Source organism: Pelophylax lessonae (genome assembly GCF_965119305.1).
Source record: "Pelophylax lessonae genome assembly, chromosome: 4".
Classification (NCBI taxonomy): domain Eukaryota; kingdom Metazoa; phylum Chordata; class Amphibia; order Anura; family Ranidae; genus Pelophylax; species Pelophylax lessonae.
In genome coordinates, this window is record NC_138771.1 from 169,244,602 (window position 1) to 169,316,690 (window position 72,089).

The window sequence follows — 72,089 nt, forward strand, 5'->3', positions numbered from 1 at the left end:
GCAAACCTCAGATTGGCGTGTCCTTCGAAGAAACTTGCACCCAAGTTTATAGGTCAGTTCCCGGTGAAGAGGAAATTGAACGAGGTATCGTATGAACTATCCTTACCTGACTCGTTTAAAATTCATCCTGTATTTCATGTGTCACTTCTGAAACCTGCAACACCAGATCCTTTTCCTAATAGGGGGGCGGGCCCACCTGAACCAGTGTTGGTTGATGGAGAAGAGGAATATGAGGTGGAAGCAGTGTTAGACTGCAGAAGGAGGAGGAACCAATTGCAGTATCTAATTAAATGGAGAGGTTATGGTCCTGAGGAGAACTCTTGGGAACCAGAATGTAATGTCCATGCCAGAGAGCTAGTTCGTGCCTTTTTCCGGGCCCATCCAGAAAAAGAAAATCAGCTAGGCATCCGGAGGCTGCCCGTCGGGAGGGGGCAATGTCATGGGTCTGCCTCCTAAGGGTTAACTTAGTGCAGACTAATTGCAATGATTGGCAAAAGGCTGCCCTATTTAAACACCTCAGAAGCACTGTGTCAATGCTGTCTGATCTGCAGCTTTACTTTGAGTCTGTTCCTGTGCTTGTATTGATTCCTGTATTGACCTGGCTTGTCTGACTTCGTTGCTATCTCCAGTCCTGACCCCGGCTTGCTTTGACTCTGCTATACCTGCTTCCTGCCTGATATCCTGCTGCCAACCCCTGCCTGTACACCGACTACTCTCTGCCTGCTGCTTGAACTGTATCTGATTACCTGTGTCTGAAACCGGCTTGTCTGACCCTGCTCCAGTCTTTGCCCATCCAGCTCCTTCCAGTGCCTGGAGACGCTGTCCTGCATCCGCTGTGCATCCGCTGTGCATCCGCACCTCTTTACCTGCTTCTTCCTGCTGCTCAGCAATCCAGCCGTGTTCAGTGACTTATCAGCTACTCTTCTCAACTGCCAACAGAAGACCAGCGCAGGCACTCTTACCTCACTGCGCTCTTGCATCCACTGTTGCAACTCCAGTGGTGCTTGAGCCAGGGCTGTACGAGAGGTCTCTCTCTGCACGTCAGGCTCTGCTACAAGGTACGTGACAAGCACTCTACAAGATAGGTGCTAGGCAAAGTATAGTGGGCCTTGGCTGCCTAACAGGAGGGCCATGATTTTCAGCTGGGCTGTCATGTCTCCCAGGTGTTGCTATTGAGACTGGTGAGTCTCCCCACTGGCTCCATGAGAAGGGTTCTCATTTGGCAGTGGAGGAAACCCAATCAGTGGCACATTCAGGCCTGTATCTACCTCAGAAAGGCAGATTCTGCCGCACAGGATTCTGGGAGTGGGTATAAGTTTAAGGGGAGCGCATGACACAGCATCTTTGGTGGAAAGCAGAGTCCCAGGAGGGAGAGTACGGCTGTCTCTCCTCCTGTCAGCAGGATGAGGTGGCCTGGGCGACTTGGCTGAGGGGACGGAGTGAGCTGAGCTGCAGAGAGGATCCGGTGTGTCGAGGACCAGCGGAGAAGAGGGGGTCCAGTTTCAGGAAAGCATTCCCAGTTTCTGAGTACTGTAAACTGCCCCTGGGGGGGTCTGCCTAGCAGAAGGGACCACTCCGGTGAAGGTCCAAGGGATCCAGGAGCCAGCTAGCGGTAAAGGGGGTGCCAGTGTTGACCCTGAAGTTCACAAAGGGTGCCTAGTGAGAGGACCCTGAAGTGTAGAGGGGCAGCGCCTTTGGCTCCCACTGCTGTCAATCAACAGGGATCTGAGAAGAGGAGGATCCAGGCTGTTCTGTGCAAAACCAACTGCACAGAGGAGGTAAGTATAACATGTATGGTTTTTTTTAAAATAAAAAACACTAGACTTTACAATCACTTTAACTTCTTTGTTTACAAAAGGAAATTTGAACTGAAAATTATTAGTACTCATGTTCATAACCTACCTCTGAAACTGCTAGTTGCCTGATTGTCTCTGGCTTGAATATTTTCTCGTAAAGAACAAACAAAATTCTCAGTGCTACCCTTCTCTGTGGGAATGCCAACAGTCCAAAGGCATTGATCATAAGCTATTATAGTGTACTGTCCATTAAAATCCCAGGAAATGGAATGACAAAAAATATCCTGGAGAGGTTAAAAACAGGTGACTAACTCCAAGAGGGATGCAAGTCTGCTTGTGTCCAAAAGGGTTCAGAAACCCACTTGGCAAAAGAAGAGGGAGAGGGGAGAGAAGTGCCAAGCAGACTCCTAGTGTAGTACATACAGTTTTAATTACGAATAAATTAAATGTTTAAAAAATACCACTCACAAAGGTGCAAACAGAGCAAATGTAGAACTGGAGAAGGCTCAGTGCTGGAGCGCCCTGCCCATGGAGGGCTGTCAGTCCATGTCGCTGTGGTGGCTTCAGTAGGAGGATGTCAGAGGACACTGGAGAGTGAGTTGTCAAAGCCAGGAACAGGGTCTGCAAACCTGGAGGGGACTAGCCAATTGGGACGGCAAGCCAAGCCTCCTTCCTCAGCCAATCCTGCAGGTCTTTTAACACTATCATACGCTATCCAACACAAAAAAATGGTTATAGGTGTACTTTAAAGAAAATTTGAACCAAAAAAATTATTAGGCCTCATATTGATAACCCACTTCTGAAACTGCTAATGGCCCGATTTGACTGGGAACATTAAACCACCACAATCCTCTCAAACAAAGAATCCGCTGCACAGCTCATATAAACATAAATCGTGTATTAAATAAAACAATATGTGGAAACATATAACACCTTAACCCCTAAAACAATTAAAAAACACATGTAGCTCATAAAGGAACCCTCTGAAATATAAACACCATTTTAAAATGGTGTATAAACCAAGAATCACATGAAAATAAGAATATTTCTATCACAGTTGTAATGATACTACGGGGTTGATTTACTAGAGCTGGTGCACTCAGAATCTGGTGCAACTGTGCATGGCAGCCAATCAGCTTCTAATCGCAGCTTGTTCAATTAGGCTTTGGCAATGAAACATGTAATGTACAGAAGTGAAAAGCAGGGCTTTCCTGGTGCTAGACTGCCCCACTCAGTGTAATGACACTTGCAACATTTTATAACACATTTAGTTTATTAATATCAAAAATATTTAAAATTCAATCCAACACATGATTGATTCATATGTTATTATACAACAGTACAATGCAATAGATAAAAACAATAGAATGACCCTTCCTCCAAACCCAAGCTTAACCTTTCCCATAGACACACTGTGATGACAGTGTGTCCACATATGTGTCGGAGGGCAAGACTGTACCAACCCGTGTAGCTTCTTCAGGGGTATTTTGATCTTTCATGTTCGTGTCCCATGGACTTTAATAGAGTTTGCATGTTCGCTAGAACTTTTTCCCGTTCGAGATGTTCTGGTGTGAACCGAACAGGGGGGTGTTCGGCCCATCACTATTGGTGTGAAATGCACAGAAAAAAAGGAAAAAAATGATACTTGCCCAATATACAGTGTCATGCTCTCTCCATGAGAGATGGTGTATTGAAAATATGTGCAGACAAAAACACAAGTTGTGAATGATACTTCCCCAATGTGTACTATTGTCATAGCATTTAGTGTGTACACCCAACGTGGGGGGAAAAAAAAAACTTTGTCTTGGACAAGCATAAGAGAATTTCCAATCTGCACACTAAAGGCATAGGGGTTGATATATTAAAGGCAAATATATTGTTTACTTTAAAAGGGAAAATTCAGTTTGCAAAGTATACCCAATCACATGCAAGAAAGAAAAAAAAAAAAAACTGTATTTTTTTCTTGTACATGACTGGATAGTGGAGGCCAGATTTGCCTCATTCATCAAGCTAAGGAAAACTACCTTTGTAAAGTACAAAATATTTTCCAAATTGAACAGTAAATTTGCCTTTAGTAAAGCAACCCCACTGGATCAACAAGACCTCCAATGAACTAATGTTTCCTGAGTGGCCACTAGGGAAGAGGTTTGAGTTCAGGTCAAGGTAGAGTTAAACCCAAACTTTCCTTTTTGGGAAAATATTAAACGTTATAATGGTCTGCTTTCATAACAGCTATTACCAAAAATGTACTTCTTAGTGTCTGAACAGTGGAACATTGGCTTGTAAGGGGCAAGATTGAGTTTTTGCCTATATATTACACCCCTGCTATATAAATCAGTGTTCCTAAAAGCCTTTTGTGCAGTGTACTCTCACCACAATATATTGGGTTCTTTATAGTTAGTAAAATAAAAACAACATTTTTTTACTTTTTAGGAAAAAATGCCTGGTGTGGGTCCTGTTAACAACGTGGCTTAGTTATAGGTTTTAAAGAATCTACACGTCCTTACCCAAATATTTTGAAGGCTGTTAACAGTGAAGCAAATAAACAATAATGCTGATTTTTTTTTTTTTTTTTTTTTATTGCAAACTGTTTTTTTTTTTTTTTTTTTAGGGCACAGACATAATAGCGGTCTAACACAGATTGCGTACAAACTTTATACAAGGTACAATATGTCAAGTTTTATGGCTCACCAATATATATAACGCACCGAAATACCCAGCAGTAAAAGTTTAAAAAAAAAACTGCCCAAAGCAGGACATCACTTTAAACATAAAAAGAAAAAGCATATATACGTAATGCATTGTAATGCTACCATAGGATGTAAGAGAACAAGTTGTACAGGTGAGACCAAATATCCAAGAGAAACACTCAGGGAGTTTTAATTCAGTCAAAGACATTGAGTGAAGTCAAAAGGAAGACCAATTTTCCCAGCTCTCAAATATGTACTGTACATAGTATCAATTATCTTGTGATGAATACTTTCCATCAGCTTGATGGCCTCCATCCTCTGAATAACTTGAGACCATAAAACCGAGGGTGAGTGCCAATTGAGGGCAATAGCCCAAAAATAGCACTAAACAGTGTGTGAGTAAGTCTTAGGGAAGGCTTAGATACTTCAGGGATAGACTTGGCGTTCAGTCTGACTGGGGTACAATACAATCTTGCATGCAGTTTTACCGATCCGCAGTCAAAACAGTGTTAAACCAAATGTTGTAGACGAGAAGAAACAGAATAAGAAATAAGGAGAAATAAGAAGAGGAGGGCGGGATTAAGGGTAGACACAAACCAAGCTATCAAACCAGCATTCCTCCCACTCCCGCTGGTAACTACGATACTTTACACCAAGTTGTGTATTTCTGGATCTTTATTGGGACCTATTGGGGCCATACTCCCCAGGGTTGAAGATCCAGTAGGCCTCTCTCTTGTATAGCCCCTTGGGTCTAGATCTCCTCCTATAGCCTCAATACTAAAGACCCTAAGACCTGGCAGAGTCACCATTGTAGTCTTCCTTAAAATGATGGGAAACAGAATGTTTTTCTTTTCCAGTGGTGATGCCACTTTTGTGTTTCCCAATTTGAATTCTGAGGGGGCCACTTAGAGGTGGCCACATGGATAAATAGTCCCTTAAATTATGTAAGTTGTACCACAATTGATGAATTGTCTAATCCTGTGTTTCCTGCCACCAGCCCCTGTGAACTCTCTTTCCTGACTCCACACTTAAAACTCTCCTTTTGGTCAAACCAGGAGGTCCATAGGCAATGAGAAATCCCTCTTGTATTATTATTTTTGTACTTGACCCTGGTAGGGGCAATGAGGTTCCTCAGGTCACATGGCTTCTTGTAAATAAATTGTGGATTGACTGGGAAAAAGCAGCTAGGACCAGGTCCTGTTTCAAAAGTTTCTAATTATTTAGAATTATATGTTGTAGCTCAAATTCCTTGCTGGAATACCCAGAACTAAAACAAATCTGATTTATGCTATGCATTTTATCTGATTCACTGCTGTATGGGCTGCACTGGGGTCATCATACAATGCTCTGTATTCGGCATGTGCTCCCTCTCTATGTCCTTCTTCCTTTTTCCTTGAATTTCTTTTTCAGGACCAGACTTTGTTCCTTGTAGTACTCTTTACTGGTATATGTGCATTTAAGCCTGCAGAACTTGGCCATATGGTATATTGCGGATCCAGGTGTGTTGATAGTTGCTGCTGGCACATAGATAGGAGTTGCCTGCGCTTAGTTTAAAGTATGTCTTAGAAAATATATTACCCACTAGATCTGCCCTTAATTCCAGATCTGAAAAAATTAGGTACTCGTCGCCCACTACATGAATAAATGTAATGGCAAAGGGATTTTGTGTGTAATGTTCTAAAAATCCACTCAATTCTTCATCCATGTCATCCCAGATGATTATTATATTGTCAATGTACCGGGGATATAGAACCAGGTTCGCCCCAAACTGATTGTTTCTCAGAATGAACTGGCTTTCCCAGAAGCCCATGAAGAGGTTGGCATAGCTAGGGGCTTCATAAAACGTTGAGATGTAGTTCCTTTTGGCCCAATGTGGGAAAAATGTGGAGGAAGGCTTAAATCCTGTATGAATTACCTACTTTTCCACTGCTGATGCAAGACCACTTAGACGGGGGGTAAACTGGCATTACCTGTATGGTGAGCTTGCTGGACCTGCAGTGCTGTCCACTAAAAAATAAAATTATGTGTCGCCTATTTCCACTAAAGGAACGAAGGAGGATATAATGGTAACCCCTCCCCCCCTTTTTTTGTTTTTGAGGTGGAAGGGATCCCTACTTTAATAAACAATTGTTTATAACCAAATTTTTGCACCATTGGGTTGACAAGCAAGTCCCTTACCTAGGGATTAAAATAACTTATCTTAATCAGCGTAATTTTGCCTCTAACCACTTACCTATAATTTTACATGCTCCACAGTGGTGTATAGAATATGAAGGTGGAAGGTTAAGGGGGAAGTATTGCTTTTTTAGTGGTTGATCCCGCTGTTGCTTTTTGGCTGCTGTCATATGGCCTTGTTACACCTCCCTCCCCCCCTGTGAGGTGGGAGGACCCTGTAGTACCAGTAGGGTATTTAAGTGAAAGGGTTAGATTCTAAATTTTTGGCTCTGATGAAGAGTGTATACCCTCGAAATGCGTAAGCCAGCTATAGATACCGGGTGGCGTCTTCTTGGCGTTGGATATCTCTGGGTCCTAATAACCACTGTGCAATGAGATAGTTGCTAGATATGCTATATACTTTCATTTGTCGTATGTTTTTACCTTTTTTACAAATAAAGCATTCTTGGGATAATGCATTGGGCTGGGGCACCTTCGGTTGTTTGTTCTTTTGCAAGTTAAGCTTACCCTAATATAGTTGTCACATATAAATTTATTTTAGGGGAGTGAGGCCCTTGGGGTGAACAGATTTAGCCCAGAGTAAACCAAAAAAAGTGTTCTACTGAGGAGGGTTTAAAATGAAGCCACAATATGGACTTAGAAGATGAGTGGCATTGGGCAGTTTGTGTCAATCATGCTGATAATAAATCCAAGGGTTAGGTAGCCCCAGTCCACCACATATTTTTTGTTTATGGATAATAGACTTATTTAATCTTGTCCCGCAATACAAATGTGTTAATCATTAATCTTTTTAGGGACATAAACTGTTTTTAAAAGGCTGTAAATATCTGTAATGCATCTTTAGGGTGGGATGCTATATTACCTTTGGAATTCCATAATTTATATAAATGTGTCGGTTGGAGGGATTGCTTCAACTTACTCATGAACATAGTGAGTGCAGAATTGCAGTGTAAAAGAAATCTTGCCCGAGATCATCTCAAAGCCTTCTTATGTGCTCTGGGAGGAGAGTATCTAGTTCAATCCATTGATCTGATTCATAATTTCAGAAGAATGAGATTGAGAATGTTTATGGTATAGATGCTCTAAGGCTAATGTCATCGTGCAAATCTTTTGAGCTTTGGATTTCTTTCTTGCAACTGCTATATCTATCAAATGGCCCCTAATTTCTGATTTGTGGGCAGCCCACAAGGAGGTAGGAGTAATATTATCAATATCATTGAAAGGAAAGTAATCTGTCATCTTATCTGTAAAATGGAAGATTATATCCGGATTAGTCAAAAGAGCCTTGTTAAAGTGTTGCTAAACCCAGGACCCTGCATTCACTATATCTGGTCTCTCACAGTACACAGAACATGGAAATGCAATTTTTTTTAGTAAAGATAAACTGCTAAATATCTTTTCTCATCAGCAGTATTTAGCAGTCATGTGACTGCTATAAGTTCCTGTTAAAGCTTGTAGGAAGAGTTTTCATACTGCAGCTGTCCTATCAGGATCCCTGACCCCTGATTATCTGTCTGGACAGTGCTGATTTGGCCCTGTGCTGATCACATGCACCTTCCCAAGGAAAAAAAAAAGTCTCTCTAGCAATACACACCAAACTGAGCATGCCTGACTCCAAAGGCTCTGTCTTATAAAAACATGTTCTGGAGTCAGTGGAAGAAGAGGAGAATCTGTGAATAAAAGATCAAGTAGCATTTAAACACAATGCAGAGGATTAACCCCTTAGGTTCCACAGTGAGTATGCTTTACTGCATATACACACTGATTTTACTGTAGTGGGTTTAGTAACACTTTAAGTCCCCATATATAGGATGTTGAGGTTGTCTGATGGTCTGACCATGGGCATGCATGTATATTGGGCGAAGAGACTCCAGCTAAGAGTACAGAGGAGGCAAACATATAGTCAAGGCAAAAAAAGCTATCATGAGGATGGGATACCCTGATTTTTTTATATTAAAAACTGGCTGGTTTATCTCCTATTGACCATGCTGCCTCGTAAAAGTGTTTAACCCTTTTACTGTCAGGTTTGTGGAACAAACCAATAGCTGCGATATTCAAACCCTAAATATTCCTGACAGAATTCAGAACACATTACTGGAATTTGGTTAGGTTTCTTTCTACAAAGTCAGCAACACAGAATCAATTATTCTTAACTCTGGGATCCCTACCTTTAAAAAATAACCACATTTTTGTACCATTGGGTTGACAAGCAAGTCCCATACCTAGAGATTAAAATAACTTATCTTAGTCAGTGTAATTTTACCTCTAACCACTTACCTATAATTTTATATGCTCCACAGTGGTGTAAAGAATATGACCACACTTTTGTCTCCTTGGTTGGTAAGTAGCTATAGTCAAAATGTTGATATTGCCTATGATCCATTATGTTTTTTTTCACTGCTATTCTACCGATTCCTAGCACAATTAAATGGGCTGCAAAATTTTATCTACAACTTTAATTGACAGTAAAAAAGATCAAGGGAAATAAAAGCTTTTTTCCCGATATGAGGACACGTATGCTCCCAACATCCCAAATTGCTATTAAGGCAGCTATCGTAGACCAACTGAAACACTGTTTGAACCCAGAGTGTAAAATGAAATGGGTCCACAGTGAGAGGATATTTTCTCCCCCTCGATTTTTTTCTTTTACATGCAATTGATCTTTATTAGAGTTGAGCGGACACCTGGATGTTCAGGTTCGACGGGTTCGGCCAAACTACACAACAAAGTTTGAGTTCGGGACCCGAACTTAACCCGAACTTGACCCCGAACCCAAACCCCATTGAAGTCGATGGGGACCCAAACTTTTGAGCACTAAAATCATAGAAAGGGCTAGAGGGCTACAAATGGCAGCAAAATGTTGTTAAGAGCATGGGAAGTGCTCTGCAAGCAAATGTTGATAGGGAAATAACTTAAAATAACATAAAATACATAAAAATAAAAACATAATAATCTTGATCTAGGAGGACGAAGTCCATATGGAGTAGGAGGTTGAGGTGGCGGTGGATGTGGCAGTGTAGGTGAAAGCGGCGGTGGAGGAGGACGAGGTAGCCAACACTGGTTTTTGGTTTTAATTTTATTTTATTTTTAATTAGGGTACACCCCAAATGAGTAAGAAAGATCAAAAATACAACAATGGCTGGGTAAGACCGGTATACATGTCTAATCTGCACAAGGTACAGACAAGTCCTGTGGGATCCATGCCTGGTTCATTTTAATGAACGTGTGCTTGTCCACATTGGTGATAATGCCCCCTGCCGTGCTAAATACACGTTCAGATAATACACTGGTTGCAGGGCAGGCCAGCACCTCCAAGGCATAAAGGGCAAGCTCAGGCCATGTGCCCAACTTGGAGACCCTGAAGTTGAAGGGGGCAGACCCGTCATTCAGTACGTGTAGGCATGTGCACACATACTGCTCCATCATGTTGGTAAAATGCTGCCTCCTGCTAAGACGTTCCATATCAGCTGGTGGTGCTGGTTGTTGTGGCATGCTTACAAAGCTTTTCCACATTTCGGCCATGCTAACCCTGTCTTCTGAGGTGCTGGCGGTGCCCTGGCTGTGTTGACGACCTCTTCCTCCTCCTCTGCCTTCGCCTTGTGCTTCCACTGTGGCCCCGCTGTCAGGTGGGAATGCCACCAGCAGCGCATCTACCAGCGTGCGCTTGTACTCGCGCATCTTATGATCACGCTTCAGTGAGGGAATTAAAGTTGGTTCGTTGTCCTTGTAACGGGGATCCAGCAGCGTGGCCACCCAGTAATCAGCACAAGTTAGACACTGCAGCATGTAATTGCTAATGTGAACCAGGCTGCCCAGAGGCAATGAAAAGCTGTCCTCTGTAGGAGGTGTATTGTCTGTGTCCTCTGTATACCCCCAGCCACGCACCAGTGATGGCCATGAGCTGGTCTGGGTGCCACCCTACTGTGAACATGGTTCTTCCTCCTCCATCTCCTCCTCCTCATCCTCCACCTCATCATCCTCCAGAACTGTGCCCTTGCTGGACAATTGTGTACCTGGCGTTTGTGGGTGCAGGAACCCACCCTCAGAGCCACATGTTAATGACTGCCCTGAAAGCCTTGGAAATGATCTCTCTTCATCCTCCTCCTCCTGTGCCACATCCTCTTCCATCATCACCCAAAGCTTTTTTTCAAGGAGGCATAGAAGTGGGAGAGTACTGGAAACAGCGCAACAAGGCACACATGGAGGCCCAGTTATTGGTGGTGAAGTGGTGCTGTTCCACAGAGTGACTCACGCGTACGTGCTGCAGCTAGAACTCCACTATTGCCTGCTGCTGCTCGCACAGTCTGGCCAGCATGTGCAAGGTGGAGTTCCACCTTGTGGGCACGTCACATATGAGGCGGTGAGCGGGAAGGCGGAAGATACGCTGCAGCGCTGACAGGCGAGCAGCAGCAGGGTGAGAACACTGAAAGTGCACACAGATGGCCCGCACTTTCTGCAGCAGCTCTGACATATCGGGGTAATTTTTAAGGAACCTCTGCACCACCAAATTCAGCACATGTGCCAGGCAAGGGATGTGCGTCAAACCAGGCCCAGAGCTTCTACGAGATTTCGCCCATTATCGCACACCACCAGGCCGGGCTTGAGGCTCACTGGCACCAACCACTCATCGGTCTGTTGTTCAATGACTCTCCACAACTCCTGCGAGGTGTGGGGTTTTTCCCCCAAACAGGCACGTTTTAAAACTGCCTGCTGTCGTTTACCCCTGGCTGTGCTGAAGTTGGTGGTGAAGGTGTTACGCTGACCGGATGAGGAGGCGGTAGAGGATGAGGAAGCGGAGTAGGAGGAGTTAGCAACAGGAGGCATGTAATCCTCAGTGGTGGAAGTACATGTGCCAAACTGCTATCCGCCTAAGGCCCAGCCATCACTGCATTTACCCAGTGTGCTGTTAGGAAGATATAACGCCCCTGACTGTGCTTACAGGTCCACGTATTTGTAGTTAGGTGGACCTTGCCACAGATGGCGTTGCCCAGTGCACACCTGATTTTGTCCCCCACTTGGTTGTGCAGGACATGACATACTGTGGGACAGCCACCGCCATAAGGCTTTTAAAACTCTGCGTCTCCACCAGACAGAATGACAGCATTTCAAAGGACAGGAATTTTGAAATGCTGGCATTCAGGGCCAGGGATCGCCGGTGGGTAGGGGAGTACTTCCTCTTCTGCTCCAGTGTTTGGAAGATAGAGAGCTGAACGCTTCCATGGGACATTGTGGAAATGGTTGGTGACCCAGGTGGTGGTGTTGCTGGCAGATCATCTGTTTGCGGGGGGCAGGTGCCACTGTCACTACAGAGGTGGATGAAGAGGCCGAGACTGCAGCAGAAGAGGAAGCAGGAGGAGCCTGAGACCTTTCTTGGTTTGTGAGGTGTTTACTCCACTTCAGCTCGTGCTTTGCACTTAGATGCCTGGTCATGCAGGTTGGGCTCAGGTTGAGAACGTTTATGCCTCGCTTCAGGCTCTGATTGTACAGCGTGCAAACCACTTGTGTCTTGTCATCAGCACATCGTCTGAAGAACTGCCACGCTAGGGAACTCCTTGAAGCTGGCTTTGGTGTGCTCGGTCCCTTGCTGTGTTGGGCAGTAGGGATGATCGAACTTTTGAAAAGTTTGGTTTGACCAGAACACCCGAACTTCCCGAAAGTTTGGGTCCGGATTCCAGAACCCCATTGAAATCAATGGGACTCGAACTTCGGTAATCAAAAAACACCATTTTGAAGCCCTAAAACCCAATAAATGCCCCTAAAAAGTGCCTAGGGTTCTGGGTCATTCTCCAGGGACTATTAATCACACAAAAAAAAGTTCTTAAAAATTGTCGTTTTTGATAGAGAGCCAATTATTGAAAAAATTATTGAAAAAAAAAATGAGATTTCTTTGGATTTAGTGTCTGGGGGGGTCTAAAAAGTGTACCTGTGAAGTTTCAGCTCTGTAGTATGTCCAGAACCAGAAAAAAAAAGATAGTTTGTCTTAGAAGTGCAGTAAAGCAGGCATATGGCTCTGCTATTTTCACACCTGGCCGTTTTTGTTGCAGGCGTTTATTGGGCTTTTTTGTGGACATCTTTGGAGGCAGGCATGACATCTGAACTTCTGTGTAGGGGTATATACACACACACACACATATATGTATACAGTGCATTGCGAAAGTATCCGGCCCCCTTGAACTTTTCGACCTTTTGCCACATTTCAGGCTTCAAACATAAAGATATAAAACTGTAAATTTTTGTGAAGAATCAACAACAAGTGGGACACAATCATGAAGTGGAACGAAATTTATTGGATATTTCAAACTTTATTAACAAATAAAAAACTGAAAAATTTGTCGTGCAAAATTATTCAGCCCCTTTATTTTCAGTGCAGCAAACTCTCTCCAGAAGTTCAGTGAGGATCTCTGAATGATCCAATGTTGACCTAAATGACTAATGATAATAAATAGAATCCACCTGTGTGTAATCAAGTCTCCGTATAAATGCACCTGCACTGTGATAGTCTCAGAGGTCCATTTAAAGCGCAGAGAGCATCATTAAGAACAAGGAACACACCAGGCAGGTCTGAGATATTGTTGTGGAGAAGTTTAAAGCCGGATTTGGATACAAAAAGATTTCCCAAGCTTTAAACATCCCAAGGAGCACTGTGCAAGCGATGATATTGAAATGGAAGGAGTATCAGACCACTGCAAATCTACAAAGACCTGGCCGTCCCTCTAGACTTTCAGCTCATACAAGGAGAAGCCTGATCAGAGATGCAGCCAAGAGGCCCATGATCACTCTGGGTGAACTGCAGAGATCTACAGCTGAGGTGGGAGACTCTGTCCATAGGACAACAATCAATCGTATACTGCACAAATCTGGCCTTTATGGAAGAGTGGCAAGAAGAAAGCCATTTCTTAAAGATATCCATAAAAAGTGTTGTTTAAAGTTTGCCACAAGCCATCTGGGAGACACACCAAACATGTGGAAGAAGGTGCTCTGGGTGAACTGCAGAGATCTACAGCTGAGGTGGGAGACTCTGTCCATAGGACAACAATCAATCGTATACTGCACAAATCTGGCCTTTATGGAAGAGTGGCAAGAAGAAAGCCATTTCTTAAAGATAACCATAAAAAGTGTTGTTTAAAGTTTGCCACAAGCCATCTGGGAGACACACCAAACAAGTGGAAGAAGGTGCTCTGGTCAGATGAAACCAAAATCGAACTTTTTGACAACAATGCAAAACATTATATTTGGCGTAAAAGCAACACAGCTCATCACCCTGAACACACCATCCCCACTGTCAAACATGGTGGTGGCAGCATCATGGTTTGGGCCTGCTTTTCTTCAGCAGGGACAGGGAAGATGGTTAAAATTGATGGGAAGATGGATGGAGCCAAATACAGGACCATTCTGGAAGAAAACCTGATGGAGTCTGCAAAAGACCTGAGACTGGGACGGAGATTTGTCTTCCAACAAGACAATGATCCAAAACATAAAGCAAAATCTACAATGGAATGGCTCACAAATAAACATATCCAGGTGTTAGAATGGCCAAGTCAAAGTCCAGACCTGAATCTAATCAAACGCTCTCCATCCAACCTCACTGAGCTCGAGCTGTTTTTGCAAGGAGGAATGGGCAAAAATTTCAGTCTCTCGATGTGCAAAACTGATAGAAACATACCCCAAGCGACTTACAGCTATAATCGCAGCAAAAGGTGGCGCTACAAAGTATTAACTTAAGGGGGCTGAATCATTTTGCACGCCCAATTTTTCAGCTTTTCATTTGTTAAAAAAGTTTGAAATATCCAATAAATTTTGTTCCACTTCATGTTTGTGTCCCACTTGTTGTTGATTCTTCACAAAAAATTACAGTTTTATATCTTTATGTTTGAGGCCTGAAATGTGGCAAGGCGGGGCCGAATACTTTCGCAAAGCACTGTATTTATACACACACACATATATGTATATATACACATACACACATATAGGTGTGATAGGAGCGGGGCCCTATGCCTGCAAATAATTTCATTAGCGCAGGCATAGGGTTCCGCTACTTTCACACCTATATGTGTGTATGTGTATATATACATATATGTGTGTGTGTATATATACCCCTATACAGAAGTTCAGATGTTATGCCTGCCTCCAAAGACGCCCAAAAAATGCCCAAAAAAATGCCTGCAACAACACACCTGGGCGTTTTTGTTGCAGGCGTTTTTTGGGCATTTTTTGGGCGTCTTTGGAGGCAGACATAACATCTGAACTTCTGTATAGGGGTTTATATACACACACACATATATGTATATATACACATACACACATTAGCGCAGGCATAGGGTTCTGCTACTTTCACACCTATATGTGTGTATATATACATATATGTGTGTGTGTATATATACCCCTATACAGAAGTTCAGATGTTATGCCTGCCTCCAAAGACGCCCAAAAAATGCCCAAAAAAATGCCTGCAACAACACACCTGGGCGTTTTTGTTGCAGGCGTTTTTTGGGCATTTTTTGGGCGTCTTTGGAGGCAGACATAACATCTGAACTTCTGTATAGGGGTTTATATACACACACACATATATGTATATATACACATACACACATTAGCGCAGGCATAGGGTTCTGCTACTTTCACACCTATATGTGTGTATATATACATATATGTGTGTGTGTATATATACCCCTATACAGAAGTTCAGATGTTATGCCTGCCTCCAAAGACGCCCAAAAAATGCCCAAAAAAACGCCTGCAACAAAAACGCCCAGGTCAAATAATTTCATTAGCGCAGGCATAGGGTTCCGCTACTTTCACACCTATATGTGTGTATGTGTATATATACATATATGTGTGTGTGTATATATACCCCTACACAGAAGTTCAGATGTCATGCCTGCCTCCAAAGACGTCCACAAAAAAACCCAATAAACGCCTGAAACAAAAACGGACAGGTGTAAAAGTAGCGGAGCCACTACCCTGCTCTACTGCAATTCTAATACAAACAATCTTTTTTCTATGGCGGTCACCCTGACATGGAAGAGTTTGGTCACCATGCCATAGCAGTTAGAGTCGGTTCGCCCTACACTACACTACGGCCACCCTGACACTTTCACTACAGAAACTAGATTATTGAATCTAACTATAGTGGAAAATAGTACCCTAACTACACTAGATATCCCTTTCCTCACACTAATAATTGCTAAATGACACTTTTGAAGCAGGAGTAACAGAACTGCTTCCACTCTCTTCCACAGCCCCTGTATTACAGTGCTAGAGATTTGGCGGGGCTATGTTATATACTGGGGGGCGTATTCACTACTGATTGGCCTCTGGACCCCCTAGTCACTCCAATCACATTCCTAGCATCCTCCTGCCCCCTCAATTGGCTTTTACCGATGGTTCTGGTCCAATCACGGACTTTTAAAGCCCAGTTCCTGTCCCATTGCATTTTGGTCGGTTCTGGTTGCCGAATTTCAAACTTTTTCCGCAAAAATTTCGGAATTCGGCCGAATTTCGAACAGTCAATGTTCGGGTCAACCACCGTTCGATCATCCCTATTGGGCAGGAGTACTGTCTAGGGGACGGCCGCTCCCCTTTTGCACCCTGCTCCCTCTTCTGCTGTGCTGGTGGCTCTGTGCGACCACTGCCTCTTCCTCCAAACTACACAGGTCACCTGCATGATGTTGATTCCATGTGGGGTCGAGGACCTCATCATCCTCCCTATCATCTTCCACCCAGTCTTCACCCCTGTCCTCCTTGTCGGTCTGCACAATTCCAAAAGCTGCAGAAGTTGGCACCTGTGTTTCGTCATCATCCGAGACGTGTTGCGATGGTCCTCTCATGTACTCATCTTGAAACATAAGTGGTTGGGCATCGGTGCACTCAATCTCTTCCACTTCTGGGGCAGGGCTAGGTGGATGGCCCTGGGAAACCCTGCTAACAGAGTCATCAAAAAGCAGAAGAGACTGCTGCGTGACTTGGGGCTCAGAATGCTTGGCTGATTTGCAAGGGGGTGAGGTGAAAGACTGATGGACATCGGCTGCAGGTGCCAACTCTGATCTTTCAGCAGGAGACTGGGTGGGAGACAATGTGAAGGAACTGGAGGCACTGTCAGCAACTCAATCTACTATCACCTGTACTTGTTCTGGCCTCAACATTCATAGAGCCACATTAGGCCCAACCAAATACCGCTGCAGGTTTTGTCGCCTACTTCACTTGTGCGTGTAGCTGGCACAGATCGACCACATCTTCTCCCTGCAACAGGAGCTCCACCAGCAGCACCACGACCGGGGCTACATCCCTTATTTGACGTTCTCCTCATATTTCTCAAATTTAGGATCTTGCCCTAAATGGGTGTTTTTTGAATAGCAGAATAGAACAACAGTATCTAAAGGGTGTATCTCACATGTACAGATACAGAATAGGCCGCAATTTCAGATTTTTCCCTTATATGGGTGTTTTTTGAATAGCAGAATAGAACAACAGTATCTAAAGGGTGTATCTCACAGTAACATATGTAGCAAATGCTGCAAATTTTTTTTTTTTGCCCTAAATGGGTGTTTTTGAATAGCAGAATAGAACAACAGTATGTAAAAGGTCTATCTCACAGTAACATATGCAGGAAACACTGCAAAATTAATATTTTTGCCCTAAATGGGTGTTTTTTGAATAGCATAATAGAACAACAGTATCTAAAGGATGTATCTCACAGTAACATATGCAGCATACACTTCAAAATTAATTACTTTGCCCAAAAATGGTGTTTTTTAAAAGACAGAAAATTATAGCTGTATTTGTTGCTTAAATTGCACACTGACTAATGCGGCAGAGGCCCCAGATGGAGAGTATTGCCAAAAATGGGTGTTTTTTCAAAGCCTGAAAATTATTGAAGTATTTCAAGTCTGTTTTTATCACAGATGCAGCAATGGCTGTAAAATTGTGTATTTTGCCCAAAAAGGGTGTTTTTTTACTAACACAATATGACAGCAGTATATAACCCTTGAATTTGACATGTACAGATGCAGCAAGGGCTATAACATTGTGTATTTTAGCCCAAAAACTGTGTTTTTAAAAACACAGAACATTGTAGCTATATTTATAGCTTAAAATGCACACCGACTAATGTGGCAGAGGCCCCAGATGGAGGGTATTACCAAAAATGGGTGTTTTTTTAAAGCCGGAAAATTATTAAAGTATTTCAAGCTTGTTTTTATCACAGATGCAGCAAGGGCTGTAAAATTGTGTATTTTGCCCAAAAAGGGTGTTTTTTTTTTTTTACTAACAGAATATGACAGCAGTATATAACGCTTGAATTTGACACGTACAGATGCAGCAAGGGCTGGAAAATTGTGTATTTTAGCCCAAAAAGGGTGTTTTTAAAAACACAGAAAATTATAGCTATATTTATAGCTTAAAATGCACACTGGCTAATGCGGCAGAGGCCCTAGATGGAGGGTATTGCCAAAAATGGTTGTTTTTTTAAAGCCTGAAAATTATTGAAGTATTTCAAGCTTGGATTTGAATGTCACAAAAGCACATATGCAGTGCTGATGCACTGAGCTTGCATAAAATGGCCGCCGCCGCCCACCTAACTAACAGACGGATAAAAGTTATTTTTCTCTGTCACTGGGCTCAGGGCAGGGTAAAAATATTGTGTACTGCACCCACACAACAAAATCTATGTAGATCGCTGAGTTCTTCTGAGTAAAGATTCACATGCTGCACTTGCCAATCACAGCCATGCCATTAGAAGGCATGGCTGGGGTGGCTTCTAAGGGCCCATGAGTTAAACGCTTGTTGATTGGCTGTCCTGCAGCTTTTTAAAATGCGCCATTATTTTGCCGAACACCGAACTCGATTCCGAACATACAGTAAAATGTTCGGATCCAAATAACCATAAAGTCCAGTACGAACCCGAACTTTACAGTTCGGGTTCGCTCAACCCTAATCTTTATTGAAGTTGCAGCCACAGGGACCATGTCCATCTTTTCTGACTGAGACCCCACCATCCGGTTACACCATCCGGTTACCCATTTTGTGTTCTCAAATTTAAATTCATTATATGTAGATGTTATATGTGTGCATGCCTTCATAGCATGTTCATGCATGCTTTTTTATGTGAACAGAATTTATCAATAAATATGTATATTTACCTTTATTTCCGTGTTGCATCATATATTTTGACCATCTCATTTGGGCCCTTAAAACCCCATCTTTTTTCTCTTTTTATGGTTTTGTACTACATAGGGGTGTGGTCCATTCTTTACGTCAACAATTTTTTTTCAAGACACAGACAAAAAGGTAAAGAAGCCACAATTAGAGTAAGCCATGACAACACAAATAGGATCCTGTAAACAATCGTATAACAGTTGTAAAGGATGGAAGTTGTATGTACAAGCACTTATTGCAATGCAGGGGAGAAGGCTTTTCCAAAGTGAGAGGTGTGAAGAGGGAAGAAGAAAGGGGGTGGAGGGAAGATGGGAAGGAGAAGTAGGTTGGGGGGAGGGAAACCAGATAGCAGGGGTAAGAGATGGGGTGGGTACAGTACCATAATAATGAACCAACAACAATACTAGCCATTTCATGATAGCAGTGCAATTTCAGTTAGCAAGACATAACTGTACATTTAGTGCCGGGTCACACTGATGCAGCTGCGGCGATCGCATGTAATGTCGGAGCGCACTGCTCCTTCATTACATGCGATCGGCTGTACGGTGCGAGTTTAGCCATACACTTTGTATGGCTAAATTTGCACCGCACCCGCAGCAAAGACGCACAGGACCATTTTTTGCAGCCGCATCAGGATCGGATCGCACAGCGGTTCACACTTGTGCGATCCGATCCTGTGCGAACTGCAAGATCGCACTGCGATATGCGATCAAACTGGGGGTGTCGTTAAGATTACATTGACACCCCCAGCGTATCGCATATGGCAGTGTGAACTGCCAGGGGTGCGTTTGCGATGCGGGAACAGGCTGCGAATTCCCATAAGTGTGGAACGGGGCTTAGGGTGCCAAAGCCAAAACTAAGAGAAATTGGTAAGGTTTAACTGTTTATGAACAAGCATTCTCTCCATATTCCATTGGAAGTTTAGGTGATTAATTGTGTTTATGAGGGAGGGTTAAGTAAGGCAATTCCATAATCTAGTAATGTTTACCTTCACTGCCAAAAACAAAACAACAATTACTCTGGATCTGAGAGGGAGGTTTTCCACGCCAATATGGAGTAGGGCAAGGGCAGGGTTTGGGGGGACAGGTGTCAGAGATGTGTCACACAATGTCAGAGATTAGAGTAAATACTTGGTGCCAGTAAGAACAAAGGGATTTACAAAATGACAATATATGGGCAAGTGAACCTACTTTTCCACACTGTCTCCAACATGTGACAGCTCACCCAGGATAGATTTTGGAAAGCTTGTGAGGGGTCAGTTACCATCAGTGGATCATTTTTCCAATGATTGGAACAGTGCAAAAACTGCACAAGTGGTAGAAAATCCTTTTTGCCACCTGAGATAAGTAAATGTCCCATCTAGCTCGGATTCCCATTTACACATTGTTGGGAGGTTAAACTACTGTTGTAAAAGAAAGAATAGAAAAATGATATGCCCTTCCTGGGGGATAGATTTATATAGAACTGGTGGGTAGGTTCTGGAAGAGTTACTACCAGTGAAATTTTAGAGGATTGGAGGATATGATTGATTTAAGTGTAACTAAATACTGTAGTTCAGATCTTTTTAGGGAATATTCTCTTTGCAGGAGAGCAAAAGTTTTTAGATTTTGGTTTGAGTAGAGGTTGTGCAGATATTGAATTCCTAGATCATGCCAGTGTTGCATATTTAGGTAAACAATGGAGTGTTTTAGTACACCTACATGTAGAGGAATTGTATTTGATAGAAGTGAGGTATAAGGATTATTATAGATTTCTAATCAAGCTTTAAATGAGGCTTTGAAGGAGGGGTAGTCTATAGGGGATGGAGGTAGCCCCATGGCCACTGCTTATAAGGAAACTTGGGGCAAATGCAGCTGAAACAGAGATGCTTCTATTAAGGTCCATATTTTTTCTCTTGTAGGGTGTCACCAGTAACAGAGTTGATCTAGGTGGGTCGTTACATAATAGGGACGTACATAAGGTAGCCCAAGGCCACCATATTTAATGGGTCTAGTCAGTATATGGTTGGCACATCTAGGGTGGCTAGAGCCCTGAATGTATCCGGTGAGTTGTCATTGTAAGGTGGTAAGAAAACTAGTTGGGAGAGAGATCATTATAGTATGGAACAAAAATAATTTGGGGATTATGAGCATTTTCAAGGTGGCAATTCTATCTAGTTTGGATAGCCCAAAGGAGAGAAGGGCTTGAAGGTCTTAAGGCAGGGCTGATAAAAATTGTTTATAGTTCAAGTCAAATATTTGAGATGTGGTGGACGATAGGCGTATGCCTAGGTAAGGCATAGAACAGTCGGCCCACGTGAAGAGAAAGGAATGTTTAAGCTGGGTCTTGTGTCTGGGGGGACGTTAAGATACAAAATTGGGGAATTTGTTTAATTAAATTTATAATAGGAGACTGCCTAGGATGGTGTGAATCTCTTGAAGTGATTGATGAGGTTTGGTAACCATAAGAATAACGTCATCAGCGAATAGATTGATTTTGTGTCCAAGCATCATGGAAGGGTATCCCAGAGATAAGGGGATCAGTTCTAATTTTAGTTGCAAGGGGTTCCATTATTAATGCAAATATAATGGGTGAAAGGGGGCACCCTTGTCTGGTCCCGTTTGTAATGGTAAAGGGTGTGGAGAGAGTTTCTGCATTAAGAACTCAAGCCAAGGGATTAAAATATAGGTACATGATTGCCAAGTGGAGCCACCTAGTGATGCCAAATTTGTGAAGGCCCGTTCTAAGGAATCTCCAATGTACCCGGTCAAGCACCTTCTCTGCATCCAAAGCGAGGAGAACAGAAGGCATTTTACAAAGTCCAAAATTATGAATGAAGTTAATTATTCTCCTAGTGGAGTCAGGAGCTTGCCTCCCTGGCATGAAACCCATCTGATCTGGGTGGATCAAGGTTGGGAGGAATGGGAGTAACTTACAGACAAGCACATTTGAAAAAAATTGTTATGTCTGTATTATGTAATGAAAAGGGCCCTATAGCTGCTTGGGAGGGAGGAATCTTTCCCTTGTTTAGTGGAGATCACAGATTGCAACATCTCTTTAGGTAGAGAGCCAGAGGATGCAGCATGATTAAAGAGGGATGCTAGGTGTGGAGAAAATAAGTATACACATTTTTTATAGTACTCTTTACTAAAACCATCACAACAAGGTGATTTGTTTTTAGGTAAAGTGTTGATCACAGATGCAACTTCTGAATCTGTAAAAAGTTGAGAAAAAGAAATTGTGTAGAAGACAGTGAGGGAAGATCAAGTGAGTCTAGGAGGAACTGTATAGTGGGACTAGTTGGTTGAGGGGTCAAGGGGTTTTGTTGGAGATTGTAAAGGGAGGAGTAATAGTTACTAAAGGCATTAGCTATGTCTTGGGGATTAGTTAGGAATTTTCCTGACGTAGAGTGAAGGCTCCTGCTTTGTTACCTAGAGTGTAATAGTTTGATCTGAAACATGTGGGATTAGCTTCATATTTGAATAGAAGCAGAGAATGCAGTTTTTGTCTATCAGCTAGAAGGGAGGAGGCTAGCAAGGGAGAAGGGCTTTGTTTGTTTTATGCTTCCTTTTGCTTGATGGATTCTAGCACCTTATCAATTTGCCTAGTCCTCTGGCTCTTAGCATCCAATCTTAATTTTCTAAGTATACCAAGCATAAATACTTTGTAGGTAGACCAGAGCATATATCTATCAGTATCAGGTAAAAACCTTGTACACACAGGCAGAAATGCGGGCAGCATTGGCTGGTTCAATAGAAACCGGACAACATTTGGCCCATGTGTATGGCAGTCGGTTCAATAGAAGGGGCACGACCTCAGCCAATTGCTAAAAGCACTGACTGGAATATTCTGACAGGGGAGATCGCTGTATTAACATCAGATTGTTAGTACCGTGGCTTGGAACTGAGCAGTCAGTTTTTTTTTTTCATTTAGCCTGCTGGGTTGAAAAAAAAAATAGTGTGTACTAGACTTTATTCACTGATATAAAAAGAAAAAAAACTGTTGATGGGGTTGTTTGATTTTGTGAAGGGTATTGGGGTGAGCTAAGAGTGGAGAGTTAAAAGTTAGGTCTCCAAAGGTGAGGAATGTTCAGACGGCTTTGAAGGGTCCATTTATCGGTAAGGAGTGGATCAGTGTGGAGGAGGCTTGAGAGGGTGAATAGTAGGTGAAGTCCTTTTCTGATCCATGTTTGCATCTCCAGACATCGTAAAGGTTGTATTTGTGAAGGAACTGATTTAGGACTTGATGGGATGGGCTTTTGCCTGAGGGGGAATCCATGGTTGGGTCATCTACCATGTTGAAAATCGCCACCTATAATAAGATGGCCATGCCTGTTAGTGGAGATTTGTTTGAGGAGGTATTTACATTAATTGAGCTGTTTGTAGTTGGGAGCGTAAATGTCATGGGTCTGCCACCAATGTTCCCTCTAATTTTTTACTGTGCTGAGCAAATAAAAAGATTTCTGAGCGCAAACCTTTAGACTGAGCAATGAGGGGGGGGGGACGTCAATGCAGAGTGACCAGCGTGCCCCCAATAAATAGCAGAGTGCCCAGCCACAACATTTCCCCCAATCAATTGCAGAGTGCCACAGCAATGCCCCCAATAAATTTCAGAGTGCCACAGCAATGCCCCCAATAAATTGCAGAGTGCCACAGCAATGCCCCCAATCAATTGCAGAGTGCCCACAGCATTGCCCCCAATAAATTGCAGAGTGCCACAGCAATGCCCTCAATAAATTGCAGAGTGTAACAGCAATGCCCCCAATCAATTGCAGAGTGCCCACAGCAATGCCCCCAATCAATTGCAGAGTGCCACAGCAATGCCCCCACTCAATTGTAGAGTGCGAATAACATTGCCCCCAATTAATGCAGAGATACCAGCGTCCCCCCCCGACACTCGTGCACTTACCTCACGAGTCAACGAGTCACTCACGGCAGCTTCTCTTTAGTCCCCGACTCCCGCGTCCCTGCGTCTCCTCAGTCCTCCCGCCTCCTCCTCGGACCTTGGCCAATGGCATAGGGTGGTATGCCTTTCGGCCAATCAGGAAGGGGGAGGACCCGCTCCCTGATTGGCCAGGAGGAGGATCCGTGTGACAATAGCGAATTTTCATTCGCTATTGTCACACAATGGGTGGGCTCTCGGGGCACACTACCTTCACCGTCTTTACGTCGTCTGCGCCGTCTGACTTTGTGCTGCGTGGGACCTTCAATTAGACTGTGCTGCCGCGCATGCGTGCAGCTTAAAGGGAACATTGTCTGCCACCTAAGGGTTAACTTAGTGCAGACTAATTTTAGTGATTGGCAACAGGCTGCCTTATTTAAACACCTCAGCTGCACTGTGTCTTTGCTGTCTGATCTGCAGCTTTACCTTGAGATCTGTTTCTGTGCTTGTATTGATTCCTGTATTGACCTGGCTTGTCTGACTTCGTTGCTATCTCCAGTTCTGACCCCGGCTTGCCTTAACTCTGCTATACCTGCTTCCTGCCTGATATCCTGCTGCCAACCCCTGCCTGTACACCCACTACTCTCTGCCTGCTGCTTGAACTGTATCTGATTACCTGTGTTTGAAACCGGCTTGTCTGACCCTGCTCCAGTCTTTGCCCATCCAGCTCCTTACAGTGCCTTGTGACGCTGTCCTGCATCTGCTGTGCATCCGCACCTCTGTACCTGCTTCTTCCTGCTGCTCAGCAATCCAGCCCTGTTCAGTGACTCATCGACTACTCTTCTCAACTGCCAACAGAATACCAGCTCAGGCACTCTTACCTCACTGCGCTCTCGCATCCACTGTTGCAACTCCAGTGGTGCCTGAGCCATGGCTGTATGAGAGATCTCCATCTGCACATCAGGCTCTGCTACAAGGTACGTGACAGTAGATATTGACAAGAGTGTGGATAACCTGGTTCACAGACAAGAATCAGAAAACAACCCTGGGGGTCCGCCACTTCCTTATGTAGTTGAAACTGTAAGGTATTGCAAAATGCCATAAAGATACCAGTTCTCTGCTTCTCTCCTGAGGCAAGGAAGATATAATCAAAATGTTTCCGCTTGAGCTGAGGAGTTTTTGTTGCAGCAAAGTGGGTATCCTTAATAAGGAGAACATCATTGTGTAGAGTGAGGGATTCTTTTAGTAATGTAGATCTTTTGTATGGACTTTTGAGGTCTCTAGCATTTATGTACAAGAGGGCCATGATCCAGTAGGTAAGAAGTTGAGCATGAATTCAAACCTAGGTACAGTATGGCAACCCACGACAAGTATTTGTGGCACAGGACTCTGAGCAATGAGCTATGGTGGATCAAAGAGAGGGGAAACTGAGAATTTGTGCACAATTAGTGCAGAATTAGTGCACAGTTAACAACAACCGGAAAGTTCCTAGTGGAGAGTAACAATCAAAACCATGCCACTGGAAGAGCAGAGTAATGTAGCAAACAACAAGTAAAGAAAAATTATATGAAAAAAAAAAAAAAAACACGAAAGTAATGAGCAGTAGAAGCTACTGCAAACATAGTGGGTAGATAACACGACCAGAAAATTAGTAGACAGGTCTGGAACAGGAAACTTCCAAACAAAGGCTTACATGAAGGGTGACCATCAACTCCCAGCAGGGGTAGTTTAGTGGTTATCTTGATGCATTTCAAGAGCCACTAATCCGGTTGCGACCATTTGGCAACCATTTCATGCAGAGAGTGCACTGAGGGCAGTTAGTCATCGGAAGGAAGAATTCAACATTCTTTCAGTAAGTGAAGACCTGCTTCAAGGCTCTGGATAGTAACGGATTTGCCCTGGTATGTAATCATTCATTTTGTGGGGAAGCCCCACCAGTATAAAATCCAGTAATTACAGAGAGCCTTAGTAATAGTAGTCAACTTCTTTCTATTGAGCAGTAGTGATGGACGTACATCGGCCGGGGCGGTTCGCGAACGTCAGCCGCAAATTTTCTCAAAAGTCTGCGAACCGCGAGTTCACGTCGGGCTCCATTGACTTTAACCACTTGCCGACCGGTCACGTTGACCGTACTGCGGCAAAGTCGCTCGTTTTTTGTTTATAGCGTAAAAAGTAAAAATCGCACAGGTGATCAAATACCACCAAAAGAAAGCTCTGTTTGTGGGAATAAAAGGACGTAAATTTCGTTTGGGTACAGCGTCGCACGACCGCGCAATTGTCAGTTAAAGTCGCACAGCGCCGAATTGCAAAAAGTGGCCTGGACGTAAGACAGCAAAATCCTCCGGTGGTAAAGTGGTTAATGGGAGGCGAACTTTAGAACTTTAAAAACCTTTAGGTCATATTTGCAGCCACAAAAGACTTACTAGCTGTGCACAAATAGCCCCAGCACATGGACAATGTCATAACAGAAGTATTGCAATTGGAAAAGTTGCCCTAAAAATTCTTCTTATTTTTTTTACAGCAAATAATTTTTTTTTTTTTCATAAATCAGCCAGAACTGACAGCAGCCGGTAAATACATGTCAAAAACATATAGAGTCCATTCACACATCTGTAAAATGGGTCTGCATCCATTCCACAATTTTGCAGAACTTTAACAGGCCCATTGATTTTCAATTCCAGTCTGAAAAAATAGGCATTCACAGGATAGTAAGTAAGTGTCGGCCAGTATTGGCCCCAAAAATTAGCCCATATGGGTTTACCTGACAGGTATGAATGTTGTATTCTGTGGCTGAAGGTACATTAGGCATTCACAAGATACAGAAGTAAGTGTCGGCCAGTATTGGCCCCAAAAATAAGCCCACATGGGTTTACCTGACAGCTAAGAACGTTGTATTCTGTGGCTGAAGGTACATTAGGAATTCACATGATACAGAAGTAAGTGTTGGTGAGTATAGGCCCCAAAAATTAGCCCACATGGGTTTACCTGACAGCAAATAACGTAGTATTTGGTGGCTGGAGGTACATTAGGCATTCACAGGATACATAAGTAAGTGTCAGCCAGTATTGGCCACAAAAATTAGCCCACATGGATTTACCTGACAGCTAAGAATGTTGTATACTGTGGCTGAAGGTACAATAGGCATTCACAGGATACAGAAGTAAGTGTCGGCCAGTATTGGCCCCAAAGATTAGCCCACATGGGTTTACTTGACAGCTAAGAACGTAGTATTTGGTGGCTGGAGGTACATTAGGCATTCACAGAAAAAATAATTGTCTGCCCTGAAAGGCCCCAAAAATTTGGCATTCAATTTACAAGAAATGCCTTTTATGCCACTGTATTTAGCGAAGACAAGGACCAGGAATTGTTGTGGGTGGATGGCGGTCTGGAGAATATTTGTGGCCTGGCATGAGGAATTTCAATGAAACATGGTCTACTGGTCACATGTGTTGAATTCCTCAGAGATCCATGCCTCATTCATTTTTATAAATGTGAGGTAGTGTACACTGTCATGAGCTAGGCGAGCGCGCTTATTGATCATGATCCCCCCTGCTGCGCTGAACGTCCTTTCAGACAGGACACTGGGCGGGGGCAAGCCAACATTTCCATTGCAAATTGTGCAAGCTCTGGCCAGAGGTCAAGCCTGCCCACCCAGTAGTCCAGGGGTCCATCACTCCTCAGAGCGTCCACATCAGCCATTAACCCGATGTAGTCAGACACCTGTCGGTCTAGGCATTCCCTGATGCTGGATCCGGAGTACAGCTGTCGATGGGTCGACTGAAAGAAGGATCTCATATCTGAAGTGAAGTAGTACCCACTGGCAATTCATCCAACATTGCGACTTCCTCATCTTCCTGCTCCTGCTCCTCGATGGCTTGATCAATGACATGACGCAATGCATGCTCCAGAAAGAAGGTGTCAGGTACGATGTCACTGATGGCACCCTGGCTGTGACTGACCAGTTTGGTGATCTCATCAAATGGCCGCAGAAGTCTGCATGCGTTGCGTATGAGCAGCCACTGGCGAGGTGAAAAAAACCCAAGCTCCCCAGAACCTGTCCTGCCGCAGAGTTTGTACAGGTAGTCATTAACTGTACGTTTCTGATGGAGCAGCCTATCAAGCATATGCAACGTTGAGTTCCATCGCGTCGGGCAGTCACAAATAAGACGCCTGACGGGCAGGTTGTGTCGCCGCTGAATGTCAGCAAGGCGAGCCATGGCTGTGTAAGATCTTCTGAAATGGCCCGAGATTTTCCTGGCCTGCCGCAAGACGTCCTGGACCCCAGGGTATTTGGCAATGAATCACTGCACGACCAAGTTCAGGACGTGTGCCATGCATGGCACGTGTGTTATTTTGCCCTTTTTCAATGTGCTCAGCAGATTGGCACCGTTGTCGCTCACCACTTTACCAATTGTCAAATTCAGCAGTATCAGCCACTGATCTGCCTGTGAACACAAAGCTGAAAGGAGTGCAGGACCAGTGTGGCTCTTGGCTTCCAGGCACAACAGACGCAGCACAGCATGGCAACGTCTCACCTGGCATGTGGAATAGGTTCTGGGGATCTTGGGCGGAGCAGCGGAAGAGACGGTAGCAGCGGAAAAGGAGGAGTCAGCCGAGGAGGAGAGGGAGGATGGAGGAGGAGGAGAAGAGGAGGCAGGCCTGCATGCAATCTGTTGCGGTACAACCAAATCTACATGGTGCCACGGGTTACATGCTTGACAGCCGTCAGAAGGTTCACCCAGTGGGCAGTAAAAGTGATATACCTTCCCTGCCTGTGTTTGCTAGACCATGTGTCTGTGGTCAGATGTATCTTGGCACCAACACTGTGTGCCAGAGATATATTCACTTGCCGCTGAACATGGCCATATAGCTCTGGAATGCCTTTCTGCGAGAAACATTTCCTGCCTGGAACCTTCCATTGTGGTGTTCCAATGGCCACAAATTTACGAAAGGCCTTCGAGTCCACCAGTTGATATGGCTATCAGTTCCGACAAGCCAGCAGTCAAACGTTGGGCAAGAGGTTTATCCGGCGTCATCATTTTTTTCCGCTCCAACATTTGGGCCACAGAAGCCTGCCTTTTTCCAGAACAATGTGACGATGGCATGATGGAAGGTGGAGTGGAGGACAATTGTAAGGAGAGAGGAGAAGGAGAAGAGGCTGGACGGTGAGAGCCTGGAGTGTGGCTTTGTGGGTTCTGATGGTGTTGCTCCCACTGGGCTCGGTGATGGGAGTTCAGGTGCCTTCTTAAGGCGGTTGTCCCTATGTGAGTGTTGGGCTTACCGCGACTTATGCGTTGACTGCAAAGGCTGCAGATGGCAACATTGCTGTCAGCAACAGACACATTAAAAAAAGCCCACGCTGCGGAGCCATGTGACGGCGTCCTGGGAGCGCCAGATGTGACTTTACATGGTTGATGGCTTGCTCCTGATACATTTGCAGTCTGCTTTCTACCTCTTGTGCAATGCAAGTTCTGCCTTCCTCTCCTTCCTATCTGCCGGTCCGTCTCTCCCTCTGAACTCCCCTCCTCTTCCTCTCTTGTGGGCACCATGTGACGTCCATAGACACGTCATCATCCACGTCACCTTCCCCACCACTAACATTCGAGATCTCGGAGTAGGCAGCAACAGCGGGGACCAACCTCCTTGGGCTTATCTGGGTACTGTCATCAGACTGCTGAGTCGCGGCTGTTGCTACCTACTCCGAGATCTCGAATGTTAGTGGTGGGGAAGGTGACGTGGATGATGACGTGTCTATGGACGTCACATGGTGCCCACAAGAGAGGAAGAGGAGGGGAGTTCAGAGGGAGAGACGGACCGGCAGATAGGAAGGAGAGGAAGGCAGAACTTGCATTGCACAAGAGGTAGAAAGCAGACTGCAAATGTATCAGGAGCAAGCCATCAACCATGTAAAGTCACATCTGGCGCTCCCAGGACGCCGTCACATGGCTCCGCAGCGTGGGCTTTTTTTAATGTGCAGAAGAGGAAGGCTGAGTGAGCCACTCAACCAAGTCTGGTGTGTCCTTTGACATAATCGAACACACCTTCTGAAACTTCACACTTTGGCTCCGGCCTACTGCTCCTGCCCTACCCCTACCACCCCTGCGTAAGTGACTGTCTCCAGAGAATTGCAGTATATCTGGAAAAATGTATATAACATCCCACTTCAATCTGTGGTATTGGGGGGCCACAGGTTTATCACACCAGTTCTACAAATAATTTGCCAGTAACTGTTGTCACTGTGTGTAGCACAGTTAACAGAGCAAAATAGGCCACATTTTTGCAGGACTAAAAATACAATCTTAGAAAAGTATACTGTTAAATAACACCCCACTTCAATATGTGGTATAGGGGGGCCACAGTTTTATCACACCAGTTCTACAAATAATTGGCCAGTAACTGTTGTCACTGTGTGTAGCACAGTTAACACAGCAAAAGAGGCCAAATTTCTGCAGGACTAAAATACAATATTAGAAAATTATACTGTTAAATAACACCCCACTTCAATATGTGGTATTGGGGGGCCACAATTTTATCACACCAGTTCTACAAATAATTGGCCAGTAACTGTTGTCACTGTGTGTAGCAGAGTAAACACAGCAAAAGAGGCCACATTTTTGCAGGACTAAAATACACTCTTAGAAAAGTATACTGTTAAATAACACCCCACTTCAATATGTGGTATTGGGGGCCCACTTGTCTATCACACCAGTTGTTTAAAAAATTGGCCAGTGAGTTTGGCACTGTGTGTAGCAAACTGTAGTTAACACAGCAAAAGAGGCAATATTGTTGCAGGACACAAATACACTTGTAAAAGTATACTCAGATAACACCCCACTTCAATATGTGGTATTGGGGGGCCACTGGTCTATCACACCAGTTATAATACATTAAAAGTGCTTTTGTCACTTTTTTAGTATTGCTGCAGCAACGCTTAGTCACCACACCAGTCACAATGCTGCACAGTGCACAATACAAATCCACTATAATATGCTTTCTATATTACAAAGTATATTATACCGTAGATTACAGCCCTATATAGTACACTGCACACCTATACCAAATAAATAGCAGCCATTGAAATGACTTTTGTGGACATTAACAGAGCAATTTTTGTCACTGACAATCTCTGTCCCTGGAGCACACTGGATACCTGTCCCTAAACTGAACAGAAACTGTACACATATACCAAATAAATTGCAGCCCTTTAAATGACTTTTGTGGACATTAACAGAGCGATATGTGTCACTGCTGATCTCTGTCCCTGGAGCACACTGGATACCTGTCCCTAAACTGAACAGAAACTGTACACCTATACCAAATAGATTGCAGCCCTTTAAATGACTTTTGTGGACATTAACAGAGCGATTTGTGTCACTGCTGATGTCTGTCCCTGGAGCACACTGGATACCTGTCCCTAAACTGAACAGAAACTGTACACCTATACCAAATAAATTGCAGCCCTTTAAATGACTTTTGTGGACATTAACAGAGCGATTTGTGTCACTGCCGATCTCTAACTGTCACTGGAGCACAGACTGGATACCTGTCCCTAAACTGAAAAGAGACTGTAGTAGACCTATACCGAAATACCAGCCCTGAAAAGGATTTTTGTGGATCTTAAAGCGGAGTTCAGGGCACAAAAAAGATTTTTTTTTTTTGTGCCCCTCCGCTACGTATGCCTCACCTGAAAAGGAATTGGATAGTTATTTTTTTTTTTTTGTTTACTCCCCTCTTTATTGAAGATCGTAAATACTCACCTATGACAGCTTCCTCCTCCAGCGCCGAGGCTCACCCCGTCACTTCCTGCCTCGCGATGATTCCTGGGAGCTAAACGTCATAGCTCTCAGGAATCAATGCGCCGCACCGGCCCCGCTCGTCATTTCCGGGCGACGCCGCATTCCCCTGCTAAACAGCTTCTGGGCATGCCCAGAAGCTGTTTAGGAATGCGGCGCCGCACGGGAAGTGACGAGAGGGGCCGGTGCAGTGCATTCTGGGACACGAAGACGCGGAAGAAGACAGAGAAGAGGACCGCGCCGGCTTCAGCTGCCCACAACAGAGATGGAAACGCTGTGGAAGAAAATTTCTAAGTAAGTATTTCTTTTTTTTTTTTTTTATTTTTTTTTTTTTTTTTATTTCAATAAATTTTTATTCAAAAATATCGAGTACAAACAGTAACTGGAATGGTACAGAAATGAAAACTGTAACACAACATGCGGTAGTAGAAACATGAAGTACAGCAATATGGGGAGGATGTGCAGCAAGCAACACGTGTATATATATAAACACCAGGAATAAGTCAGTGTAAGTGGGACCAAAACTTGACTCAGAAAAGCTTAAAAAGTGGGACACCAGCGGATAACAGGGGCGACCCCCCCATGGCAGAGCTCCACCCCCGAGACACCCCAAAAGGGAACTTACTGTGCCTCGAGGTGGGAGCACCTAACCAATATTATTGAAACGAGTGGAATCCCAATCACCAGGACTCCAAAGGAGAACCAGGTATAGGTAAGCAGATCCCAGTCCCTAGCTCAAACAGAGATGGACCAGTATTCCCGATTATAGAGAAGAACAGAAAAATAAGAAATTATCGTTATCAAAGACCCATTCCAAACTTTTGGCAGGGGCTCTGGGCTTAAACCAAGAGACCCCACCAAGCGGGTTAGTAACCAAACACTCTGAGTACAACATAAACCAAATGTGAGCAATCAAGAGGAAGAAAAGAAAAAAGAAAAGGAAAAAGAAGAAGGCAGAATAGATAGGATAGGAAACTGACAGGCATCAAGAGAAGAGAGGAAAGAAAGAGAGGAAGAGCAAAAGGGAGTAGAAGGTTCCAGCGGCCCGACGCCGGTCAAATAGTAACGTTAACATAAGCTGCCCAGGGTTCCCAGATCCGCTCGAATTTCGCTCTGGAGTCGTCAAGAATGCTATACATCTTCTCCTGTGCCATCATCCACGAAATCTTACGCTTAGCCAGCTGCAACGGAACCGAAGGCATTTTCCACTGCCTGGCTATCGCCATTTTGGCACCGAGGAAGATGTAGAAAATGAGGGCCTGGGTGTGTTTGGGAATTGTAGGAATGCGCTGACCCAAAAGAGCATGCGAAGGGGACGGATGTACCGCAAGACCAGTGATTCGCCTGACCATACCATAAATGCGTCCCCAGAACTTCCGCAGCCTTGGGCATTCCCAGAAGATATGGAAAACCGTTCCCGTCAGGGTACAGTCACGAAAGCAAGTGGGTGGCATGGAGGGGTAGATGGCAGCCAGCCTAGCCGGCACCATGTACCATCTCATAATTACTTTTAGGTTAGCCTCCATGAGCCCAACATTGTGAATACCCCGAAAAGAACGTCCTACACATGTGTACCAATTAGGGAGGTCCCATTCTATATTGAGGTCCTGTTCCCATTTAAGCATGTAGGCCGGTTTAGTTTGAGCGTCAGTCAGTGAAGCATAAATTAGGGAAATACCCCCCTTAACATCAGTAATTTGGGCACACCATTGTTCATAAGGCGACACCCGCAGGGGCTCAGAAGAACGGAGCCTGAGGGAGTGAATATAGTGCGAAATTTGAGTCAGACGGAACTTCTCCGCAGATGGCATCTTCAGCTTAGAAGTACAATGTGAGAATGTTATGGGACCCGAGCTATCAACAAAGTGTCCGATCCTATACATGCCCTTGTCAGTCCACCACTTAAAAGCCCCTATGTTTTCCCCTGGAGGGAAGGCCGGATTGTGAAATAGATGAGTGAGCGGAGCCCAATGTGAGGTCACTTTGCGCGTCTTGTGAATGCGATCACAAATGGAGAATGAATGTGAAAGGGTTGGAGACAATATTGGAGGACGGGTAGGGGCAGGACTCCAAACCAAATAATCAATAGTGTGTCTGGGGACAGCCTGACGTTCCATATGGCACCAGTCGGGTTTCCCCCCCCTGGAATATATAACAGAAAACTGAGTCAGCTGTGCTGCTAGATAGTAGTTCCAGAGGTCAGGTACACCCAAGCCCCCCTGTTTCCGGGAGCGTAGAAGTGTATGTTTATTGATTCTATGTCCCTTCTGTCCCCAGATAAATTTAAAGATGTGGCCTTGTAAACTCTGAACATGGGATTTACGCACAGGGATCGGGAGAGACCGAAATAAATAGAGAATCCGGGGCAAAAGAGTCATTTTAACTGCGTTGACTTTCCCCATCCAGGAGATGTGATAGCGCGACCAATCAGAAAGTTCCCGCTTCAGTCGTCGGAACATGGACGGGTAATTGGATGGGTAGAGCTTATCTATAGAGGGGGTTAACGACACCCCTAGGTAGGGGATGGAATCCGAGTGCCAAGAGAAAGAGAAATGGTCCTTTAACCGATCCACTAGAGAAGAGGGGAGGTTGACATTAAGGGCCAGAGATTTGGACATATTGACTCGTAATCCAGACGCTGCCTCGAAGGCATTAAGGAGGGAGACGATATTGGGTAGAGAGATCAAGGGGGAGGTGACAAAAAGCATAATGTCGTCTGCGAACAGCGCAACTTTGTGGGTCGTGGGTCCACACTGTATACCATGAATATCAGGATGAAGGCGGATGGCTGTTGCTAAAGATTCGAGAGCCACCGCAAAAAGGAGCGGAGAGAGGGGGCATCCCTGTCTCGTGCCTCTCCGGATGGGTATGTGCACCGAGTAGTAACCCTGCATCCGGACCTGAGCTACCGGTTGCGAGTAAAGGGCCCGAAGAGTGGTGAGGAAAGAGGGGCCAAAGCCCCAACATTCCAGAGTGCGGAAGAGGAACGGCCAAGAGAGGGAATCAAAGGCCTTGTGGAGATCAAGGGACAGGAGGAAACCATGTTGGGGAGGGCCACCGTCCCACCCAGAGTTCAACAAAGAGATGACGTCAATCACCCTCCTTACCTGGTCAGGTCCCTGCCTACCTGGAATGAACCCCACCTGATCCTTATGAATGTATTTGGTAATAAAGCTAGATAAACGATTAGCGAAGATTTTTGTCAGGATCTTGAGATCGTTATTAATAAGCGAAATTGGTCTGTAATTGCCCACCTCAGAGGGATCCTTCCCAGGCTTGGGGATAACCGATATGTAAGCTGTATTAGATGCTTCCTCAAGACTAGCACCTCCCCTGAGGGCATTAAAGAACCTGACCAAATAAGGAGATAGGACCGACATGAAAGTCTTGTAATACGAGTTTGAAAAACCATCAGGGCCTGGGGCGGAATTGGATCGGAGATTCTTAATGACATCAAGCACTTCCTGTTCATCAATAGGGGCTTCAAGAAGGGATCTATGTGTAGCCGATAGGCGGGGGATAGGTACTTTGTTCAAGAACGAATCAGGATCATCCCCCTTGTGGGGGGCAGGGGCCGCATAGAGATGTGAATAGAAGGAGTGAAAGGAATCCATAATGGAGACGGGATTACTCGAGAGAACGCCAGAGGGAGATTTAATCTTAGGCATGGAGATCGCCCGAAATTTGGGGGAGAGTTTCCGCGCTAATTTCGTGCTCAATTTGTCCCGAGAAGCGTAAGAGCGAGCAGATTGCCACCTCAAGGCCTTCTCCGCCCTGGAAGTCAGGGCTAAGTTCAACGACAGCTTGACAGCATCCAGTTCTGCCAGCGAGGTAGGGTTTGGGGATCTCCTATGGACTCTGCGGAGACGATAGTATTCAGTCTCCAAACGGGCAATGTCGATCAGTCTTTCCTTTTTAATTTTTGCCCCCAGTTGAATGAGGTAGCCCCGAATAACCGCCTTATGAGCCCCCCAAAGGGTGGAGGGGGACACGTCAGGAAGATCGTTGAGCTTGAAATAGTCACGGAGTGCAGCCTCTACCTGAGAACATCTAGCGGGGTCACTCAGGATGGACTCGTTAATTCTCCAAGGCGAAGGGCCTCGGGGAGGCAAGGAGCAGGAGAGCTGAAGCGAGACTATGGAGTGGTCCGACCAAGGAACATCCTTAATTTTAGACTTCTGCGCAGATGGAACATCAGTTGTGGGGATGAAAATGTGATCTATACGCGCAAACGTATGATGGGGTGCCGAGAAATGTGTATAGTCACGGGAAGAGGGGTTAAGTTCCCGCCAGATATCAATCAGACCTAGCGAGTGAAGTGTTCGAGCTACTCGCAGACTCTGCTTGGAGGGACGTCGAAGCCGACCACCAGAGGAGTTAGATTTATCTAGGGAGCAATCAAGAGCCAAATTGGAATCCCCCCCTATGAGAACTCGCCCCTCGAAGTGGGGAGAGAGTATGAGGAACATGTCCGAGAAGAATTTTGCCTGACCCCGATTGGGAGCGTAATAGGATACAAACGTGTATAACTCCCCTTGTATGTGGCCCTTGACTAAGATGAAGCGACCGTGGGGGTCCCGAACCGTTTGTAGATGGGAAAAGGGAAGGGATTTAGCGAAAAATATGGCCACCCCTCTCTGCTTGGAGGGGGCGTTGGCCAGATAAAACAAGGGGTATTTGTGGTGGACATAGGAGGGTTGATAAGAATCTGGGAAGTGAGTCTCCTGAAGCAGGAGAACCCCTAGTCCCTGGGAATGGTAATGTTGGAATGCCTTCCTACGTTTAACCGGGGAATTTAAGCCCTGGGTGTTGTGTGATGCCACCTGCAAAGAAGATACCGTACTCACGTTAGACGTCATGGTGTGCCATCATAGAGTGCGCTGGAGTGAGCTCAGTAGTGGATTCCCAATGTATCCCATGGGAGAGGTCAGGATCTGTAACGCAAGGGAAGAAAGGACATAAATAGACCAGTCGGACCGCAGGAACCCCCTGAAAAGAACAAGAACCCCGTGAAGGGAGAAAAAAGAAAAAGAAGAGGACAGTAAAAGGAGAAAAAGGGCGCAAGAGCAAGCCCTTGCGCATGGATGAGGTGACCGCAGGCAAAGCCCACAGCCCCCCATCAAACGTACGGATGTGCCCTGATCCAGTCAGGACACATTCCTGTGGGAAGCAAGAAGTAAACAACTTACGTCCGACAGGAGGAGGCGCAATGAAACCTCCCCGGTCAAAGAGCCCCAACCCAGCACCCCCATAAAACATTAATACAAAACAACTTCAAGGCACCACGATCCCTCTAGTTACAGAGCGGGATCAACAACCCAGCATATACTGTGAGGAGCATGGGAGTAGATGAAATGAGGGGAAAAAAGGTCTGGGGAGAGAAGGGAATCGGGAGGGGGGGAAGGGATAGATAGACGGTGGGAAGGGAGGGAGGACGAGGAGGGGTAAGACAAAGAGGAAGTATGAGGGAGGGGAAAGGGACCAGGAACAAATTAGCCCAAAAACATTCAAAGGAGAAGGAAAAAATAAATAAATAAATAAATAATAATAATAATAAATAAAAAAGAAAAAGGAAATAATAGAAAAAATAAAAACAGCAACCAGTTCAGTTGTAAAAAGTCAATACCAGAAATGGCCTAAAGTATGGGAGAGCCAGTTCGCTGAGGAGAGAAAAAAAAAAAAAATCACAGTGAGCAGTCCAAACACGGGCCAAAAAAAGGGGGTTCAAAAAGCGAAGGCCAGGATCAACGGGGACCCCAAATCAGGCTAAGTAGAGTAAACTCTAACAGCCTAGAGGAAGTGTTGAAGGAGAATCCACGCGGTCATCAGGGTGGCTTGACATCACGGTGGCGTTTCGTATGTTGTGCGTTCCATACCGAGGACACAGGGCTGATCGGTGGAGGCCGCTTGGCAGATTCTCTCCTGTTGGTAGATGAAGTGGGGACTGGGTCCCTGGTGAGAATTCCCATCTGTAGGAGCAGGTGTTCGCCTTCCTGGAAGTTGGCAAAGCTGTAAGTCTTGTTTTGAAATAGAAAATTCAGGCGGAAGGGGAAGGACCACCAATATTTCAGCGCCCTAGCAGATAACGCCAATGTAAGCGGCTTAAAGGATCTACGGCGTTGAATGGTAAAGGGGGAGAGGTCAGCAAACAGTTGAATCTTGTGGCCTTGGATGCTCAAATCCTCCCTACCCCTGCTCTTTCTCATGAGCTCCTCCTTAACCCCGTAAAAGTGCGTTTTGACGATAACGTCTCTGGGCAGGCCATCTTTGCGGGGCAATTGCAGGGCCCTATGAGCTCGGTCAAGTTCCAGGCGATGTTCAGAAATGTCCGGTATAAGGTCCTTAATAAAAGCTTTAATAGTGACGGGGATATCTGTGATGGTTTCAGGGATCCCCCTGACTCTGAAATTCAAGCGTCTGCTCCAGTTTTCCAGATCATCCAGTTTACTGAGCGCAGTGTCCAACTGATCCTGCATAGTCTGGATGCAAGCTGTATTCTGATTGGCCCGTGCTACTGTGTGGTCCAAGGTGCTCTCAATCACTTCTATCCTGGTACCAAGATTCTGGAGTTCTGCTTTAATAGACCCAGTGATTTGTGCGGCATTGTGAGCTAGACCAGTGGCTAGCATTTCCGAGAAACGTGCCATAAGTACTGACAGGTCCGGGCAGTGACCAGGCAAATTGAGGCCTAGTTGAAGAGGCAAAGCAGGGGCCTCAGGTGATAGCAGCCCTGGATTCCCTGGGGCCTGCTCCACGGTCCTGCTTAGCAGGGATTCCGTGGACGCTGGGGAGGCTAGTGGGGGCTGATGGAGGTATGCGGGGGTAGAAGGTGATGGCCAGGGGTCTGGAGAGGGAGATTGGGAGTCCATTTGGAGTGCCTCAGCGTCTCCTACCTCCGGCGGGCCGCGGTTCCCTGAGGTGAAGGAAGGCGCGGTCGCCATTTTATTTGTATCCCGCTCTGGGGAGAGAAAGAGTAGACGGCGGGAGACTTCCGGGCGGCGGTCCGCCGACATCCACCGGAGGTCCGCGGGAGGAAGGGGCAGCGGAGTGTGCCGATCGTAGGGCACAGTGCACAGGAATGCCTGCGTCGGGGCTCTCCGATGGCCGAGGAGGCGCGGAGCTCCGGGCTAAGGCGCCATCACGGAGCTGCCGCGCATGCGCACTCCTAAGTAAGTATTTCTTCTTACAGGTAAGTGCGAACCGGGACAGATCAGAGGCTAGCCATTGTGGAATGTGCTAGCCCTGACTGTCCCGGGGGTATGTTCAGAAAAAAATCGTTTCTCTGCCCGGAACTCCGCTTTAACAGAGCTATTTGTGTCTAGCAATCTCTACCTGATGCATACAGCAGACGTTTCCCTATGCTGAAAAAAATCAGAATGTGAAATGGCCGCCTGCTCTGGTCTATTTTTAAGGTAGGGGGCATGTCCATGTGCTGAAATGTTTCAATTGGCTTTCCCGTTCCACCTGACGGCTGTGTCATGGGTCAAAGTTCTCCCCAATGTAAACTAATATGGCCGCCGTGAACAACGCCATGTGTTCGCAAAATTGGCGGGTAGCCAACAAGCAAAATTTGCAGCGAACCGACCGCCAGGGCAAACCGCAAAGGCCATCTCTATTGAGCAGCATAAGTTGGGTCAGTATAAAGTTTAATGCCTACAAAGGCTTCCGGCGTCATCTGGGTGTGCTTGACTGCCAACATCATTTTTTCTTTAACGTGAAAGAAATGTATACACCCTAACACATCCCTGGGTGCCATTGCAGGCAAGTATTGGGGTTTTGGAATTCTGTGAGCTCTGTCTATGGCCAAGTCCAGCTCCGTTATCGATAGCAACAAGGCATACCTTGCTGAAGATAAGGTAATAGATCAGCTTGAGAGACCGATTCAAGGATGCCCCTAAATTTTATATTGTTTCTTACGCAACCAGTCCTCCAAATTTGCTAGTTTTAGTTGTTGTATTTTAGAGTTGTGATTAGTATGGGTGTCAACTAGTTAATTGTGTGCAGAGAATAGGTCTCCCATCTTGGAATCGGTATGATGGATCTGCTGATCATGGCTCTGTACCGTGGTAGAGAGAGAAGTGACCACTTGTAACGCTCCTTGCGTTTCTTATAAGGTGTGGATTTTCAGCTGCAGAAGTAGTTCCACGTCAGTAGTCATGTAGGAGATATGCTGAGATACCAATCCCAACCTCAATGACTCATCATGTATGGAGGGTCTTATTTCAGTCAGTAAATACACACAGTAATTAAGCTGGTTCCTAGTGTGACTTTATATACATGTGGTAAGACAATGATAAAGGTCTTAGGGATAGGTTTGAGTGGAAGTGGTAGGTGACAGACACTTGAGGTGAGACAGTGCAGATGGATGCAGGAAGGGTTAGCGATCATGTATGATAACAGATGACAGAGTAGCAGGTGCATACAGGAGAGATCAACCCAGTGCAGGAAATAGTAGCAGTAGCCTCAAGAGCTATCAATCTAGTTATGCAGATGTAAAAGACAGTCCTTGCTATGCAGAGCTAAATAGTGTAAGCCTAGTACAAGTCTATAGAGATTTCCCCTGTGGGGTACTTAGCACTAATAGCGATAGCCGAAGGATCGCTCAAGAGATGCGGATGATCCAGTAGCAGGATGCAGGGATCAGCGCAGCGAGGTTCGTCAGCGAGGAGAGCTTGCAAGCATGGAAGCTTCAAGCAAGATTAGTATCCAGGTACTGGTGTTTGAACGAACACATGTGAGTGAGAACCGACGCCCTAAATAGCCATCTAGTCCGGCGCTGGGTGATGACAGCTTCAGCCTTAAAGGGAAACACACCTATATGTGTTTCTTCTGTCTAGGTAGATGGAAATCACCCGGAATAAATGTGATAGGAGGCACTGAGAGTGCCAGAACCTTACATTACCCCCCCCCCGTAAGGCCGGCTCCGGAAGGCCTCTAAGGCTGGTTGTTGATATAAGAATCACATGAGACTGGTTGCCGATGCGAAAATCGGAAGGAAAAAAAAAAAATTCTCTCTTTTTTTTTTTTTTTTTTTTTGCCGATATGAGAATCGGATCAGGTTGGTTACCGATGAGAATCGGATCACTTGTTGTTAGGGTGTCTGCTACATGGACCCCTCACTAGAATCGGACGCATAACCATCCGAAGTAATCCTAGTAGACCTAGCAACCAATGCTTCTTCAAACATCCTCAGATCCTTTCTACATACCACCGTGCCATTAGAAGAACGGGGACAGGGCTGGCAACAGCCTTGATAATTTCCAGGCTGTTTTTCAGGGAAGACCATTCGGATTTGCCTGGCCTCCATTGGGAGAGCCTTAGGCCTATGGGGTCTGGTTGGGCAGAATGTAATGAAATGTCCCCCTTCACCACAATAAAAACAAAGGCCACAGATTCTCCTGTGATCTCTTTTTTCTTGTGAGGACAACCTAGCATGTATGGCACCAATCTCCATAGGCTCCTCATCCATCTCTGTAGGATCAGGGTCCAAATGGGATGTGTCAGAGTGACAAGGTCGACTGTTTGAGGCAGGCTCGGACCATGACCAGGCAGGATCACCATATCTACTAGGTCTCCTTTTTTCCTTAGGTAGCCGGGGTCTGTGGTTACCTGGAGCGGGTTTAGGAGTGGGGTCAATAGCTGAATTCTGAGAAGAACTGGATAATGGCATTTCCATTTTTTCAGACTTCCTTTCTCGTAGTCTTCTATCTATGGTGATACTGAGTTGTATCAATGTATCCAGGGTTTTTGGCATCTCTACTCGGGCGAGCTCGTCCTTGACGGCTTCTGATAGGCCAAGCCTAAATTGGGTTTTCAGAGATGCATCATTCCATCCTGAATCAAGGGTCCATCTCTTGAATTCTGCGACGAAGTCTTCTACAGGCCCTTTTCCTTTTTTCAAGGATCTTAACTGAAGATCGGCAGTACTCTGCCTATTGGGGTCATCATATAGGCTAGTGAGCTCTGCCAGGAACAAGGCATAGGAGTTGAGAAGCTGGTCGTTTTTTTCAAAAAGAGAATCTGCCCAGGCTCGAGGATCGCCTGATAGGTAAGAAATAATAGTACAAACCTTAATGTGATCAGTAAGGTAGGTACGAGGTTTTAGCAAAAAAAGTAACTCACATGCGTTTTTAAATTCGCGAAATTTTTTGCGATCGCCTGTAAATACCAAAGGGGGATTTATCTTGGGTTCAGGAGACTGTGCAGAGGTAAGTTGTGTCAGTCTAATTACCTGCTGCGACAGAGCCTGATTGTTGTTTTTCAATTCAGCAAGTGCGTGTATTAGCGCAGATACCTGCTGTTTTAATTGTGTCACCTGAGTGGCTACTTCTGCTGAATCCATTTTTTGGGTTCGTTCAATCTGTAACGCTCCTTGCGTTTCTTATAAGGTGTGGATTTTCAGCTGCAGAAGTAGTTCCACGTCAGTAGTCATGTAGGAGATATGCTGAGATACCAATCCCAACCTCAATGACTCATCATGTATGGAGGGTCTTATTTCAGTCAGTAAATACACACAGTAATTAAGCTGGTTCCTAGTGTGACTTTATATACATGTGGTAAGACAATGATAAAGGTCTTAGGGATAGGTTTGAGTGGAAGTGGTAGGTGACAGACACTTGAGGTGAGACAGTGCAGATGGATGCAGGAAGGGTTAGCGATCATGTATGATAACAGATGACAGAGTAGCAGGTGCATACAGGAGAGATCAACCCAGTGCAGGAAATAGTAGCAGTAGCCTCAAGAGCTAGCAATCTAGTTATGCAGATGTAAAAGACAGTCCTTGCTATGCAGAGCTAAATAGTGTAAGCCTAGTACAAGTCTATAGAGATTTCCCCTGTGGGGTACTTAGCACTAATAGCGATAGCCGAAGGATCGCTCAGGAGATGCGGATGATCCAGTAGCAGGATGCAGGGATCAGCGCAGCGAGGTTCGTCAGCGAGGAGAGCTTGCAAGCATGGAAGCTTCAAGCAAGATTAGTATCCAGGTACTGGTGTTTGAACGAACACATGTGAGTGAGAACCGACGCCCTAAATAGCCATCTAGTCCGGCGCTGGGTGATGACAGCTTCAGCCTTAAAGGGAAACACACCTATATGTGTTTCTTCTGTCTAGGTAGATGGAAATCATCCGGAATAAATGTGATAGGAGGCACTGAGAGTGCCAGAACCTTACACCACTGCAGAAAGGTCAGAGTGGAGAGTTTGCCACAATGATATTACCATTTTTTAATTGGTTTGTTCTGAGATAGTTTAATCAGAGGTATAGTGGAATTCTGCTGCCCTGCTGTGGTAGAGACTAGTGTTGAGCGAACACGGACTGTATTATTCGTGTTCGTACCGAATAATTGGATTTTTTTTACCCGAACACGGACACGGACACTTTACTGTATGTTCGGGTAAAAATCCGTGTTCGGTCGTTTTATTTCCGGGTTTTGCATGCTTTGGCGCTCTTTTCATGGCGGGCTTTCAACAGCCAATCAACAATCGTTTAACTGGTGTGCCTTAAGCCATCCCAGCCATGCCTGCAAATGTCTTAGTAGCTGTGATTGGCCGTCTGAAGCATGTGACCAAGTCTTTATAAGTTCGAGGCAGCCGCCGCAGCAGCGTCATTCTGCTGCTTAGCTAAGGGACAGAGCACACATCAATGTGCTGGCTGCTGATTAGGGAAAGATAGGCAGGAAAAAACCATTTGTGTCCGGATAGAATTGAGGGACAGGTCGGAGTGTTTAGGCAGGGCGAGTTGTAGGCATTTTAGGGATAGAGTCTGCTGAATTATAGGGTCAGTGTCTTCTACAAACTACAATCGATATTGCTGTGTGGGGGGTGGGGTGAATCTGCACTCAATCCTGATCTACGATCTCTTCTCAATCCTGTTAGGGACAGAGTCTGCTGAATTTTAGGGAAACTGTGTTCTACAAACTACAATCGATATTGCTGTGTGGTGTGGGATTGGAGATAGGCAGGTGTCAGTGATCCACATCCATTTTTCTGTGTGTGAGCTGCAGTGAACACAATCTTTTTGGGCTGCAGTGAACACAATCTTTTTGGGCTGCAGTGAACACAATCTTTTTGGGCTGCAGTGAACACAATCTTTTTGGGGTGCAGTGAACAAAATCTTTTTGGGGTGCAGTGAACACAATCCTTTTTGGTGTGCAGTGAACACAATCTTTGTGGGGTGCAGTGAACAAAATCCTTTGTGGGGTGCAGTGAACACAATCTTTTTGGGGTGCAGTGAACAAAATCCTTTTTGGGGTGCAGTGAACAACATCCTTTTTGGGGTGCAGTGAACACAATCTTTTTGGGGTGCAGTGAACAAAATCCTTTGTGGGGTGCAGTGAACACAATCTTTTTGGGGTGCAGTGAACACAATCTTTTTGGGGTGGAGTGAACAACATCCTTTTTGGGGTGCAGTGAACAAAATCCTTTTTGGGGTGCAGTGAACAAAATCATTTTTGGGGTGCAGTGAACACAATCTTTTTGGGGTGCAGTGAACACAATCTTTGTGGGGTGCAGTGAACACAATCTTTTTGGGGTGGAGTGAACAACATCCTTTTTGGGGTGCAGTGAACAACATCCTTTTTGGGGTGCAGTGAACACAATCTTTTTTGGGGTGCAGTGAACACAATCTTTGTGGGGTACAGTGAACAGAATCTTTGTGGGGTGCAGTGAACACAATCTTTGGGGGGTACAGTGAACACAATCTTTTTGGGGTGCAGTGAACACAATCTTTGTGGGGTGCAGTGAACACAATCTTTTTGGGGTGGAGTGAACAAAATCATTTTTGGGGTGCAGTGAACAACATCCTTTTTGGGGTGCAGTGATCAAAATCCTTTTTGGGGTGCAGTGAACACAATCTTTTTGGGGTGCAGTGAACAAAATCCTTTGTGGGGTGCAGTGAACAGAATCTTTGTGGGGTGCAGTGAACACAATCTTTGGGGGGGTACAGTGAACACAATCTTTTTGGGGTGCAGTGAACACAATCTTTGTGGGGTACAGTGAACAGAATCTTTGTGGGGTGCAGTGAACACAATCTTTGGGGGGTACAGTGAACACAATCTTTTTGGGGTGCAGTGAACACAATCTTTGGGGGGTACAGTGAACACAATCTTTTTGGGGTGCAGTGAACACAATCTTTGTGGGGTGCAGTGAACACAATCTTTGGGGGGGTACAGTGAACACAATCTTTTTGGGGTGCAGTGAACAACATCCTTTTAGGGTGCAGTGAACACAATCTTTGTGGGGTGCAGTGAACAACATCCTTTTAGGGTGCAGTGAACACAATCTTTGTGGGGTACAGTGAACAGAATCTTTGTGGGGTGCAGTGAACACAATCTTTGGGGGGTACAGTGAACACAATCTTTGTGAGGTGCAGTGAACACAATCTTTGTGGGGTGCAGTGAACACAATCATTGTGGGGTGCAGTGAACTCAATCTTTGTGGGGTACAGTGAACACAATCTCATACTTCTGAAGATTTGAGGGTGCTGCCTGTTCCATACTCCCCCTACTCCTCATCTAGCCTTTTAGGGGTACAAACAATAGTAATTGGGGCCTAGTGTGGTTGTGTACGTGTGATATACATACACTTTTTTTGGATCATATTTTCTATTCCGCTATTTAATCAAAAACCTTTGGGGATCAGTTAAATTGGGGGATAGTCTGTGTTGGTACGTGTGAGAGAGATCCACCTTTCCAAGTTGTTGGGGTTCATCTCATACTTCTGAAGGTTTGAGGGTGCTGCCTGTTCCATACCCCCCCTACTCCTCATCTAGCCTTTTAGGGGTACAAACAATAGTAATTGGGGCCTAGTGTGGTTGTGTACGTGTGATATACATACACTTTTTTTGGATCATATTTTCTATTCCGCTATTTAATCAAAAACCTTTGGGGATCAGTTAAATTGGGGGATAGTCTGTGTTGGTACGTGTGAGAGAGATCCACCTTTCCAAGTTGTTGGGGTTCATCTCATACTTCTGAAGGTTTGAGGGTGCTGCCTGTTCCATACTCCCCCTACTCCTAGCCTTTTAGGGGTACAAACAATAGTAATTGGGGCCTAGTGTGGTTGTGTACGTGTGATATACATACACTTTTTTTGGATCATATTTTCTATTCCGCTATTTAATCAAAAACCTTTGGGGATCAGTTAAATTGGGGGATAGTCTGTGTTGGTACGTGTGAGAGAGATCCACCTTTCCAAGTTGTTGGGGTTCATCTCATACTTCTGAAGGTTTGAGGGTGCTGCCTGTTCCATACTCCCCCTACTCCTAGCCTTTTAGGGGTACAAACAATAGTAATTGGGGCCTAGTGTGGTTGTGTACGTGTGATATACATACACTTTTTTTGGATCATATTTTCTATTCCGCTATTTAATCAAAAACCTTTGGGGATCAGTTAAATTGGGGGATAGTCTGTGTTGGTACGTGTGAGAGAGATCCACCTTTCCAAGTTGTTGGGGTTCATCTCATACTTCTGAAGGTTTGAGGGTGCTGCCTGTTCCATACTCCCCCTACTCCTAGCCTTTTAGGGGTACAAACAATAGTAATTGGGGCCTAGTGTGGTTGTGTACGTGTGATATACATACACTTTTTTTGGATCATATTTTCTATTCCGCTATTTAATCAAAAACCTTTGGGGATCAGTTAAATTGGGGGATAGTCTGTGTTGGTACGTGTGAGAGAGATCCACCTTTCCAAGTTGTTGGGGTTCATCTCATACTTCTGAAGGTTTGAGGGTGCTGCCTGTTCCATACTCCCCCTACTCCTAGCCTTTTAGGGGTACAAACAATAGTAATTGGGGCCTAGTGTGGTTGTGTACGTGTGATATACATACACTTTTTTTGGATCATATTTTCTATTCCGCTATTTAATCAAAAACCTTTGGGGATCAGTTAAATTGGGGGATAGTCTGTGTTGGTACGTGTGAGAGAGATCCACCTTTCCAAGTTGTTGGGGTTCATCTCATACTTCTGAAGGTTTGAGGGTGCTGCCTGTTCCATACTCCCCCTACTCCTAGCCTTTTAGGGGTACAAACAATAGTAATTGGGGCCTAGTGTGGTTGTGTACGTGTGATATACATACACTTTTTTTGGATCATATTTTCTATTCCGCTATTTAATCAAAAACCTTTGGGGATCAGTTAAATTGGGGGATAGTCTGTGTTGGTACGTGTGAGAGAGATCCACCTTTCCAAGTTGTTGGGGTTCATCTCATACTTCTGAAGGTTTGAGGGTGCTGCCTGTTCCATACTCCCCCTACTCCTCATCTAGCCTTTTAGGGGTACAAACAATAGTAATTGGGGCCCAGTGTGGTTGTGTACGTGTGATATACATACACTTTTTTTGGATCATATTTTCTATTCCGCTATTTAATCAAAAACCTTTGGGGATCAGTTAAATTGGGGGATAGTCTGTGTTGGTACGTGTGAAAGAGATCCACCTTTCCAAGTTGTTGGGGTTCATCTCATACTTCTGAAGGTTTGAGGGTGCTGCCTGTTCCATACCCCCCCTACTCCTCATCTAGCCTTTTAGGGGTACAAACAATAGTAATTGGGGCCTAGTGTGGTTGTGTACGTGTGATATACATACACTTTTTTTGGATCATATTTTCTATTCCGCTATTTAATCAAAAACCTTTGGGGATCAGTTAAATTGGGGGATAGTCTGTGTTGGTACGTGTGAGAGAGATCCACCTTTCCAAGTTGTTGGGGTTCATCTCATACTTCTGAAGGTTTGAGGGTGCTGCCTGTTCCATACTCCCCCTACTCCTCATCTAGCCTTTTAGGGGTACAAACAATAGTAATTGGGGCCTAGTGTGGTTGTGTACGTGTGATATACATACACTTTTTTTGGATCATATTTTCTATTCCGCTATTTAATCAAAAACCTTTGGGGATCAGTTAAATTGGGGGATAGTCTGTGTTGGTACGTGTGAGAGAGATCCACCTTTCCAAGTTGTTGGGGTTCATCTCATACTTCTGAAGGTTTGAGGGTGCTGCCTGTTCCATACTCCCCCTACTCCTAGCCTTTTAGGGGTACAAACAATAGTAATTGGGGCCTAGTGTGGTTGTGTACGTGTGATATACATACACTTTTTTTGGATCATATTTTCTATTCCGCAATTTAATCAAAAACCTTTGGGGATCAGTTAAATTGGGGGATAGTCTGTGTTGGTACGTGTAAGAGAGATCCACCTTTCCAAGTTGTTGGGGTTCATCTCATACTTCTGAAGGTTTGAGGGTGCTGCCTGTTCCATACTCCCCCTACTCCTCATCTAGCCTTTTAGGGGTACAAACAATAGTAATTGGGGCCCAGTGTGGTTGTGTACGTGTGATATACATACACTTTTTTTGGATCATATTTTCTATTCCGCTATTTAATCAAAAACCTTTGGGGATCAGTTAAATTGGGGGATAGTCTGTTTTGGTACGTGTGAGAGAGATCCACCTTTCCAAGTTGTTGGGGTTCATCTCATACTTCTGAAGGTTTGAGGGTGCTGCCTGTTCCATACCCCCCCTACTCCTCATCTAGCCTTTTAGGGGTACAAACAATAGTAATTGGGGCCTAGTGTGGTTGTGTACGTGTGATATACATACACTTTTTTTGGATCATATTTTCTATTCCGCTATTTAATCAAAAACCTTTGGGGATCAGTTAAATTGGGGGATAGTCTGTGTTGGTACGTGTGAGAGAGATCCACCTTTCCAAGTTGTTGGGGTTCATCTCATACTTCTGAAGGTTTGAGGGTGCTGCCTGTTCCATACCCCCCCTACTCCTCATCTAGCCTTTTAGGGGTACAAACAATAGTAATTGGGGCCTAGTGTGGTTGTGTACGTGTGATATACATACACTTTTTTTGGATCATATTTTCTATTCCGCTATTTAATCAAAAACCTTTGGGGATCAGTTAAATTGGGGGATAGTCTGTGTTGGTACGTGTGAGAGAGATCCACCTTTCCAAGTTGTTGGGGTTCATCTCATACTTCTGAAGGTTTGAGGGTGCTGCCTGTTCCATACTCCCCCTACTCCTAGCCTTTTAGGGGTACAAACAATAGTAATTGGGGCCTAGTGTGGTTGTGTACGTGTGATATACATACACTTTTTTTGGATCATATTTTCTATTCCGCTATTTAATCAAAAACCTTTGGGGATCAGTTAAATTGGGGGATAGTCTGTGTTGGTACGTGTGAGAGAGATCCACCTTTCCAAGTTGTTGGGGTTCATCTCATACTTCTGAAGGTTTGAGGGTGCTGCCTGTTCCATACTCCCCCTACTCCTAGCCTTTTAGGGGTACAAACAATAGTAATTGGGGCCTAGTGTGGTTGTGTACGTGTGATATACATACACTTTTTTTGGATCATATTTTCTATTCCGCTATTTAATCAAAAACCTTTGGGGATCAGTTAAATTGGGGGATAGTCTGTGTTGGTACGTGTGAGAGAGATCCACCTTTCCAAGTTGTTGGGGTTCATCTCATACTTCTGAAGGTTTGAGGGTGCTGCCTGTTCCATACTCCCCCTACTCCTAGCCTTTTAGGGGTACAAACAATAGTAATTGGGGCCTAGTGTGGTTGTGTACGTGTGATATACATACACTTTTTTTGGATCATATTTTCTATTCCGCTATTTAATCAAAAACCTTTGGGGATCAGTTAAATTGGGGGATAGTCTGTGTTGGTACGTGTGAGAGAGATCCACCTTTCCAAGTTGTTGGGGTTCATCTCATACTTCTGAAGGTTTGAGGGTGCTGCCTGTTCCATACTCCCCCTACTCCTCATCTAGCCTTTTAGGGGTACAAACAATAGTAATTGGGGCCTAGTGTGGTTGTGTACGTGTGATATACATACACTTTTTTTGGATCATATTTTCTATTCCGCTATTTAATCAAAAACCTTTGGGGATCAGTTAAATTGGGGGATAGTCTGTGTTGGTACGTGTGAGAGAGATCCACCTTTCCAAGTTTTTGGGGTTCATCTCATACTTCTGAAGATTTGAGGGTGCTGCATGTTCCATACTCCTCTTCCTCATCCTCCCTTTAGGGTAGGAAAAAATTTAATTGGGCCTAGTCTGTGTTTGTACGTGTGAGATACACAGTTTTTTATCCTATTCCGCTATTCAATACACACCCTTTTGGTGTAAAAAACATTAAATTGCGGCATAGTTTGCATATTTGACATTTGCATATATTGTGCCTTGTTGCGCTGTTTTGGGTACTCCACCAACATGGCCAGTGGCAATGACGCCATTCTCAGCTTAACTATCCCACTTCTATGCCTCCTTGAAAAAACAATTTGGGCGATGATGGAAGAGGATGTGGCACAGGATGAGGAGGAGGAGGAGGAGGATGAAGAGGTAACATTTCAAAGGCTTTCAGGGCAGTCATTCGCAAGGGGCTCCGAGGGTGGGTTCCTGCACACACAAACGCCAGGGACACAATTGTCCAGCAGGGGCACAGTTCTGGAGGATGAGGAGGATGAGGAGGAGGAGGAGCTGGAGGAGGAGATGGAACCATGTTCACAGCAGGGTGGCACCCAGGCCAGCTCATGGCCATCACTGGTGTGTGGCTGGGGGGATACAGAGGACACGGACGATACACCTCCCACAGAGGACAGCCTTTCGTCGCCTCTGGGCAGCCTGGCACACATGAGCGATTACATGCTGCAGTGTCTCCACAACGACCGCCGAGTTGCCCACATTCTAACTTGTGCTGATTACTGGGTGGCCACGCTGCTGGATCCCCGTTACAAGGACAACGTACCGTCCTTAATTCACTCACTGGAGCGCGATCGCAAGATGCGCGAGTACAAGCGCACGCTGGTAGACGCCATGCTGCTGGCATTCCCATCTGACAGCGGGGCCACAGTGGAAGCACAAGGCAGAGGAGGAGGAGGAGGAGGTCGCCAACGCAACCAGGGCACCGCCAGCACCTCAGAAGGCAGGGTTAGCATGGCCGAAATGTGGAAAAGCTTTGTCAGCACGCCACAACAAACAGCAGCACCAGCAGCTCAGATGGAACGTCTTAGCAGGAGGCAGCATTTTACCAACATGGTGGAGCAGTATGTGTGCACACGCCTACATGTAGTGAATGACGGGTCTGCCCCCTTCAACTTCTGGGTCTCCAAATTGGGCACATGGCCTGAGCTTGCCCTTTACGCCTTGGAGGTGCTGGCGTGCCCTGCAGCCAGTGTATTATCTGAACGGGTATTTAGCACGGCTGGGGGCGTTATAACAGACAAGCGCAGCCGCCTGTCCAGAGACAATGTGGACAAGCTCACGTTCATTAAAATGAACCAGGCATGGATCCCACGGGACTTTTCCGTACCTTATGCAGAATAGCAATGGATACCGACCTTACCCACCCATTGTTCCATTTTTGCTCTTTCTCACTCTTTTGGGGTGTACCCTCATTTAAAATTTTTGAAAAGAAGCAGTGTTGGCTACCTCGTCCTCCTCCTCAGGGCCAGATTAATGTAGGGGCTATTGGAGCTGCAGCTCCAGGCCCCTACCTTTTATATAGGCCCCGGGTTGGCCATATTCACTGTTACCGCTCTTCTGTCACTTGTAAACACAGAAGTCTGGCTTCTATGCTCGCTTCCCCAGGCAGCACCCTCAGAACCTCCCCACACAGCGTGAAGGCCGGACAAGGAGGGACAGTTGGCGATGCATGGATGTGTTTATGGGCTTCAGAGACAGCATCCCATGTTGAATTAGGCATGCATGGCTGCACCCTTCCTCCTCTGGGTGCATGGCAAGGCACGGCCCTTAAGGCCCTTCAAAATCCTCAGCACCAAGCCCATGATGCTGTTAATCCGGCCCTGGTCCTCCTCCACCGCCGCTTCCACCTACACCGCCCATAGGTGTGCGCAGCCTATTGCATTAAGGTGTGCACCCCAAAGTTGAAATACACATGCATGTGTTTGCCAGCAGGGAGAGTAATGTATCGGGGCCATGTACCTGTAGGCAAGGAGAAATAGAGCAGAGCAGGTCCCAGGGAGATCTTTCCCATCTCCTCACTGGCAATGCTATGTGCTCTAGGTGATTAGGGTGTGCCCAGGCACACCCAGCACACCCTGTGCGCACGCCTATGTCACCGCCACATCCACCACCACCTCAACCTCCCTCCTACTCCATATGGGCCTCGTCCTTCAGAGATGAAGAAGAACATTGTTTTATTTTTCTGTTTTTTTTTGTTGTTTTAAGTTATTTCCCTATCCACATTTGTTTGCAGAGCACTTGCCATGCTCTTAATTACGTTTTGCTGCCATTTGCAGCACTCTAGCCCTTTCCTTTGGTGTTTTAGAGCCATTTTAGTGCCTTAAAGTTCGGGTCCCCATTGACTTCAATGGGGTTCGGTGTCCGGGAAAAGTTCGGTAAAAGTCCGGGACACGGACCCGGACTTTTTTTTAAAGTTTGGCCGAACCCGTCGAACACGGACATCTAGGTGTCCGCTCAACCCTAGTAGAGACATCAAAGGCAGCCGTGTCAGGAAAATTGAATGGGTGATCCTCTCTTATTGCTCTCGATTTAGCAGGGCTGCTAGTCGTGGATTAGTAGGGTGGAGATTACTCACCATTTACAGCTTTGAAGAGAGGGGTTCAGGAGCATCACTTGTGACCGGGGCTGCTGGCTGAGGAGAGCTGCAGCACAGAGTATTTCTGTAAACCTCTGGTGCCATCTTAACTGAAGTCAGGACCCGCTGCAGGAAGAAGTCTGTGAGCTTCTGCAGCCATTTAGAAGACATTCGCAGCTTAGACATGGTTCCGGATGGGCTCGGGAGGTTTTCAGACCTAGATAGGCATGGTAGGGTGATCAATAGCCACTTTGAAGCTAGGGACCAAGCAGAGCTTTTCTCTAGGCAGCCATCCACTGAGCAGGCCGGATGCGCCTCCCCTCCTCCCCGCATTTTTACGAGCATCCTTACTAATACCTAAATTACACTGCCCACCCCTCTAATGTTGATCAGAGTCTCCTTGATGACATGGAAATAATTATATAGGAGCAGAGGATATGCAACTTTGAATCCAATCTATAATCTATGATTTTCAGTATTGTCTCTTCTTATCCCAGACTTGTAACTGATTGGAAAGCAGTGAAAAAGGGGCGGATTGTGGATCTCTATCAATATATAAATCTTTTGAGTCTTTACAACATAAGTATAACCTTCCTCACTAAAATGTCTTCAAATACCTACAGGTGCAACGCTGTCTCTCTGGGATTCATTTCTCTGATAATAAAACTGTGATAAAAGTATTATCCTTTTTAAAAATCCCAAATTGAAAACTAAATGAATATCTCTACTCTACTTAGCAACCACCCAACATAACACTTTCACTTAATGTTGAAGTGGAAGGAAGACATTGGTTTGTCCTACTTAAAGGACCAATGGGCTACTGCTTGCCAAAAGCCCTGTAAAGTTTCACACTGCAGTTACCACTGGTAATCAGTACAAAAGATTCTACTTAGATGGTATTATACCCCCACAACAGTGGCTAAAATGATTTCTAACAGCTCAGGGGATTGCTTGAGAGAATATGGATGCAGGAGTATTTTGCTACATACATGGTGGGCATGCCCTTGGTATCAAGTTTTTGGAAACAAACTTAATTTCATTGCCTCAGTGTTAAGCAGATTTATTACCTTGATTCTGGAGGTGGCCCTGCTGGGGTTAGATTCAGAGCACTTTCATAAATAGGAAACATTTTGTGATGCTTACTATTCTACATTTTTGATGTGATCGTAACTTCAATAAAGTTTTGGACTGCTTTTGCAAGAGCCTTGGTGTGCTGGCGAATATGTATTTACTTGTAACTAATCCAGTTGCCAACTGGTGATCGCTTCAGCACCCAACATACACGAGCCTACAAACCAGGAAGGTGTGCGATAGCAATATGAACTATATGGGATCTGTGGATAAGGCTGTTTCCCTGGATGAGCGGAGGAGCTACTGCTTCATGCGGCCATATCAGTCGGCAGTCGCTACCCCCCCACTAGGGCGGCTTTTGATAGCCTGTTCTTGTACTGGTGTATATCTATTTCTCGGCTGAGAGCATTAGATGTGTGCCTGGATTTGTTCTATTCCCTCCTTATAATCTACTGTTAAGTCATGTCATATAACAGTGTTATTATATGTGCAATTCAATGTTCTTTTCCCACTTTGCACTTTGGTGTTTTTTTGTTGTACCTGCAATTCGTGTTTATTGTTAAGCTCAATAAAGCTTGTATATGGATTTTAAAAAAAATGGCAGTTTATTTATTTAATTTTTTTGTAAATATATACCTCTTCTCATTTACATGAAGGGGGGACTGTAAATCTGGAGCCCCCCTTTTTGTTAAAGGGTGCTTGTTGATTTTGAAAAGTCGCCCATCTGCAGACCCCAAAACTTCCAGGCCAGGGATGTGAGACAGAAGCTTTTGTCCTCATCAATGCTGGAGCCATTGTCCTCATAAACACTAGGGAAAGTTACTTCCTTCATGTTGAGGACATGTGGCCTAGTGTGATTCAGGAGGAAAATAATTTAAAAACATTTTATTTTGCTTTGGTACATGTTCCGCATGGCAGTGCTCGGCCTCCAATGCCATTGTCTGACAAATCCTTGCCTATTAGCCTGGAAAATGGCCACTACTGTTTTTTTTTTTAATTTGGCTCCCATTGACTTTAGTGAGGTTCAGATTCAGCATTCAAACTTTAGTAAAGCTTGCCAAACCCACTTTGAACCCAAACCAGGTACATTTAGCTCATCCATTTTGCTTAAGCTGGCTATACATGGAGAAAAATTCATTCCAATTAACTATAGTTTTTGATAAAGATCAACTGCGTGTTCACGCCATCATTGTATCAAATTGTTTTCCATACTTGTTGACATTTTATTGATTGTTAACTAACTAAATGGTCATTTTTTGGTCGATCAATGATCAATGCACATGAGCTGTATATTTTTTTCAAACTATTTAGGATCTATTTCCCCTACTAATGTTTGGAAAATCGTTTGATTACGCAACAAAACTCTGACTTGGCAGATCTTTCTTTTGACATAAAACGTTGCATTTCCATAATCAAAATGTGCCCACTAACTTTTCTAAAGTCGAAACGATCAGTCTTATCGAATGCTTTTTCGAACTGTTTTATATATGGCCAGCTTTACTTGTCCAAGTATATTGAACATAATAAAGAAAGACAGCCCAGCAAATACTATATTTATTACACACCAAAAGGACAAAAAAAATGTAATTAAACAAAATGATGAAGCACAATGTTGATTTTATTATTACTATACTATAACAGAACATTGCAGTCTCAAAACCTTTACTAATCAGAAAAAAATCAATATATATATATATATATATATATATATATATATATATATATATATATATATATATATATATATTATATATATATATATATACAGTTCTACATATTGCTGTATATCTTGGCAATATCATATCATATCATATCAAATGTATATATATTTATATATATATATATACAGCTCTACATATTGCTGTATATCTTGGCAATATCATGTTTCACATTTGTTTGTTAGTGCATCTTTATGTTTGTAAACACTATTTTGCCTAAAATAATCTTTAAAAATCAATTGAATTCTTCAGTTTCTGTTTTGCAGTTAGGTTATATTTATTTAATAACAGGACAAATATATAAACAGTTTCATTTGTCACTGCAAAGATGTTTTACCTGTCAAATTCTGAAACTGAAAAAAATGAAAAGAATCACATTTTCGTGTGACAGAATGAATCATTACTTCCATATGGGATACAATACTTCTTCCCACTGTTAGTTCCATTTCCCATCATGCCCTTGACTTTGGAGGTCACCTGTCATTGGAAGATGAAGCTTTGAATAAACAGAGAAGACCCTGTGGTGTCTCTTATCTCACATTTTAGCCTGAAATCTCCGGGCGGAGTTTTAAATTATTCATCTACCAGTGCTCTCTACAAGTTACACATCTCCATCACCATTTCTCCCCCCTACTTTCTCATTTGTAAGTGAAGGCGGTATCCTTGGGAACCTTATCAGTGATCACAGACTTAGGCTCCAGAAATGAAATAAAAGAGGAAATTGGCTGTATTAGCATATGAGGAATCAGCCTGGAGTTGAATACATATATCACCCAGGAGAGCGAAATGCTTTTCTTTATCAGCACACTGCTACATACATATATATATATATATATATATACAACACTCGCAAATATATATATATATATATATATATATATATATATATATATATATATATATATATATATATATATATATATCTTACATACAGGAACATAAACATATGCCTTATCCCTGAAAGGGTAACCTGAGAATGTGGTAATTAAAAAAAAAAAATGTGTGCCCCTTTGGGTACAGATCAGATAATGGATTGTATTGTTAGACCACTATTTAAAGCTAGAGATCATTAACTCCAAATAATACTTTAAGGAGCTTTTTTTTTCTTAAAGCATGTAGCATTTATGAAATCCACAAACACAGGCTATATATCAATATCAGCACTAAGGCATTAAAAACGTGTAGTTGAAATTATTTACTAAAGGACCACAGTGAATGAAAGCAAGCTGTGTGTCCATTCTGTGATTTTTTTTTCTCAGCTTATTAAATAGGATTAAGCTAGGTTAACTTCAATCAACCAATCATGTGCTACAAAAATCCTGTTTATTTAATTTCCTCTCACCGATGATTCTATTTAAAGTGAACACACATTTACTTAAATTACTGTCATTCACTAAAAATATTGAACTTTGCTAAGTGAACAGTTTCTTCTCCTTTAGTATATCATGACAGGCTAATCTTTGACTCCTTCTCTACCAAAGTTGTTTTTGTGTAGTTTTTGTGCACATTTTAAAAAAGATAATTTTAGGCCTGAAGATTGGTTAAAACCCCAAACATTATATATTTATAATAAAAGGGTAGTGGTTAAAATTTTTTGTCACATATTAGCAATACAGTTTATCAAGTGCAAATTTTCAGTAAAAAACACACAGAAGCCAGATATACAGTATATATATATATATATATATATATATATATATATATATATATATATATATATATATATATATATATATCAATATATAAATATATATATATATATATATATATATATATATATATACATATCAATATATATATCAATATATATATATATATATATATATATATATATATATATATATATATATATATACAGTGCCTTGCGAAAGTATTTGGCCCCCTTGAACTTTGCGACCTTTTGCCACATTTCAGGCTTCAAACATAAAGATTTAAAACTGTAATTTTTTGTGAAGAATCAACAACAAGTGGGACATCATGAAGTGGAACGAAATTTATTGGATATTTCAAACTTTTTTAACAAATAAAAAACTGAAAAATTGGGCGTGCAAAATTATTCAGCCCCTTTACTTTCAGTGCAGCAAACTCTCTCCAGAAGTTCAGTGAGGATCTCTGAATGATCCAATGTTGACCTAAATGACTAATGATGATAAAAAGAATCCACCTGTGTGTAATCAAGTCTCCGTATCAGTGCACCTGCACTGTGATAGTCTCAGAGGTCCGTTTAAAGCGCAGAGAGCATTATGAAGAACAAGGAACACACCAGGCAGGTCCGAAATACTGTTGTGGAGAAGTTTAAAGCCGGATTTGGATACAAAAAGATTTCCCAAGCTTTAAACATCCCAAGGAGCACTGTGCAAGCAATAATATTGAAATGGAAGGAGTATCAGACCACTGCAAATCTACAAAGACCTGGCCATCCCTCTAAACTTTCAGCTCATACAAGGAGAAGACTGATCAGAGATGCAGCAAAGAGGCCCATGATCACTCTGGATGAACTGCAGAGATCTACAGCTGAGGTGGGAGACTCTGTCCATAGGACAACAATCAGTCGTATACTGCACAAATCTGGCCTTTATGGAAGAGTGGCAAAAAGAAAGCCATTTCTTAAAGATATCCATAAAAAGTGTCGTTTAAAGTTTGCCACAAGCCACCTGGGAGACACACCAAACATGTGGAAGAAGGTGCTCTGGTCAGATGAAACCAAAATCGAACTTTTTGGCAACAATGCAAAACGTTATGTTTGGCGTAAAATCAACACAGCTCATCACCCTGAACACACCATCCCCACTGTCAAACATGGTGGTGGCAGCATCATGGTTTGGGCCTGCTTTTCTTCAGCAGGGACAGGGAAGATGGTTAAAATTGATGGGAAGATGGATGGAGCCAAATACAGGACCATTCTGGAAGAAAACCTGATGGAGTCTGCAAAAGACCTGAGACTGGGACGGAGATTTGTCTTCCAACAAGACAATGATCCAAAACATAAAGCAAAATCTACAATGGAATGGTTCACAAATAAACATATCCAGGTGTTAGAATGGCCAAGTCAAAGTCCAGACCTAAATTCAATCGAGAATTTCGACAATCAAGAACTGAAAACTGCTTTTCACAAACGCTCTCCATCCAACCTCACTGAGCTCAAACTGTTTTGCAAGGAGGAATGGGCAAAAATTTCAGTCTCTCCATGTGCAAAACTGATAGAGACATACCCCAAGCGACTTACAGCTGTAATCGCAGCAAAAGGTGGCGCTACAAAGTATTAACTTAAGGGGGCTGAATAATTTTACATGCCCAATTTTTTTCAGTTTTTTATTTGTTAAAAAAGTTTGAAATATCCAATAAATTTCGTTCCACTTCATGATTGTGTCCCACTTGTTGTTTATTCTTCACAAAAAATGACAGTTTTATATCTTTATGTTTGAAGCCTGAAATGGGGCAAAAGGTCGCAAGGTTCAAGGGGGCCGAATACTTTCGCAAGGCACTGTATACACTATATTACCAAAAGTAATGGGACGCCTGCCTTTAAACGCACTTGAACTTTAATGGCATCCCAATCTTAGTCCGTAGGGGTCAATATTGAGTTGACCTTCGTTTGCAGCTATAACAGCTTCAACTCCTCTGAGAAGGCTGTCCGCAAGGTTTAGGAGTGTGTCTATGGGAATCCTTGACCATTCTTCCAGAAAGGCATTTGTGAGGTCAGTCACTGATGTTGGAGAGAAGGCCTTGCTCGCAGCCTCCGCTCTAATTCATTCCAAAGGTGTTCTTTCGGACTGAGGTCAGGACTCTATGCAGGCCAGTCAAGTCCCTCCACCCCAAACTTGCTCATCCATGTCTTTATGGACCTTGTTTGTGCACTGGTCCAAACAATTTAGTGGACAGGGGATTATGGTATGGGGTTGTTTTTCAGGGGTTGGGCTTGGCCCTTCCAGTGAAGGGAACTCTAAAGGCATCAGCATACCAAGACATTTTGGACAATTTAATGCTCCCAACTTTGTGAGAACAGTTTGGGGATGGTCCCTTCCTGTTCCAACATAAAGGTCAACTACAGGTCCATAAAGACATGAATAAGTGAGTCTGGGTGGAGTAACTTGACTAGCCTGCACAGAGTCTTGACCTCAACCCAATAGAACACCTTTGGGATGAATTAGATTGGAAACTGTGAGCCAGGTCTTCTAGTCCACATCAGTGCCTGACCTCATAAATGAGCTTCTGGAAGAATAGTCAAACAATCTAATAGACACACTCCTAAACCTTGTCGACAGCCTTCCCAGAAGAATTGAAGCTGTTATAGCTGCAAAGGGTGGGCCAATTCAATATTGAACCTTACGGACTAAGACTGGGATGCCATTCCCAAGTTCATGTGCGTTTAAAGGTAGATGTCGCAATACTTTTTGTAATATAGTGTGTGTATATATACATATAGGTTCAATGAGAAGTTGGTATGTGGCGCTACCTGCTCAAGGGGAATATAAAATTGAAAATGATAAAGTGTACTATGTGTATATATGTGTACCTAAATCATATGGTTTTTCCAATCCTGAAGGTACATCCCTAGTGCCACTCCAGATGACATTGATGTGACGAAATGCATAGGGCAGAGTTTACAGTGTCACACGTCACTTCGTTAAGGGAGACACGGACCGTGGAATGCGGAAGCATCCTGGCATCCCCGAACTGGTTGGTGAACTACTAACTGTGAGTTTATCTGCACTCGTTTTGCAATATACAGAACGTATTACACTATGAGGCAATGTCTGCTTGTATCTTGAGTCTGCCAGACCCCGTGGATTTTCGGAAGGAGAATCACAGCCGCAGCAGCCACAGATAGTCCGGACATCCAGGACCCCGTAGAAGCAAGCATACCCAAAACCTTGCACACACAGTTAGCACCCCTGTCGCAAGGGGACTTCTGTGGGGTGAGTGCAATACCTAGTGGGGGGCCACAGGTAATAACACCTCAGCACGGGCACCTGGCTTGTTACTATGGTCTAATTGGCACACTCCACAGCCTTACACCAAGCACATATTATATGTGTTTTTAACTGGTCAGCACCACAGCACTCACTAATCAATCACTACACCCCCGCATAAAGGGGGTATCACCCAGTACTGGTGGATAGTTATGAAGTAAATAGATGTGATATTCCTCAAATCACAGTGAGCACAAGTATTTTTTTATTTTATTTAATTTGTGTATTAATATAACAATATTGTATTAAACAGCACAGTGCCAGAGCACAAAGAAATATTTCATTAATTGCACAGCTGCACTTGCACCAAGCACCTAGCACTTTTCATGAGGGTACTATCAATCACCCAGAATGTTTTTTATTTGGCACGGTGCACTTGAAATGTTTATCTTTTATTTCATACGATCACTAAATTGGATGGTATACAATATATGCACTAGGGATGTACCTTCAGGATTGGAAAAACTATATGATTTAGGTACACATAGTGCACTTTATCATTTTCAATTTTATATTCCCCTTGAGCACCTAGCGCCACATACCAACTTCTCATTGCACCTACTTCCCATACCCCAGGGATAGGTCGGTGGCAGCTTACACCTGACTCCCATACCTAGGCTCCCCATAGCGCTGGTCATATCTGGTTATTATATCTATCTATCTATCTATCTATCTATCTATCTATCTATCTATCTATCATCTATCTATCTATCTATCTATCTATCTATCTATCTATCTATCTATCTATCTATCTATCTATCTATCTATCTATCTATCTATCTATCTATCTATCTATCTATCTATCTATCTATCTATCTATCTATACAGTGCTCAGCATAAATTAGTACACCCCAACAGATTTATCATAAAACCTTTACTTTCCTTTCAGAATCATTTTCTATGGGACACTATACTACAAAATACTCCCACAAATGCAGGCCATTGATTGCAATCAAGCTTTGTTTATTTGCATACACAAAAAGATCATTTTTACTAACAACTTCATTTAAAACCAAGTTGTAATAATGAATACACCCCAATGAAAGTCTTAGGAGCAAAGCTCAACAACAGGTGAGTCTTATTATTCATTGAGCAGGAGTCCAGCAGACAGTTGATTTTAAAAGAGCCTTAACCCCTTTAAGACCGGGCCTATTTTTTACACTTGGTGTTTACAAGCTAAAATCTGTTTTTTTTTTTTGCTAGAAAACTACTTAGAATCCCCAAAAATGATATATATTATTTAGGAGAGACTCTAGAGAATAAAATGGAGATTGCTGCAACATTTTTATCACACCGTATTTGTGCAGCGGTCTTCCAAGCGCAATTTTTTTGAACAAAAAAAATTAACTTTTTTTAATTAAAATATAAGAAACCAGTAAAGTTAGCCCAATTTTTTCCATAATGTGAAAGATATAGTTACGCTGAGTAAATAGATACCCAACATGTCATGCTTCAAAATTGCGCACATTCGTGGAATGGCAACAAACATTGGTACTTAAAAAATCCCCATAGGCAACATTTTAAAAATTTCTACAGGTTACCAGCTTAGAGTTACAGAGGAGGTCCAGGGCTCAAATTATTGCTCTCGATCTAACGATCGTGGTGATACCTCACATGTGTGGTTTGAACACCACTTACATATGTGGGCGGGACTTGAATATGCATTTGCTTCTGCACGCGAGCTAACGGGGACAGGACGCTGTCATTTTTTTTTCCTATTTATTTTATTTATTATTTTTTATTTTTCCACAGTTTTTTTTTTAATTTGATCATTTTTATTCCTATTACAAAGAATGTAAACAGAAATAGGCATGACAGGTTCTCTTTATTGTGAGATCTGGGGTCAAAAAGACCTCAGACCTCAGGCCTTTTAAACCGGTTGCTAGGCAACAACGTTTGACGTCACTCCAGTCCTCCAACACCATAGAGTCGAGAGGGGGTCATCTTGCCCTCCCTCGACTTTCAGTCTCTGAGGATCTGGGACCGGAACCTTTTCCCCCGCTGCCAGCCGGTCCAGTAAGCAGGTAAAACGGCTGGGACGCGGTGGGAGGGGGGCACCTCTTCCACCGCACTGTAAGGGTGATCCCGTGGCAAATCCACCACTGAGACCACTCTGAAAGCCAATTGCCCGCCGTTGAAAAAAATACCGGGGTTATGGCAGCTATCTGCTGCCATAACCCCGGTATTTAGCGTCAAAGGACCAATGTAAATCGACCCTGGGCAGTCTGTAAGTGGTTATTTAACAAAGAAAACCCTTTCCCATTTCATGCTGTCAGCAATGGCATCATATGAAAAAAAAAAACTCACAAGGACTGAGAAAGAAAATAATTTCTTTACACAAGAAAAGTGAAGGCTACAAGAAGACCAGCAAAGCATTATTTATCAGTCAGAATACTGTAGCAAAAGTGATGAAAATATTTAACAAAGATGGAACTGCAACCATCTCACAGAGATGTCCAGGCCATCCACTGAAGTTAACACCTCAACAGGTGCGTCTTCTGATGAGAAGGGTTGAAGAAAATTACCATGCAAGTTCACTGCAGTTAGCTAAAGAAGTAGAAAGTCAAACTAGGGTGATTGTTTCCTGGGACACAATATGTTGTACACTGCAGAGGAATGGCATGCATGGGTGTCATCCATGAAGGAAGCCTCTCCTAAAGTCCATGTACAAAAAACCCTCCTAGAATTTGCCAGCGCCCATGCTGAAAAATAAGACGGCTACAGGGACTCTGTGTACTCTGGAGTGATGAGACCAAGATAAATGTTTTTGGAACTGATGGCTTGAAAACTGTATGGCGTTGCAAAGTTGAGGAGTACAAAGACAAATGCATGGTGCCTACAGTGAAACATGGTGGTGTCAGTGTCCTTTTGTGGGGCTGCATGAGTGCTACTGGTGTAGGGGAGCTGCATTTCATTGATGGTATCTTAAATGCTATTGCTACAGATTGTTATTAGTAAGAGAAATTAGCCAATGGTGCATTTGTTATCAAACGTTATTGCCCTATGTGCATCTTTCTTACTCCCTTGCATGCTTGGATGGTCTGAGGATATTGCGGCTGAGAAGCAGTGTGATTAAGGATAGAGTCCGGTGACGATTCATGGGAGATACATCATCTGACTATATGCTTTATGTACAGTGAGATCTGGTAAGAGCATAACCTTTGGGATTTGCACGTGGTGAGGTGGATGCATGTTCCAAGATACTGTTTACACATCCTGGTGTGTGTTGTTCCTTTCCATGGCCCCATTGGAAACTTAGTTGGTGATGGACTTTGGCACCTATATGGACTCTAGTACGCTGCACATTGCTGTATTATGATAGCTTTGCTAATGCAGAGTTTATTTTATTTTACTTTATGATTGTGTTTTATGATTATTAGCGCTGCTTGTGTTTATTAACCTGGTTGATATGCACCTTATACACATTTTATTACTTTGAGGCAGCAGCTGTTTTAGTATTTTTAATGTTTTAAATCTTATGGTCTATGCGTACATGAGATATTGCTACATTTATTGCCAAAGCGCTGGGTGATTGAGTTTAAGTTTTCCTTAGTACTCAGTCCTTTTTTTACAGGTATCTTAAATGTATGGATGTACTACTCTATATTGAATTTTATTAGTGTGGTTGTCATGAGCATCCATAAATCTGTTGTAGATTTTTGTGTATTGTCCCACTCGGGTTTCAATGTGGGCAGTTCTCGCCTCTATTTGCTCAGCCTGGGATTGCAGACACATAATACATCTTTGCAGGTCTCTTTGGAGATCATTCTTCAAGAAAATAAGCTGGCTTGTCAGAGGCAGGTAGAGCAGTTAATGGGTCAATGCCTGCCTCTCCCCTGAAGCTATCTGCTGTGTCTGCCCAATGCTGCTTTTTTTACTCACTGGCAGCATGTTTGGAGATGCAGAGGGAGAGGGTATAGCTATTTTAGCTCTGTCCTTGTTACAGAGGTTTGTGCCAGGCATTGCTTCTTCTGTGTCTGAGGATATATCGATGCTGTCCCGCTCCCTGGGGGGGGGGGGGTAGAGCTGGCCCACTCCCCTCCTCCCCCTCCCCTGGTGCCATCTTGGAATTTTGCACTTACAGTCTTCTCAAAGAAGTTTTTAAACTGGTGGGATCCCAGGTGTTTTTTTTTGTTTGTGAGGGTCATGGTGTAAGATTCTGGTACCTCTGGTACCCTTATTTCCCATTTTCTTTCAATATGCGTCCCACCTTTCTAATTAGGTGGTACGTATACACCTTTAAGACGGATGACGTCATCGCCGAGCGCCGCAGAGCGGCTATTTCAACCGCCGGCGTTCTCTCTCACGTTGTTCGTTCAACCTGCCTGTGTGTCCACATGCTTACAAGCTTGTCTTGCTGCCGGAACCTCCAGCTATTCTCTTTTACTTGGAACAGACCGGAACCTCGCTACTGATCCCTGTATCTCGCTACTGGATCACTCCCTCACTACTGGACCCTTCTACTACTAACCTTACTAGTGATAAGTACCCCACAGGGGAATCCTCCATAACCTTACTTACACTATCTACCTCTGCACATTAAGGACTGTTACTATCTATGCATACTAATTCTATCATCTGCACTGTTACATAGATTGCCAGCTCTTGAGCCTACTACCATCTATCCTTGCACTGGGTTAGTCTATCCTGTATTTGTCATCTGCTGTCCTTACCACCTGTTACCATACTCGATTACTAACCTATCTGCATTCTACCTAATACCATCTAATACTCTCCTGAACATTTCTATCAAGTGCTTACCATCTCTGTCACTGTTCACACCTGTCCCTTCAGCACATCATCTTCATACTATCATATACATCCTATCACTCCAGGAACATTTTATTGAGTGTGTATATCTGTATGCTGAAGCTGACAGGCCCACAGTGATGAGTCTGGAGAGTTGGATCTGGTTATTCAACACATCTCTACATGACTACTGAGTGGAGATTCTGCAGCTGCAAATCCAGCCTACTACAAAAACGCAGGAGCGTTACAGATTGAACGAACCTAAAAAATGGATTCAGCAGAATTACCCACTCAAGTGACACAATTAACACAACAAGTAAATGCATTAATACTTGCTCTTACTGAAGTAAAAGAAGAAAATCAGACTCTGACACAGCAGGTAACCCGTCTTTCACGGCTTACTGCTGCTCAACCCCCTGAACCTAAAATAAACCCTCCTCTAGTGTTTACAGGTGATCGCAAAAAATTTTGTGAATTCAAAAACGCATGTCAATTGCTTTTTTTGTTAAAACCTTGTACATACCCTACTGATCAAATTAAAGTCTGTACCGTTATCTCATACTTAACGGGTGACCCACGGGCCTGGGCAGACTCTCTCTTTGAGAAAAATGATCAGCTTCTCAACTCCTATTCTTTATTCCTAGCGGAACTCGCTAGTTTATATGATGACCCCAACAGGCAGAGTACTGCTGATATTCAATTGAGGGCTTTAAAACAAGGAAGGAGACCTGTAGAAGACTTTGTAGCTGAGTTCAAAAGATGGACTCTTGATTCAGGGTGGAATAATACATCTCTGCGAACTCAATTCAGACTCGGGTTGTCAGAAGCTGTTAAAGACGAGCTTGCCCGAGCGGATTTACCTGGCACCTTGGATGCCTTAATACAACTCATTTTCTCAGCCTTTCTTTCACGCAGTCGCCTGTCGATGTTGATACTGGGAATGCCATTGTCTAGTCCTTCTCGGATTTCGGCCGTTGACCCTACTCCCATGGAGGTAGGAACCATACGCCCACCTTTATCAACTACTGAACGAGCCAGAAGAAGATCCAGAAACCTCTGCATGTACTGCGCATCCCCGGATCATTTGATAAGCGTCTGTCCCCTTGTCCGCAAAAAAGAGGGTGAGTGTTCACATGTCTTGCTAGGAGGATTAACGACTTCCTTTTCTAACCCCTATCTCTTTGTTCATTTGACATTGCAGTGGGACCAGACTAGGATTACCACCAAGGCTATGATCGACACCCGGATCTTGTGGAAACTATATTGATACATGTTTTGTTACCTTAAATAAAATACCTATTATTTCAAAACCTAAACCTGTTTCTGTTAGTTTCATTAACGGTATTCCACTATCTTCTGGTCCAATCACCAACCAGACACAAGCACTCCTTGTCACTGCCAACGAGTCTCATATGGAGACCACCACTTTTGATATACTATCTTCACCCCATTTTTCTATTATTTTGGGACTCCCCTGGTTACACACACATCAACCAATCATAGATTGGAAAAGACGGACCTTGTCTTTCCCTTCTCACTATTGTGAGATTACTTGTAACCTCCCATCTTATGGAAAGATCCTGTCTGTGGTGTCAGATGAGATTGCACCACTATGCTATCAGGATCTGTCCGAAGTATTCCTTGAAAAAAATGCTCAAGTGTTGCCTCCCCATAGGGATTATGATTGCACTATCGATCTACTCCCTAACAGCAAATTGCCTTTCGGTCATGTTTATGCTCTTTCACAGGATGAACTTTCTCATCTCAAGGAATACTTGGATGAGAATTTGACAAAAGGGTTCATCAGACCCTCTACTTCTTCCACAGCTGCAGGACTTTTCTTTGTCCGCAATAAGGATTCAAGTCTTAGGCCTATTATCGATTATAGGCAATTAAATACGATTACAATAAAGGATCGCTATCCTTTACCGCTCATCCCTGAACTCATTGAACAAGTGCGTGGGGCTACCTTCTTCTTTAAATTAGACCTGAAAGGGGCATACAACCTAATCCGAATCCGTGACGGAGATGAGTGGAAAACAGCATTCAGAACCAGATACGGATTATTCGAATATCTTGTGATGCCATTCGGGTTGTGTAATGCTCCCGCAGCTTTCCAAAGGTTCATAAACGACATATTTAGAGACTTACTTGATGTCTGTGTTGTAGTATATCTGGACGATATTCTTATCTATTCTCGATCTCTCTCTGAACATATAAAACATGTAAGACTTGTGTTATCCAGATTACTAGCACACAATCTATACGTGAAATTAAAAAAATGCCTATTTCATAAAGAAGAAATATTATTCCTAGGATACATCATATCCAAAACTGGAATTAAGATGGATATGAGCAAGATATCCTGTATTCTGGACTGGCCTATACCAACAACTCGTAAGGCATTACAGCGATTCCTTGGATTTTCAAACTTCTATAGGAAGTTCATCAAGAACTTTTCTGCCATTGTGAGACCTCTCACTCAACTGACAAGTATAAAGAAACCATTCAAATGGTCAGAAGAAGCAAATCAAGCTTTCTGCTTGTTAAAATCAAGCTTTACTTCTGCTCCCATACTACGCCATCCAGACCCATCCCTCCAATATATTCTGGAGGTAGATGCGTCAAATATGGCAGTAGGAGCAGTTCTCTCCCAACGACCAACAAATACTTCACCACTCCACCCAGTTGCTTACTTTTCAAAATCATTAAGCAGCCCAGAGGTGAATTACCCAGTGGGTGAAAAGGAGTTGCTTGCCATAAAACTGGCACTGGAGAATTGGCGACATCTACTTGAGGGTACCCGGTTACCAATACTCATATATACAGATCATAAAAACCTTCAATACCTCCAGACTAACAAAACTCTCTCCCACCGGCAGGTACGATGGTCATTATTCTTCCTAAGATTCAACTTCTTAGTGACCTACACGCCTGCAGGCAAAAATAAAAAAGCGGATGCGCTATCACGATTAACCAAAGATAACTGCGCCGAAATCCCTTCTATTCCTATAATACCCTATGAACGTATTATTGGGGTTGTTCGTTCCCTGAAGGAAGAGATTTTGCACAGTATAGGATTGGATTCACCTCCACCACAACTAAGTACTGATGCAGAAGGCTTCCTCTATTACAACGACAAACTCTACATACCCCCTACTATGTGCACCAAGATCTTGGAGTTATCACATGATGTGCCCATGGCAGGACATATGGGTATGACGAAAACCCTTAATTTGCTTACTAGGCAGTTTTGGTGGCCTGATATGAAGACGTCTGTACAAAAATTTGTATCTTCATGTGACATCTGTGCCAGGTCCAAAATTGACACTACAAAACCATCTGGTCTACTCTGCAGTCTACCAATACCCCAGGTTCCATGGAAAGTTGTGTCCTTAGACTTTATAGTAGAACTACCACCTTCTAAAGGATTTAATACCATTCTAGTGTCAGTGGACCACCTGACAAAGATGGCACATTTCATCGCTATCCGTAGACTACCTTCATCTAAACAAACAGCGGAACTACTGATGAAACATGTGTTCAAGTTACACGGAATTCCAAAGACTCTTTTATCCGACCGTGGTTCACAGTTCATCTCCAAATTTTGGCAAGCTCTTTGTCAAATATTACGGATTGAGCGAAAGCTCACTTCTCCCTACCACCCTCAGACCAATGGACAGACTGAAAGAGTCAACCAGTGTATAGAACAATATCTGCGTTGCTACACATCATACCTACAGGATGATTGGGTGGACCTTCTCCCTCTGACGGAATTTGCTTATAACAATGCAACCCACAGTACTACTAAGCAAAGTCCGTTCTACTTGAACTATGGGTTTCATCCCACACTTCTTCCACCACGCATCCTACCATCAAGTAACCCAGTAGCCTCAGACTATCTTACCCAAATAAAGGACTCTCTGGGTTTACTTAATACCACTATCTCACACGCCCATAGCCAACAAAAAAGGTACTACGACCTACTTAGAAGACCTTCTCCTCAGTATGCTATTGGGGACCTCGTTTGGCTATCGACAAGAAATTTAAGATTAAAGATCCCTAGCAAAAAGCTTGGACCTTTATTTCTGGGACCCTTCCCAATTAAGAAACTTATTGGAAAAGCTGCAGTACAGCTCACCTTACCAGCAGATCTCAAGATCCATCCCATCTTCCATGTGTCGCTACTGAAACCCCATGTTCCTAATCAAGGAATAAGGCCTACCATCTTGCCTCCACCTCCAGTACAAGTTGAAGGCGGAGAAGAATATGAGATTAAGGAGATTTTGGATTCTCGTATCCACAGAGGAAGACTCCAGTATCTCATAAGATGGAAGAACTATGGACCCCAAGACGACACCTGGTTGGATACCTCTGATGTTCACGCACCTAGGCTTATACGAAGGTTTCACTCGAAATACCTGGAGAAACCAGTGCTATAGGCCTTCCGGAGGCGGCCTTAAGGGGGGGGGGTACTGTAAGATTCTGGTACCTCTGGTACCCTTATTTCCCATTTTCTTTCAATATGCGTCCCACCTTTCTAATTAGGTGGTACGCATACACCTTTAAGACGGATGACGTCATCGCCGAGCGCCGCAGAGCGGCTATTTCAACCGCCGGCGTTCTCTCTCACGTTGTTCGTTCAACCTGCCTGTGTGTCCACATGCTTACAAGGTTGTCTTGCTGCCGGAACCTCCAGCTATTCTCTTTTACTTGGAACAGACCGGAACCTCGCTACTGATCCCTGTATCTCGCTACTGGATCACTCCCTCACTACTGGACCCTTCTACTACTAACCTTACTAGTGATAAGTACCCCACAGGGGAATCCTCCATAACCTTACTTACACTATCTACCTCTGCACATTAAGGACTGTTACTATCTATGCATACTAATTCTATCATCTGCACTGTTACATAGATTGCTAGCTCTTGAGCCTACTACCATCTATCCTTGCACTGGGTTAGTCTATCCTGTATTTGTCATCTGCTGTCCTTACCACCTGTTACCATACTCGATTACTAACCTATCTGCATTCTACCTAATACCATCTAATACTCTCCTGAACATTTCTATCAAGTGCTTACCATCTCTGTCACTGTTCACACCTGTCCCTTCAGCACATCATCTTCATACTATCATATACATCCTATCACTCCAGGAACATCTTATTGAGTGTGTATATCTGTATGCTGAAGCTGACAGGCCCACAGTGATGAGTCTGGAGAGTTGGATCTGGTTATTCAACACATCTCTACATGACTACTGAGTGGAGATTCTGCAGCTGCAAATCCAGCCTACTACAAAAACGCAGGAGCGTGTAACGCTCCTGCGTTTCCTATATGGTGTGGATTTTCAGCTGCAGAAATAGTTCCACGTCAGCAGTCATGTAAGAGATATGCTGAGATACCATTCCCAACCTCAATGACTCATCATGTGTGGAAGGTCTTATTTCAGCCAGTAAATACACACAATTAGCAAGCTGGTTCCTAGAGTGACTTTATATATGTGGTAACACAATGATGAAGGTTGAGGGATAGGTTGAGTGGAGGTGGTAGGTGATAGACACTTGAAGGTGAGACAGTAGCAGATGGATGCAGGAAGGGTTAGCAATGTTGTATGATAGCAGATGATAGAATAGCAGGTGGACATACAAAAGAGATCAACCCAGTGCAGAAAAGTAGCAGTAGTCTCAAGAGCTAGCAATCTAGGTTATGCAGATGTGATAAACAGTCTTTACTATGCAGAGCTAGATAGTGTAAGCTTAGTATAAGTTTATAGAGAATTCCCCTGCGGGGTACTTAGTACTATTAGCGATACAGCCGAAGGGTGGTTCAGGAGAGGCGGATGATCCAGTAGCGGGATACAGGGATCAGCGCAGCGAGGTTCCGTCAGCGAAGTAAGCTTGCAAGCATGGAAGCTTCAAGCAAGGTTAGCATCCAGGTAAGGGTGTTTGAACGAACACATGTGAGTGAGAACCGGCGCTTTAAATAGCCATCTAGTCCGGCGCTGGGTGATGACAGCTCCAGTCTTAAAGGTGTATGCGCACCTTTCCAAAAAGTAAATGGTGGGGCGCATACACCTGTGGAAAGTGTAATTTAGGGTACCAAAGGTACCGGAACATTACAGAGCGTTACACATGGTGAGGAGGGCCGGCTTATATTTCCGCACCTTAGAACTGTAAAGGGATGGCTAGGAGCACTGTGAGTTGGGGATTCCTGTATTCAGAGGCACCACACAGATATCAGGTGGCCAAATCTTACAGCAGCCAAGCCCTGCCCATCATTACTCCACATTTCTGTCTGAAATATATCCCATAGAAGGAAAAATGTTTTTGAAATGAATTTATTTCAGCAATTCCACCAAAATATAATTATAAATCTTGGGAATATCTTTAGGTAAACCAGTTTAACCTGGCCTCTAGGACAATATTGTGGGGGATAAATACAATGGAGAGGTACTTCACAAGAAGTTGCCATATATTTGTATCCACATATTTTCCAATCTGCTGCAATGGACTGTCTTTTCCTGAAATTATCAGCCTTCCAGGAGGGAATACCACAATTTCATGGACTTTCGGGAGTCTTTAGAAAGTCAGTGCACTGTATTTTTCAGCTCTCAAAAATTTACATTTCTGTTAAGTGATAAGACCCTCCTGGAAAGCCAATCTTAGAATAAAGTTAAACCTCTAGATCACATTTGGGAAGGGGTTATGATTGAAAACTTTATAGCAATTGATATCATGTATTTGTCTATGAACCTCTGAAACATAGTCACTTTCTCTCATAAATACCCCATTATACCCCCATTCACTTGGTTTAATAACCAAATCGCTTTCATTTGGTAGATCCACTAAGGCAATACTTTCATTCCTTATTAAATTGTAAGAATGCAATTCCTTCCAATTGACATCCGTGGGTTCTTCTGTGACTGACTCAAAAATGTCTGCGTGTCCTGTACAGTATTTGTTGTTACTGTGAGGGGGGCATAGATTTAGACATTTGCCTACGATGTGTTGGGGGGGGGGGGGGTCAACTGAAAGATTAGACAACATAGCAGTTTCCTACCATTTAGGATGTCCACATCTTTCAAATCCACCTGTGGCAGCAATGACATTGCAGCCCCATCCACACAAGCATTACCCAACAAACTAAATTTGTAGCATGTAGCTTGTTGCTTAAAGATAATAATGTACTAACTAGAGCACGCACATTTAGCCACTTACTTATTTTCTCATGAGTGTGTCATTGTTGTCCTCCACTGTTCTTGATCCTTGTTTTTTGTTAGCTATCATTTTGTGTCCTTTTTTAGAAATACAGTGCAACCATAAACTGTTTTATTTTGCATATTAGCCTGGTTTATGTGAACAGCCCAACAGTCAGACTTGTCTTACCCCTTATACATTAACTACTCACTTTATGTTGTATGGTCATTGACCACATACACTTGCTTACTTACCACAGCTCACAATTCGCCACACCTAAGGAACTCCTTGAACATCTTGACTTTGCTACTTTTCCTAATTTATTAGGTTTACTTTCTGTGACCATG